The sequence below is a fragment of the Colius striatus genome, chromosome 3, assembly GCF_028858725.1.
Source record: "Colius striatus isolate bColStr4 chromosome 3, bColStr4.1.hap1, whole genome shotgun sequence".
Lineage (NCBI taxonomy): Eukaryota > Metazoa > Chordata > Aves > Coliiformes > Coliidae > Colius > Colius striatus.
The window spans coordinates 59,211,413-59,283,501 of record NC_084761.1 but is presented as its reverse complement, the minus strand read 5'-3'; positions in this window follow the sequence as shown (position 1 = coordinate 59,283,501).

The window sequence follows — 72,089 nt, the reverse complement described above, 5'->3', positions numbered from 1 at the left end:
GTGATGGGGAATTAATAGGTAGCTGCATTTTTTTTTTGTACATTGTCCCTTTTCCATGTCATTTCAAATCCTTATTTTATTGATTGCTGTAATTTTTTATGAAGACATCTGTCATGGTTTAGAACCCTCTAGGAACAAAGGACCACAATCAGCCATAAGTACCAAGGGCTTTTGGAACACTCTAAGGAGTGTCAGTTGCCACTTACAGTCCTGGGCAAAACAGACAGGACTACTCAACTCGGGGAAGAAAACAGAAATTAATTTAATCCAACACCAACCAAAAACATACAAAACCAAAACCATAACAAACAGGAAACCGAGTGGTACAATGGTGAAGAGTACAACCAGTCCTTTAAGGCTCCACCCATCCCCTTTTCCCAGTCTCAGAGCCCTGATCCTGGTGTCTTTACCTCTTCCCCCTCAAATGGCTCAAGGGAGCAGGGAATGGGGGTTTCAATCAGTCCTGTTCCAATGGCTCCTGCTGCTTGTCTCTCCTCAAGACAGGTGGACTCCTTGCTGATCCTCTCTGCTCCAGCACAGGGTCCCTCACACACACTGGGCAGCCCTGAGTGACTGCAGCTCCTCTCTGCTTCTTGTGTGAGTCGGCTTTGTGACCCGCAGGCTCTCCAGCATGGCCTGCACCATGGCTGCCTGGAGCACTCACCCAGCTGCCCGTCCAGGTGCACTCACCCAGAGCTGCTGGTGGCTTTGAGTCCTCCCATTGCCCTCCATGGGTTGCAGAGGCACAGCCTGTGTTCTCACCATGGACTGCAGAGGGGTCTCTGGTCCTGCACTACTCCTTCCTTTCTCCTTCTCTGACTATGAGGTCCATATGATCACCCCCATCTTGTACCACTCCTACACCTACTCTTCCACTGCAGATTTCCCTTCTTAAATAGTGATGGTAGAGGCACCAGATTGGCCCAGGCTGGAGACGAGTCCACCTCAGAGCCAGGGCAAGTTTTGAGAACTGCTCACTGAAACAGCCTCGTCCCCCTGTTACCAAGGACAAAGCAGCTCCATGCAAACCCATGACAACAACTCAAGTAATACACTAGCATTTTTATTCAAAGCAATGTATTTATTTAGTTTATTAATTACACAGGTTGAAAAATGTCAAGATCAACTGCAATTTCTAAGATTAAATGGAGGATATCCTCTACTTTTGCTGATATCTTGAGGAAGTTACTCAGCTGCAGTGAATAAGTAGGACACCATCCAAGACAGTGAAACAATAGTAATTTACATCTACTGAGATACTAAATGTTAATTATGGATTAAAAAAACATCCCAAACACTTTAAAAAAAAAAAAAAAAATTTGGGTAGCAGAGCCCAATTTTACCTTAATTCTATGGTTTCACTATATTATTCTTCCGGCTGACAAGAGTTCTTAAACTATAGCACTATTCTGATGTTTTTCAAGTGAATGAGAAGGTTCCTTTTTTAATGTTTTTAGAAGTAATATATTCATTGGTGTTGAAAAAAATTACAGATGAAGGTCATCAGAATAAGTGGAGACAGATTTCTTAATATGCTTTCAGGATCCTTTGCTATGTGGGGAGCCGTAGTACCAGAGGTGTCTTCCAACCACAGTAATTTTATCATGGAAAAATCTGACTTCTGTCTTGAAAATGAGCAAACAGGACAGAGATAAAGCCCAAACACTTCCACCCTGTCCAAAATTGTGTTGAAAAACTTACATATCCTATTGGACGGCAATTATTTTGAGTAGTCAATCTCTTGTCTGGATTGTTTTCAGCTCAAAATATATGGCACTAACTTAAGTAAAAACCCTCTATTCTGTCAATAGAAAATATTCCTGTTTCAAATTATAAGACTTTTTATTTATAGTTTTAATAGAATATCACAAAGTTTTTTAAAAAAACCCCTATATTAGAATGCATAAGCTCTTAAAATAAAATGGAGGGGAAAAACTATTGGTATAAAGATTGGTTTTGAGAAAGGATTTAGAAGTTTTTCTATAATTGTAGGAGATAAAAAGCCTTCTAAGAATATTCACACCAAGGATTGCTTCAACTTTTCCTTCAGCTTTGAGCGGTAGCCAAGCACAGGTTTGGCTCTAGAGGGACAAGTCATACATTCTCTCAGGTTAGAAGGCTATCTGGGCTGTAGCAGAAGCCCTGCAAAACAAATTCACCATCTTTATCAAATTTTGATACTGAAAATAAAATTTCAAATTTATGTCCATATATGTAACTTCTTTTCTATTTTGAGAATACTATTCTAATCCAATTAGAAAAAAAACAGTTACACACAGGATCCATTTGTCAGATTTTATCCAAAGGATACCCATGAAAAACTGCTCTAAAAAACCAAATTACAACAAATAAATCAAACAAAAGTGTAAATTACTAATTTTGAGTTACAAACAACTGTTACATTTTTCAAGCTGGTGAAGGTTATTGCATATATGTGATTTTTATAATCACAAGGACAGAGAAGGCATTTATTCTGGTGCTGGGCAAGTAACAAGTATACACCCCTGAGAATTTGCAACAGAGGGGAAAGAGCAGCACTGAATATTTCTCCATTTGTAAAGAACTATCAAAAAATAAACAAGTGGTAATCAAGAGAGGTTTGCTTGTTAGTCTCAAATTTACCAAGGAAGTAGATACTCCAGTACCTACCATTGCCGAAATCACCCATTTACTTTCTTGTCCTGTATCTGTGACCTTATTTTTCTTTTTCTAGAGATTAATGAATATTAGGCCAATACTACCATAAGATGCATGGATGTACAAGAAAAGAATACAGTACCTGAAAGTACAGTTACTTTTCCTGTGACACTGTCTTTATCGCAACATGTACGTTTTCTTACTTTACTCTTCTGATTCTCTCCCTTATCCCATTGCAGAGAAGGAAGTGAGTGAGAGACTGTGTGACTACCCAGTGGAAAAGGACAACTGGCTGAACATGAGCCAGCAGTGTGTCCAGGTGACCAAGAAGGCCAACGGCATCCTGGCTTGTATCAGAAGTAATGTGGCCAGGAGGACCAGAGAAATCACTGGCCCTCTGCACTCAGCACTAGTACACTTTTAATACTATGTTCAGATTTTGGGCCCTCATTACAAGGGGTTATTTAGCCTGGAAAAAAGGGCGGCTGAAGGGAAAGCTTATCACTCTCTGCAACTGCCTGAAAGGAGGTTGTAGTGAGGTGGTTGGTTGTCTCCCAAGTAATAAGCAACAAGATGAGAGGAAATGACCTCAAGTTGCAGCAGAGGAGGTTTAGATTGGATATTAGGAAAAATTTCTTCACCAAAATTGTTGTCAAACATTGGACCAGGCTGTCCAGAGAAGTGATTGAGTCACCATCCCTGGAGATATTTAAAAAATGTATAGATGTGCCACATTGGTACACATGTGGGACATGGTGTAGTGATGCATGTGTCAGTGTTAGGTTAACAGTTGGACTTGGTGACTTTAAAGGTCTTTTCCAACCTAGATAATTCAATGATCCTCAACACTTTCAAAGTTCACAAACTTGTGCCAGTTAATTAAAATTCCATTGAATGTTTTCTGCCTACAGCTGTCTCTTTCTGAAGTGTATTTCATCTATTTTATTTCTGATATAAAGAATTTTTCCCTATATTTTCATAATTTTTTTTCCCCCCAAGAACGAGAACAAAAATAATGTTTTGGGCTCTTTCCATCACCAGCTTCTGCCAAAACCAAATGAAAAAAGAATTGGAATAAGAATGAAACCTAAACATCTCAAGCACTCTAATAGGAATTTCAGTCTACTTTCCTTGTAAAAACATTACAATCAACTTGAAGAGATGGAACAATCAATATACCTACTTATGTCAGACTTTGATTCACCTTTTTCTTTACTATCAATTTTCACATTCCTGAGTTTTCAAATGTAAATGCTTATGGTAACATGTGTGAACACTGAAAGGCAACATTTGGAAAAAACAAAGTAACTTATGCACCTTAGCAGAGCTAAGAACTTGCAAATTTGATCATACTTTACAATGTAATGGGAAAAAATATAGAAGACTGAAAACCAGAAGGTATATTGAAAAGATATTTGAATCAGGGAATATTTATTTTCTCTACATGCTATTTTGAGGACTAAGATGGCATTCGGATTTCTCCATAAAAGGTTTATGAAACATTTGTTTCCAGGCTTTGATAAAGATGAAATTTCCCAAAGTCTGTTCTGCTACTGATCTAAATTATGATCAACATAATATCATAAATATCAACATAAATCATGATAACAATTGTGGAAGATGATTTAGTAAAAAATTATAGAGTCTGACCTTTGTGGTTTAGTGATAAGTGTAATTTTTATCTCAAGCTAATTTACATGAGGACAATATGCAAACAAATACATTACGCATATCATCCAGTATTCAACGGTCAAATCTACATGATGATCCTACTTGAGGGCTACCATAGTTAGGAGATGAAGCTGCTCCACTGCAAAAACAGTTTGCCAGTGTCTCAAGAATATGGCAAACAGCTGGTTGATTATTTTTCATGTTACAATGAGAATACTTAAAGGAGATATCTGGGCTCTCATGAAAAGAGAAAAAAAAGCAGAACTAATTCTCCTTGGAGATATATGATAGCAGACAGAAAAGAGAAAAGATTGCTGAAGAACTACTAGCATTTGATTGACATTAATATATGTGACCAACAGAAACATAGTGACTCTTAACTACACAGACAGGAGCCATCAGATCTTGATGTTCCACAACTAATTCACAAATGCTGGAGATATGGCCCTCACTTGAGTTCTTTATATTCTTTATAAATTACATTCAATGATGTTAATAAAAAGGGATTTTCAAGGCAATGGCCAAGTGGTACAATTTTAAAGGGTATTATATATAGACATGCAGAAGTTTGCAAGGAAAAACTCCTTTGGAATTCTATTGCTTTACTCCTACTGCTTCACTGAGGTGAAATTAAAGAGAAATATCTGTAAATTTTATTTCATCATAAGTTGTCTGGAATCCTTAATCTTGTGGTAACCCAGATCTCTCCTGGGCCTTCGTCTTACATTAACCTCATCAGCCTCTATCAGTGTTTCAAATAACTTTCAGAAACCCTGAGACAAGATTTTAGATAAGGATCTTCCAATGAAGTGTTTCAACTCTTAGAAAATGTGTTATCAAATGTTCCTGCTGAGGAACAGATGTAAAGACCACTGTGTCTTCTTCCAGCATTGCCCCAAGACCCCAAAACTTCCAATATCACTTGAAAAAAAACCCACTCTGTATTTCTCCCTCACTAAATCTTATGATCTCTTTTGATCTCCAAGGGAGGGTAAGTCACCAATTTCAGGCCATTTATCTGATAATAAAATTGTATGTTGCTGAGTTGCTTATTATCTGTACATTTTCTCCCCCAAGTCAATTGCTCTGAAAGTATTTATTTCTCTTGACAGTCACTTTTGGAAAGGCATTTGACATCAACGTGCATCTGAAATCCTCCAGGCAAAGGCTAATGTAATAAGTAAAATTCACGGATCAAGGAAGGAAACATATGCGCCAACTATGTTGTACACTGGTTGCTCTAGAGATCAAATCTCTTTGATATTAAACTGGCATAATGGAAATGTAACTCAATGAAGCTACACATGATTTAAACCAGAGCTTGAGAGAGTCCCAAAGGGTAAGAGAAGTAAGAAATGGTTCCAGTTAGCTAAAAAAATATATTCTCTCTGTGGAAAATTTCTTGCTTTATTTTTTTAAAATTTTGTTTCTAATTCTGAACATCTAGCCCAAAACTCTGGTTTCTTACACTAAAGGTTACTTTTAACATTAACAGTTAGCTATAACTGGTGTTTCTGATTGTGGACTGATTCTTTATTACTCTGAAAAATTCTATTTAGGCAATATAAATTCACTGTTTATCTGTTGTTTTGAAACTCACTTTAGTTTACCTGAATAAAGAATAAGAACAGATATCAGGATTTTACTTACTAAAAGCTCTCCATTTTTTTTAGAAAAGAAAAGCATAGACAAGTTTCAAGGCAAACATAGTTATGAAATGTTCTCAAAAAAATCTTCTCAAAAATTCTTTTTCATCCCTAAGAGTTTACGTTTCTAAAAAGCAAATATAACTTAAGGAGACAACCAAAAAGACAGACTCAAGGCGAATCCTAGATTTAACAGAGCTCTATTTGTTCAATTGCAATTACTTATGGTTTCTATAACAAAGCTGCATTGTCTCACTGGTCTTTAATATGTCCCATAATTGTCAAGCTCTGTCTGTTTACTATAACACTGTAACCACTGACATTTAATCCCTGGATATAGCAATTATAATGAGAACATAGGAATAAGAGCACCAAGTTCTCCTAGCCAGAATCTGCCTGGGCAGTTAAGCCTTGACGTTCTGCATTGCTTAAAACTTTTGCTTGCCCTGGAGACAAAAGGGCTGGTAGGCTCATAACAGCATGTTCTCAGCAATTTACTGTATTTGTTCTAAATTGTTCCAGTTAATCACTGTACAAATGAAATCAGAGATTTTTGAAACTGACAGATGTATGACAGCAAGAAATTAAAAGAAACAGTATAAATAAGAATAAATAAGTGAACTCCACAGATGGCCTGAGTTCTGCCATAAGATGCATTTATATACTTCTAGTAGAAAAGAGCACAACGGTAGCTGTGGTTTTCCTAGCTTGGAGGTGTCATCAAGGTTAAGTCGGCCTACATCCTGCTTCCAGGTCAGGTATCAGTTGCTTGGGAAGAGCATATGAATGTTTTCAGAGTATGCAGGGATAAACCTGAGAAGGCTAAAACCCTCTTGGCAATAAATCTGACAAGGCATGTAGAGGAAAACAAGAAGGGCTTCTTCAAGTATATTAGCAGCAAAAGGAAGATTAGTAACAATGTGAGCCCAGTGACAGAGGATGCAGAGAAGCTGGAGCTATTGAATGCCTTCAGCCTTTACTGCTATGGCCAGCCCTCAGGAAGCCCAGCTCCTGGAGGATAGTGTGAAAGTCTGGAACCTTCCCTTCTTGGAGGAGGAAGGAGATCTACCAGGAAAGTTGGATACCCACAAATCCGTGAGTCCTGATGTGATGCATGCATGAGTACTGAGGGAGCTGGCTGATGTTATTGCTGAGCTGCTTTCCATCATTTTTGAATGATCATGGAGTGCAGGTGAGATGCCTGACTGAAAGAAGGTCAACGTCGCTCCGGTCTTCAAGAAGGGGAAGAAGGAGGACCCTGGAAACTTGTAGTGATTTTGTCTGGGTCAGGTTTTTGTTAGTGGGGTGAGCTACAGGGGTGGCTTCTTTAAACAAAGAGCTGCTAGAAGCTTCACCTGTGGCTCAGTCCTAAGATAGACCCCATAGCTGACTCAGGCCTAGCCAATTAGTGATGGAAGTAATGCCTCTGTGAATAACGTATTTGAGAAGGAGAAGAAGTTGCTGTACAGTCACTGAACTGCAGCACAACATGAAGTGAGAATGTGAAAACATCTCCACAGACACCTAGGTCAGTGGAGAAGGAGGGGGGAGGAAGTGCTTAGGTCCTGAAAGAAAGACTCCCTTGTGACCTGTGGTGAGGACCATAGTGAGGTAGCTCTGCTGCTGCAGTCCATGTTGAACCACTGGGGAGCAGATACCCACTCAAAGCCCTTGGAAGACCCCATGCCGGAGCAGGTGGATGCCTAAAGGAGGCTGCGACTCCATGGGAAGGTCACCCTGGAGCAAGTTCCTGCCAGGACCTGGGAGTTTGTGGGAAGAGACAAGCACAGACCAGAGCAGGTTTGCTGCCAGGACTTGTGATCCCATGAGGGACTCAGGCTGGACCAATCAGCACCTGAAGGACTGTTCTCCCTGTGAATGACCCACATGGGGCCAGTGTGTGAGGAGCTGCCCCCATGAGAATTCCCATGGTGGAGCAGTTTGTGAGGAGCTGTAGCCCATGGGAAGGACACACATTAGAGAAGTTCACAAGGGACTGTCTCCTATGGGGAGGGACCCCACACTGTAGCAGTGGAAAGTGTGAAGAGGCCTCTCCCTGAGAAGAGGCAGCATCAAAATCCATCTGTAACAAACTGACTGCAACCCCCATTGTCCATCCTGCATGCTGCTGGAGGAGAAGGAAGGAGAGTCCTGGAGGAGGGAGGGGTGGGGGAAGGTGTTTTAAGATTCAGTTTTTATTTCTCATCTCTCTGCTCTTATTGATCCTTCAATAAATCAAACATTTTTCTCCCTAAATTGTGTCTGTTTTGCCTATGACGCTAATTGATAAGCTATGTCTCTGTTCCTATCTCAACTCACAAGCTGTTTGTTATATTTCTCTCTCTTCTGTCCAGTTTAGGAAAGGGAGTGATATGATGACTTGGTGAGCAGCTGAGGGAACTGGGTGTGTTAAACCTGAAGAAAAGGAGGTTGAGGGGAGGTCTTAATACACTCTACAAATACCTGAAAGGAGGTTCTAACGAGGTAGATATTGGTCTCTTCTCTCAAGTAACGAGTGACAGGACCAGAAGTGTCCTAAAGTTGCTCCAGGGAAGTGATTTAACTGCAATAAGGATGTGCAGACGTGGAGCCTAGGAGCGTGGTTTAATGGTGGATATGACAATGCTAGGTTAAAGATTGAAGTCAATCTTACAAGTCTTTTCCAACTAAAGCAATTATTTGATTCTATTTGGCTTCTAGACAGACTATCTAGGGCATCTTAGTCCTAGCTCAACTTGCAATAGGATGTGCTTGGATCTGATAATGCAATATTGTTTCTAGCTTGGAATAGTTTCTGCATCATTATAGAAGAGCAAGACATGGAACCTTCAAAATGCATTATTTGCCTGTAAACTATCTCCAAAGACTTCAAAGTTATTATTCTAAGCAACAGTGAATACTAAAACTCAGTTTTAGCAATATATCTCTTGTAACATGCCTGCAGTCAGGAGTAATATGCAAAACCAGTTCTGTGAAATGGCATATTTTTCTCTCAAATTTCAAGACTCTTATTGTAAGGGTTGGCATGAGACAGGTATTATCCACAGTTGTATTGTGAACAACTGATTATGTTTTTATCAATATTCTTTTAAGAGAAGTTAACCCTTTTCTGAGAACACAGTCAAATTTACCTGAGATATCTGCTCAAGTTGTGCAAAATACTGGGTTCTGAAAAAGTGTCCTCTGCAAGAGCCAACAGAGTAGCACTGCACAGTTGATTTTTTTTTACTGCTGCATTATATTTTAAAAAAATATTTTTATCTCAAGGCTGGTATACGGTTGCGTAACTGATGTACTCATGACTCATTGTGCAGTACACTTATGTTCTTGAATGTAAAATCTACAAGTTTATAAAGATGAAAGTTTCTTATCATAGATGGACTGTACGGATGGATTTCAACAGAAGTGGAGACTGTAAATTTTTTACTAGTTCAGATTTAGTGTTGTTAGCACCACTACAGGAATATTCACAACAATGCATGAAAATGGCTAACTAGAGCTGGAGTATGGATATGGAATTATAGCTGTATGCTATGTAGCAGTGCGATAAATAATACCAGATAATACAAAACTGCATTTAGTATTTGTTTAATGGAAGATTTAAAAAGTTGAGTATGCAAGAGACAGCCAGAAAAGTGTAATTGTGTACTAATTTAAATAAGTTATCTGTCTTTTCCAACTGTAACAAGTCCATGATTCCATGATCTCTCTCAGGAAGACTGAGAGACAACTTCAGTTGTAAGATTTATACAGCTTCATAGGGAGAAAAAAAACCACAACTCAACAGTGGAGAAATAAAAGTTCTTTTAAAAAACTATATAAAATGGGAATCAATGGCTGGATAATAAAATAAGAAACAAATAAATGGAAACTGTGTCAGGGGAAGTTTATTTTGGATGTTAGGAAAAGGTCCTTCTCTGACAGGATGGTCAATCCTTGGAACAAGCTCCTCAGGTCATGGCACCAAACAGATAAGAGTTCAAGAAGCATCTTGACAATGTTCTTAGTTATAAGATATTTTTAGGTAGTCTTGCGAAGAGCAAGAAGTTGGATTTGATGATCTTTTTGGGTCTCTTCCAACTTGGAATATTCATAATTCTATGAAATTAGGCAGGTATTTTTTAAAGGATTATTAGATTCTGGAATGAAATGTGGTTGGCAGCAGTATTACTGTTCCTCTCTATGTCCTCTGATTTAGATCAGATATCTGTAGAGAAGTTCTGAATTGCTTAAAATTAGTCAATAAAAAATATCAGCACAGTTATACAGTGATTCTGCCAGCTTTAAGAGGTCTCTGTTTGCAAAAAATGTTTGACTCACAGTAATATAATTTTTATATACTCACAGCTCTGATACTGAACAATTTAAAAAATTTCTCTGCTTGGGTTTATAGATGACACGACTCTTCCCTGGTTTTATTACTTTCTATATCTCAGCACAATCAGTAGAAAATTCATCACTTTTGTTCTGGACTGTCTTAGTTTTGGAATGGTTCAAAATAGTAAGAAAGATAGTACTATATTATACTGTTTTAAAGGAAATTAATTCTTTCAATCCACATTCTCAGCTACAAAGTTAAGATATCAATTTCATACAGTTTCTATCAGTTGGTTATACAAAAAAAAACATACAAAATTAAATCCAGTAACTTAACAGAAATTCATAATACTATTTATTTCTAGATCAACAGCATGTTCAATGGAAGATCAGAAACTATTTATGTCTTCAAGGGAATGGTCTATGCTAAAAATTATTGAAACCAGAGACGGACCTAACTTAAATTACTCTATTTCTCAAAATGTTTATTACTTTTAAAACATGCTGGAAAAGCTGTCAATTGTTCCTGTTCCTATTCTGTATCTCTGGGTCTAGAATACACAAAACGTGGTTTAATTCCCTCTTCCTCCTTATTAACTGCCACAGCCCCCTCCTCATGGAATCTTCCTTAACTACACTACCTATTAATCTTCAGTAACACATTCAGTCCTTTCCACTGAATTTGTTCAAGTGTCTATGAAAGACCTGAGGATTATCTGAATCAGAACAAATGCAGATGATGTCTGACCATCTCCTCTGATGGTTCATCAGACATACATAGGTGGACATGAGGTCCAAGATATCTGTGTCAGAGACTATTTACTTATTAAGCCCTATTCAGAAATTAATTCTTGAAGACTGCTTTTCTCCAAGACAGTGTGCTAACTGCCACTAAGTTTACTGTTACCTTGTGAGACAGACAAGTGTTCTTCACAAACAAAAGTTTTTCACACATTCCACTTGTGTACAATGCTACTGTTGAGAACATCTCAGGTAGGAGGTAGCCTAATTCTGACTCAGTAGGTATCAGATGTTATCTCGAAATGTAATTGTTCTGCACTGTTGCGCTCATCACTGAGAGTGGAAAGCTGAATTGGGATCCCTGAGCTAAAAAAAACATCCCTACCACACTACAGGCCTCCCATGCAGCAGGTCTGAGAATGCTATCGTACATTAATGATGTGGTTCTTCAATATGATGATATGAGACTCTAAGACAACTCCCAACTGGTGGAAGAAGGAAGGCCTAAAATAGAAATACTGGCTGTTCAGGGATATAGAAGGATACTAATTTTTCTTTTATGTATGTTGTCCCCACATTTTTTGACCCTAAGTAAAGGAACAAAATAATAGAAGGTTTTCAGTTTGGCATCAATACAGTACTTACAGTCAATTCCCATGGATAGACGCACTTTCCTTTACCCACAACATTAATATGCACAAGACTGTAATAAAAAGACTAATGTACACTATTACTGTTTTAAAACTAGTTATTCTAGAAGAATTAGATAAAATTCTGACATTGTAGTTACTTGTACTTTGGCTTCTATGTAATGCCATAAGAATTTTGTGATTTCAAACTTGATTTCAACTTGAAAGACCTATTTTTCTGAAAAATAAGAGAATAATAAAAATGTGTTTCTGAAGGTACAAATCCTTTCTATCTTTCTTTCTTCCCCCCCACCTCGTATTTCAATAACAATCTATACTGATTAACATTTATTCTGTGGTGGAATCTTTAGTGTGTCAGGTCCCTATTATTTTGTCACACAAAAATTATACTTTTCAGGACTTCAGTTCTCCTTGTAAAGCTCTTCATTTTTTCTACTTATTTTTCTAAAGAAAATATCAATCCTTTTCTCAGAACTCCTGTTTCTTAGAACATCAATGAAGAATATTAAAACTTTAGAGAGATCAGAATAAATCTTTTTTAAAATGGCTCCCTTGGTGTTGATGTTCTTGCTGCTATTTTTAACTTAGATTGATTAAATTTCATGCTACACTGTCCATTGAAGTTTATTTTTTTAAACTGTTCTGAATTTGGTTTTGGTTTTATCTTTTTAAACTTTAAGTGTTGTAGAATTGTTATGCCAAAACACTTTGAAGTTGATGAGGAAAATGGTTGCAAATGAGTTGCCATACTGTAATAGATTATTGGATGAGAGTGAGCACCTGAAAAACTGTTATAGAGAGATGATAGAATAGTACATATATTTTGTGTAGTCATGATACGTGAGGGGTTTTTTGACCTTTTTAGTGGATGAGGGAAAGGCTGTGGATGTGATCTTCCTGGACTTTAGCAAGGCCTTTGACAGTCTCCCACAGCATCCTCCTGGAGAAACTGTCTCCCCATGGCTTGGATGGATGCACTCTGTGATGGATGGAAAACTGTCTGGATGGTCAGGCCCAGAGAGTGGTGAGGAATGGAGTCAAATCCAGTTGGTGGCTGGTCTCCAGTGCTGTTCCCCAGGGCTCAGTGCTGGGGCCTTTTCTGTTTAACATATTTATCAATGATCTGGTTGAGGGGATAGAGTGCACCTACAGTGTGTTTGCTTATGACACCAAGCCGTGCAGATGTGTAGATCTGCTTGAGGGCAGGAAGGCTCCTCAGAGGGACCTGGAAAGACTGGATCAAGGCCAAGGCCAATTGTATGAGGCTCAAAAAGGCCAAGTGCCAGGTGCTGCACTTGGATTGCAACAATCCCGGGCAACACTACAGGCTTGGGACAGAGTAGCTAGAAAGCTACTGAGAGGAAAATGACCTGAGGGTATTAATCAACAGCTGGCTGAACATAAGCTAGCAGTATGCCCAGGTGGCCAAGAAAGCCAATGTCATTCTGGCTTATATCAGAAATAGTGTGACCAGCAGGACCAAGGAAGTGATTGTACCCCTGTACTTGGTTCTGGTGAAGCTGCAAATTGAATATGGTGTCCAGTTTTGGGGTCCTCACTACAAGAAGGACATTGAGGTATTGGAACATGTCCAGAGACATGCAACGAAGTTGGTGAAGGGTCTGAAGAACAAGTCTTATGAGGGAGCTGTGGTTACCTAGCCTGAAGAAGGTTGATAGGAAACGTGATCACTCTCTACATTAACCTGAAAGGGGATTGTAGTGAGGTGAGTCTTGATCTTTTCTCAACAGGAATGATTGATAGAACAAGAGGAAATGGGCTCAAGTTGTGCCAGGGAAGGTTTGGGTTGGAGATTAGGAAGAACTTTTTCACTGAGAGGATTATTAAGCATACGGGAAGGGGCAGCCCAGGGAGGTGATGGAGTCACCATCCTTAAATATTTAAAAGATACATAGATGAGGTGCTGAGGAATATGGTTTAGCTTAGTGATGGACTTGGCTGTGTTAAGTTAGTGATTGGACTCAATTATATTAATTTTTTTCAAATTGTGGTGATTCTGTGATTTTTTTGTTTTCCCTCAGTATTAGATGACTGTGTCAAATTGTTCTTTATAAAGTATGTGTGCCTATACACAAATACACTCCACACAAGGCTAACCTTAGTTCCACTCATGAAGTAGGTACTTCAAAATCAGCAGAGTTAGAGATTAATTTCAGCTATATTTTGAGTAGCTATTCATTTTAACCTCACTATTGAGAGAGAAGAAGATACAGTTAATGATGTGGAAATGAATTAAAAACTAAGTAAAGCAGAAGTCACTAAAAAATGGTTTTAATGGCTGTTCAATTTTCAGAGAGGTGACTTACTTAAGAAGACTTCACTGAAATTTAACCAAGATAAAAGACATTGTGTATTTCCCTTTCACAGGTGTAACTTTTACCCTAATCTCCTTTATTGGAAATCTAACACGTAATGTTTTTCAGAGCTTTGTATGTGTATATTTGCAGAAAACAGAGATGAAAAATTAGTTTATACAAGAATCGGGGATTAGAGTGATGTAACAAAAAACCTAAACAAAAAAAACCCATTTTCCAGGTCTATAAAACTCAGAAGTTATATATCTGCTTAGAGAAGATCAAATTGACCCCAGTTGGTTCTAAACTCAGTTATATTCATTCATGGACTTTATGTGTTTTTTCTCCAAAGAAACACCAACACATACTCTAAAATTCCAATAGGTTGCTAACTGAACATCTCCAGTGAATTTCATATCAGACACCTGCCTGCACACAATGAGATGAAATAGCATCTACCATATTCATGATTTCTACTTAGTTCACCTGTCTTTTCAGTAAGTGTCCAGCCATGATGCATTTGTATATAATTACTTCTACACGAGCCAAATCTTTTTTATTGCAAAGTCTGAGGAAGAAGATCAATATCTAATACTTCAATTTCATCACACATAACCAGTGCTCATATCTGACATTTCAATCCAGGCAACTCCCAGGTTAGAACAGGTCCAGGACTAGTCAACAGCAAGGTCACAAATGGTTTTCTCATTAGAAAAAGACACAGCTTCTACACAAACTATATATTCTAAATCAGTTGTCCACAATGTCCCATAACATTACTCATTTTCTTTTTTAAGATTTAAAAGATTTCTCAATTTTAAATCTTTTTTTACTGATTTTCCATAAAGCTTTTATCATTTTTATCATTAGTTATTAAATAGAAACAAGTATCAGACACAAGCATCTGTCAGACCAGTGTGATAATACATACATATATACATACATTTATTGAACATTGAAAGTATATCTGTAGGTTTTTTGATCTTGTAGTATTTCAATATTTGTACTTAAACCTCATGCTTTTATCCTGCTGTTCACTAGCTATTCATTGTGAATATTTCCTGTTAACATTTTAACAATAGAAGAAATTATGATAACAAGGAAAAGTTCATCTAAACAGAAGTACAAAATGCAAAAATTAATATTAATGTTTTAGTAATTTTGTATATTTTCTTTGCATATATTTCACTTGTGTTGTTCAAGAAGGTACAGGCATATACTCCCAAGAATGTTTTTTATAATATCAGTAAAATGCTGATACAGATGCTTACACATATTTTCAAGTAATATTTGGACAATATTAGCAACTTGCTATTTCTACTGACTAAAGAGTTGCTATTGTGCACATTGTTCTGACCAGGAAGACGGTAAACTGACTAACTGTTTTCCACACTTGTCTCCCACTTTTTTAGCAAACAAAGCTTTTCAGGCAGGAAGCTTCTCTAAAACTATATTCGAAACAATGCCTGCCACAAGAGGGTCACAGCATTTAATCACATGCAAATATTACATAAATAAAAAATGCTAGCAAAATATGCAGTCAATATGAGATAAACCTGGAACAAAGAAATAAAAATAATAGAAGGGATGAAGTACAAAATTAGGATTGTTGCCACTGCCGGCAACACCACCAGGCCTCCCACACGGATCACTCAGCCCACCCCGCTGAGGGGACAAAGATCACCACACAGTCAGCATGGATGATACTTTATTCCAACCCCTTGTTTACACCATGTGCCTTTATCTGCTAGCACCAGCACCTCCTCTCACTCCATCCCGTGCCCACCTCTTCTGTACCCTCCACCTCTCGCATTACAACCCGAGATCTTCCGGACTCCTGCTACACTGAAGCACAAAAATTTGAGTCAACATGATGTGAAATTGATAGATTCTGCAGACATTGTATGTAATGAAGAGGAAGGGGGTGAGGAGCACACCAATAGAGGGCAGAGTATATATTTTATATTTTCCACATATAGGTTTGCTCCTTATGTTTTACGTTTTTCAGTTGCCCTATTTTAAAAGTTTGTTTCTAGTGTTTTATGTGCCTCTGTTTCTATCAATAAAACAGAATCTTTCATACAAAAGAGAAAAAATGGATCACAAGCAGGACACCAAAAAGTGTAATGTTCAAAAAGACTTGTGAAAATTGGTTTAGTTACAATGAAATTAATGTTTCATTGGCCAGATTATTTTCTGATTGCCACTTAACTTCCATTTTGTTACCACTTCTAAACAATCAGCATATTAATAAATGAAATCACAAACATACCATGAGGCTGAAGTTCCATTTTCTGCATTCTCTTTATATATCGTCATCATTTTAGCATTTTACATAGTGTATTTAGAGTAACCTAATAAGACACAACAAGATAACAAAATCTGCAGCCCAGTTGCTGGTCAGTCTTACCTGGGAAAGATTTTAAGAAATAGCTTTCAAAGTAAGCTGAAACAACTTAGATGCAAGTGTAATGTGGATTGCTCCAAAATATCACTTCAGTACACAGCCTACAGAAAGTAAAGATGATGTCAGGTTGTGTAAGAATTAGAATTACAGAATGGTAGGGGTTGGAAGGGACCTTTAGAGATCATCTAGCCCAACTCCCCTGCAGAAGCAGGGTCACCTAGATCAGGTTGCATAGGAACACGTCCAGGTGGGTCTTGAAGACCTCCAAGGAGGGAGACTCCACAACCCCTCTGGGCAGCCTGTGCCACTGCTCCTTCAGCCTTACAGTGAAATAGTTTTTTCTTATGTTTAAATGGAACTTTTTGTGTTAAAGCTTCGTCCCGTTACTCCGTGTCCTGTTGCTAGATACCATCAAAAAAAAGGTACCAACCTCCTGACACCCACCATTTAGATATTTGTAAATATTAATAAGATCTCCCCTCAGTCTCCTCTTCTCCAGACTAAACAGCCTCAGTTCCCGCAGCCTTTCCTCATAAGAAAGACGTTCCAGTCCCCTGATCATCTTGTTGGCCCTGCGCTGGACTCTCTCCAGAAGTTCTATGTCCCAGAGGAGCCCAGAACTGGACACAGTACTCCAGATGAGGCCTCACCAGAGCAGAGTAGAGTGGGAGGAAAACCTCCCTTGACCTGCTGGCCATACTCTTCTTGAGGCATCCCAGGATGCCATTGGACTTCTTGGCCACAAGGGCAAGAATGATATTAACTACATGAAATTAATATAAATTATATAAATTAATTAAATAAAGTAATGACAATTACTTCCCTGAAAATTTCGTCAACGTAATTATTTGATCTGTAAATGGTAAGAAGAGAAATGAGGTATTTCCAAAGAAGATCAATGAGTCTGATTATAGCGTGAACAAGGTGTGGGCAGTGCTGACTGTGTGCTGCAGCCCATCTGTGCTCTGCTGCCCATGCTGAAGCAGCACGAGGGCTGTTGATGCAGGGCAGACCAGAAGCATTTTGGCCCTGGCAGTAGGAGAAAGGCTCCTGATTCATCTGGAGAGCTGCAGCTCCAGATGTAGTGCCATGGGCAGTGTTGAAAACACGATCTATTAAGATTCATCAGGATCAGCTTTGCCCAAATCTTACACCAGTACAACAGGGAAAAGGTGAGTTAAGCAGGTGATCAGTGAACAGGATCGAAAAGATATTCTGTTGTATCTACTGCTCACAAAAAAAGAACTGCTGGCTGATGTAAAGGTCAAGGGCTGCCTTGCTTTCAGTGACCACAAGACTGAAGTTTAAGATCTTAAGAGCAGTCAGCAAGATTGACAGCAGAATTACAAAAGAGCAGATTTAAATTTGCCAAAAGCTGAGTGAGCGTTGAAGACTAGCATTGATGAACATGGAGCTCCTAATTGAATACAAAAAGGAAATACAGAGAAGGTGAAAGCAGTGACAGAGGACTTTGAAAGAATAAGAAGATACTGACTTCATGTAGGGAACAAACTAAGATCAGATGGATTTGAAACTATCAACAGAGGTAAAGGATAATAATAAACCATAACAAATGGTTTCTTTAAGTTCCTTAGTAGCAAAAAGAAGGCTAAAACTAATGTAAGTGCATTGCTCGGTGGAGCAGGAAGTCTAACAACAAGTGAGATATTCACTACCTCCTTTGCCTCAATTTTCACTGGTAAAGCTGGTACTCAGGCATCCTGGGTCCTCTAAACAGAGTCTATAGAAATGAAGTAGTACCCATAGCAGAGGAAGGAGTTATGGATCACTTAACCCTCTTGGACATATACAAGTCTATGGAATTGAAGTTTATGGAGCTAGTTGTGCCAACGTTGAGACTGTTGTCTATTGTCATGACAATCACCTGAGATTCCTGATGGCTGGAAAAGAACAGATCGTCCTATCCATCTTCAAAAAGGGCATGAAGGAGTATTAAGAGATCTACACATTGGTCAGGCTCACCTTATTCCCTGGAAGGTAATGAAGCAAATCCTCTTAGAAGACATTTCTTAAAACAAGAGACAAGAAAGTAATTGAGAGCAGTTAAAAAAGTTTATGAAGGGCAGATCATTGCTGCCCAACTTCATTGCTTTCTAAGATGAGGTGCACAATACTGTGGTCAAGAAGAGGACAGTGAATGTCCTGTATCTTGTTTTTTATCGAGGCCTTTGATACTACCTCTCACAGTCCCTTTATCATTAAATAGGGCAGAAATAAGATGGATAAATAGATAGAGTAGGTGGAAAATTAGCTGGACTGCCAGACTCAAAAGACCCACTGTCATCTACTGCTTTTAAGTTCAGAATGCATCCAGTAAGTACTGGGGTTTCTCAGGGATCAGTACTGGGACCAGTACTGTTTACTATCTTCATGAACCAGGAAAAGAGGATTTCAGGTTTACAGATGACACCAAATCAGAAGAGCAATCAATAAGCTGAAGGATATGGTTGCTGTTCAGAGAGACTTAGGAAAGTCGGAGAAATGAGCTGACCAGAACCTCATTAAATTCAATATGAGCAATTGTTAAATTAAGTTCTGCATCTGATTTGGATTGACTTGATGAAATGCATGTAGCGGCTGACTGTGCAGGAAGTAGCTCTTTCTAGAGAACAGGAGATGGAGTTTGGGGGTTTCTGGTAGACTACAAATTGAATGTTGGGCTGTACCAGTAAAAGTCAGTAGAAATCGAGGCAAGTTCCTATGTGACCTGATGTCGGTGAACCTGCTTCTGCAGGGGGGTTGGACTAGATGATCTCTAAAGGTCCCTTTCAACCCCTACCATTCTATGATTCTATGATTCTGTGATTCTATGAAGTGGCCTTTTGCTGCTGTTTGTCACTTATGAGACAGCATTTGGAGTCCAGTTGGGTGCTTCCCAGGACAAAAGGGATATTGACATGCTAGAGTCAACGCAGCAGAGGACATCAGTCAGGGGAATATTATATACAAGGAGACATTAAGAGAACTGGGTATGTTCAGCTTGGAAAAGAGGAGGCTGAGAGGAAACCTCATTGCTATCTTCAACTACCTGATAGGAAAATACAGTTGGAGTTAGGATCTTCTCAAAGGTGCACAGTGATAAAAGGAGAGACAACAGATGCAAGTTGAAACACTTCACTTTGAGATTTGGTTAACTAGTGGAACAGGTGCCCAGAAACACTGGGGAATCTCTGCCCTTAGAAGTCTTTCAGATTAGACTCAACATGCCTCTGAGCTATTTCATTTAAATAGACTTGTTTTGAGCAAATGGTTAGACTAGATTATCTGGAGGTTTCTTGTGTCCTAAATTTCTAGAACCTTCCAGAAAGGATTGAAATCACTGACTTACTACACATTTGGTTTTTTTCTCATTAGTAATGAGAAATTACAGATTAGTTACAGATTAGGAGCAACCAACAACAGATATATTATTATATATGTCTTTGCTAAACTGATATCAAGATTTCTATTGTTCTTTGCTCTTCCCACAAGCATTATTTAACTGGAATTAGTGTTCACTTACTTTAATTCAATTCCCCTAGAAGATCAGAAGATCACTGTCTCAACCTTTTAAATCTAGTAGTTTTGTAAAACTGAGTAAGAATATTAAAAGCTCTCCCTTCTTTTCCTAGCCCTATATGTGCAGCTAAGTACTCAGCTCCCATTGGAAAAAATTCTTCAGTAAGAAAAATTCAGCTACCAAAGCATTTTTTAATCCAATTTGATAGTATTGAATTTGAAAAGTGAAAAGCTCTGAACAGAAAATAATAAGGGATTGATAGTTGTAATTTTTCAAGTCTCAAAACTGTTTTCCTTCAGTTTCCTACTGTGAATACAGCACTAAAACATTTATATTCTAAACTAATTTAAAGTATATTAATTTATAATAGTTAATAAAAACTAACAACCATTGCAGCATAAAGTTCTCTAAATTGTCTATGCCTTTCAACAAAGTTGGGTGTTATTCCACTCAATATTATGCTCAAATCAACTCATTTGATCCTTGTTTTCAAAACTATTTCATCTAGAGCTAAATTAGCTAGCATTATATATGATGAGTGAAATTTTTTGAGGAAATCACTGTATTAATTGAACATAATTTAGACCATCACTATACATACACAGATTTTAACACATCCCTTTAGTTTCAGCACAATTCTTATCCCATTACAGTTGACTACAAACATTTAAGAGTTAAGAGAGATGTTTTACGCTCAGTCAATTATGTGCTGGACAGAAGGAAGAATTCCATTTTTTTCCTTTCCCCTGGCCAATATGGCAACTACTTACTGTATCCTCTTCCCTGAACAGGAAATCATAGAATCATAGAATCGTAGAGGTTGGAAGGGACCTTTAGAGATCATTTAGTCCAACTCCCCCTGCAGAAGCAGGTTCACATAGATCTGGTAGCATAGGAACATGTCCAGGCCAATCTTGAAGACCTTCGAGGAAGGAGAATCCACAACCCCTCTGAGCAGCCTGTTCCACTGCTCCCTCACCCCCACAGTAAAATAGTTTTTTTCTTATATTTAAATGGAACTTTTTGTGTTCCAGCTTCATCCCATTACCCCTTGTCCTGTTACTAGCTACTATAGAAAAGAGGGATGTCCCAGCCTCCTGACACCCACCCGTTAGATATTTGTAAATGTTAATAAGATCTCCCCTCAGTCTCCTCTTCTCCAGACTAAACAGCCCCAGTTCCTGCAGCATTTCCTCATATGAAAGATGTTCCAGTCCCCTGTGCTGGACTCTCTCCAGCACTTCCCTGTCCCTCTTGAGCTGAGGAGCCCAGAACTGGACACAGGACTCCAGATGAGACCTCAACAGGACAGAGTAGAGGAGGAGAAGAACCTCCCTTGACCTGCTGCCCACATTCTTCTTGATGCATCCCAGGATGTCATTGGCCTTCCTGGCCATGAGGGCACATTGCTGGCTCATGTTCAGTTTATTATCAACCAGGACTCCCAAGGCTCTCTGCAGAGTTGCTCTTCAACAGGTCAACCCCCAACCCATACTGGTGCATGGGGTTCCTTCCCAGATGCAAGACTCTGCACTCGTCCTTGTTGAACCTCATGAACCCCAGAACTGATCCCTGTGGAACTCCACTGGCCACAGGCCTCCAACTCCATTCTGTGCCTTTGATCATGGCACTCTGGGCTCTGTCATTCAGCCCGCTCTCGATCCACCTCACTGTCCACTCATCCAAGCCACACTGCTTGAGCTTTCTGATCCCATTCTCACTCCTCCTGTTTCTAATACATTTCTCCTCCCTTCAATTTGAATGTTTGTATCTACAGTCTGTCGCTGTTTGAGCTCCATAAGAAGTTAGTAACTTGAGACCCTGTTTTAATTTGTGAAGTCAAGAACATCCTGTATTATAAAGTCTATGTGGTGGTTTAGTCCTGGTTGTGTGCCAGGTGCCCACCAAGTATTTCTCTCACTCCCCTTCCTAAACTGGCAGGGAAGAGAGAAATATAATGAGAATTTTGCCAGTCAAGATAAGGGCAGGGAGATCACTCAGCAGATAGCATCATGGGCAAAACAGACCCAACTTGAAGGGAAATGGTATTAATGTATTAATGAACTGTCAAAACAGAACACAGAAATGAGAAATAAAATCAAATCTTGTAGCAATTTCCTCCACTCCTCCCTCTTCCCAGGACTCTCCTTCCTACCGTCAGCAGCGCAGGGGATGGGGGTTACAATCATTTCACTACAGATGGACTTTGCCACTGCTTCTTCTCAGAGGGAGTACTCCTCACACTTCCCACCGTTACACTGTGGGGTCCCTCCCCATGGGAGACAGTCCCTCATGAACTTCTCCAATATGGGTCCTTCTCATGGGATACAGTTTTTCACAAACCAGCATGGGTTCTTACCACAAAGGCAACTCTTTATACCCTGCCCCAACGTGGGTCATCCACCAGAACAGTTCTTTACATAGCAACCGCTCCAGTCTGAGTCCCTCACCAGGTAACAAATCCTGACAGCAAACCTGCTCTGGAGTGGGCTCCTCTCTCCCCAAGTTCCCAGGTTTCACCAGGAACTTGCTCCAATGTTGGCTTCCCACAGAGTCACAGCCTCCTTCAAGCATCCACCCACTCTGGCATGGGGTCCTCCATGGGCTGCAAGTGGATCTCTGCTCCCCGGTGGCCTCCATAGATTGCAGGGGCACAGCTGCCTCACCATGGGCTGCACCACAGATCACAGGAGAGTCTTTCTTCCAGGGCCGAAGCACCCTCCTCCTCCTCCTTCTCCACTGACCTTGGTGTCTGCAGAGATGTTTTCACATTCTCACTCCCTGTTGCTGCTGCAGTTCAGCAACTGCACAGCAACTTCTTCTCCTTCTCAAACACGTTATTCACAGAGGTGTTACCTCCATCATTAATTGGCCAGACCTTGGTCAGCTGTTGAGTTCCTCTTAGAATTGACTGGCATTAGCCCTATCAGGTATAGGGGAAGCTTTTGGCAGTTCGTTGTTTAAAGGAGCCACCCCTGTGCCCCCCCTTGTTACCAAAACCTGGCCCAGGCAAATTCACTACAGTATAATTGTGCTAGAAATACTTCAGTTCACTAAAATTACTTTTAAAGTTAGCTCAGATCATCTCTAATGCATCTGCTGTTATCTTTCTCTCTGTATAACCTAATGTCAGCTTAGCAACCTGCCTTTCTCCATCTTTTGCTGAGGATGTGACCAGGCAGATCCCCCAGCTCCCTATAAGAGAGGAAAAAACTTCTATTAGCCCCTTTCTCCTGTTCTCCTGGGCTGAATCTTCAAATCTAGCCAATATGTGGTTGGAAGCGTATCTTCTCTCGAAGGTTATGTTTCACAGGGAAATTAAACATAGAACAACACATTATGCTTTCTAGTGGCTCCTAAATTCTCTTTCATCACTGCAGATGCAGTGTTTAGACCTGTGCATTGCCTGCACTCCAAACCAGTGCTGTTTTCCCTTGGAGAAGTAGGAAGGTAAGGGTGAGGTGGTCTCTGAGCATACTTTGCCATGTTTAAACACAGAACCTTTAGAACCTTATTACTTTGGAAGATGCATGAGAAAGGAATGGGGTTTAAAAATATTCTTTCACACTGCAAAAAACAGTGGGCCACATCTTTCAGTCAGTTTTAATTTAATCTTCAAAGTTAAGAGGTAATTGGGAAAATTTGGACTGGGTTTTCTAGTGTAAGCCAGTCTGATCTCTATTAAAAAAGGATCACTTGCATTTCACATGTTATTACCTGCACTGGTCTACATGTGACCATCCCCTAAACTGAGTTTATCATCTTGATTTTCTGATCTGATGTTTTTAATCTCCTCATAAGTTAAGGCATTAATACACAAATATATATTCAAAACCGGGAACAATCATGGGATAAATGGTGACTTTGTATAACTGAATAAATTATATATCATTTACATGATATACACTTCATTCAGAGCCATTTTTGCTGTCTATTAGGTAAGATTTAATACACAGAACAATACCTTATTACTGAGCTTTTCAATTGTCATATCTTTATACTTCTGAAGTTAAGTTAACTTGTGTCAAATGACAAATCATGAAAGCCCTTTTCCACATGTAAGGTAGTAATGCAAAAAAATTAACGCAATTTCACTGCTAAAAAAGCACAGACTCAGAGAGGGAGAAGCTGAAAAATATGCTGCAATACTATAAACACACAAAAAAAGTATTCCAATCATTATTTGTAACATATAAACAAGTAAAAAAATCAAGGAAATGTTATATTAGTTTGTGCTTTAGTGTGGTGACCATGAATATTTTCACTACTAGGAAGGTCCTTTAGTCTCTTTATAAATAAAGTTTGTACATGTGTAAAAATATAGTCTGATATAACCTTTTTACAGTACTAAGTATATCAAATCCACTGCAAAATTAAGTATTATTATTGTTTTAAAGTGATATTTCAAATAGATTTTCTTTACTAACTAGCAGATGTACAGGAATTTTCTCATTAAACATATTGTAGCAGAAGAGCTTGACAGGAGGAATATTCTGTGAAAAATTAGTGAGTTCTTTTAGACTATCAACATCTCTATCATGTTATTCATTTAAGAAAATTTTAATTCCTGAAAACAGAGAATAGAAAAACAAGAACAAGTTAATATTATGGTCTAGTTTGATATATGGACATACTAGGCTTGTTTAATTCTTTATATTAACAGCACACCAATTACATTTCTATGCTTCTATTTCTTTACTTTCCTGGTATTAATTTCGTGCCTATGTTCCTAAATGTTCTTAAATTCATCCGTCTTTTAAAAGTCAGTGGCTGGAAAAAAGACATTCAGCAATACAAGCAGAAAATGAAAGAAAAGAAAAGAAAATTAAGATTCATTCCGTCAGACAGTGGTATCTGACAGTTAGGATTAGGTCTAAATATTGATCTGTGTTAGGCTGCTTTTAGAGAGGTCATAGTTTCAAAGTTGTTTTTCTACATTTCCTGCGAAGGTCTCATTGCAGTTGAATAAAATCTATTTTCATTAGCAACACCACACTTGATTTGGTGCTTTTAAATTCATTACAATTTATCACTAACATTTTCCAAAAACTTAAATGGGCTTTCTCAGTAGGACATCCTATCCAAATCATAGAGTGCTGGAGTAATATCTGAGCAATCACTGTATCATCCAAATTACTCAATAAAATTAAAGTGAAAATAACCTGACCAGTTTCATAGACTTAGAAGAAAGACACTGCAGTGAAAAGGAAAAGAAAATGAAGGGGAATGTGGGTCCGCTAATAAACAGAGAGGGTACCCTGGTGACTGAGGATGCAGAGAAGGCCAAACTACTGAATGCCTTCTTTGCTCCAGTCTTTACAGCCAAGGCCAACACTTGGAAAACCCAGTCCAGCAAGGATAATAGGATGGCCAGGACAGCAGAGGACTTGCCCTGGGTGGAAGAGGAAGAGGTTAAAGACTTGTTGGCCAAGCTTAAGTCAATGGATTGGTTCATAAGTCAATGAGTCCTGATGGGATGCATCCTAGAGTGCTGAGGGAACTGGCTGATGTGGTTGATAAGCCTCTCTCCATCATTTTTGAACAATCATGGAGGACAGGTGAGGTGCCTGAGGACTGGAGAAAGGCCAATGTCACTCCAGTCTTCAAAAAGGGAAGGAATGATGACCCAGGAAACTACAGGCTGGTCAGCCTCACCTCCATCCCTGGAAAGGTGATGGAACAACTCATCCTGAATGTTATCACTGAACATATGAAGGAAAAGGTGGTTATCAGGGGGAGTCAACAGGGATTCACCAAGGGAAAATGCTGTTTGACCAACCTGATAGCCTTTTTCGATGGCATAATTGACTGGCTAGAAGAAGGGAGAGCAGCAGATGGCATCTATCTTGTCTTCAGCAAGGCTTTTGACCCTGTCTCCCATAACATCCTCAGAAAGCTCAGGCAGTGTGGCTTGGATGAGTGGACAGTGAGGTGGGTCGAGAGCTGGCTGAATGACAGAGCCCAGAGGATGGTGATCAATGGTACAGAATGGAGTTGGAGGCCTGTGGCCAGTGGAGTTCCACAGAGGCCAGTCTTGTTCAACATCTTCATCAATGACCTGGATGAAGGAACTGAGGGTACCTCAGCAGGTTCGCTGATGACACCAAACTGGGAGGACTGGCTGATTCCCCAGAAGGCTGTGCTGCCATTCAGCGGGATCTCGACTGGCTTGAGAGTTGGGCAGAGAGGAACATCATGAGGTTCAACAAGGACAAGTGCAGAGTCTTGCATCTGGGAAGGAACAATCCCATGCACCAGTACAGGCTGGGGATCAAACTGCTGGAGAGCAGCTCTGCAGAGAGAGACCTGTGAGTGCTGGTTGATAATAAACTGAACATGAGCCAGCAATGTGTCCTCGTGGCCAAGAAGGCCAATGGCATCCTGGGATGCATCAAGAAGACTGTGGGCAGCAGGTTGAGGGAGTTTCTGCTCCCACTCTCCTCTGCCCTGGTGAGGCCTCATCTGGAGTCCTGTGTCCAGTTCTGGGCTCCTCAGTTCAAGAGGGACAGGGAAGTACTGGAGAGAGTCCAGCGCAGGGCCACTATGATGGTCAGGGGACTGGATCGTCTTTCATACAGGGAAAGGCTGTGGGAACTGGGGCTGTTTAGGCTAGAAAAAAGGAGACTGAGAAATGATCCTATTAAGATTTATAAATATCTAAAGGGTGGGTGTCAGGAGGTTGGGACATCCCTTTTTTCTATAGTAGCTAGCAACAGGACAAGGGGTAATGGGATGAAGCTAGAACACAAAAAGTTTCATTTAAACATAAGAAAAAACTACTTCACTGTGAGGGTGATGGAGCAGTGGCACAGGCTGCCCAGAGGGGTTGTGGAGTCTCCTTCCTTGGAGGTCTTCAAGACGCACCTGGACATGTTCCTATGCGACCTGATCTACGTTGACCTGCTTGAGCAAGGGGGTTGGACTAGATGATCTCTAAAGGTCCCTTCCAACCCTACCATTCTGTGATTTTATAGGTCTCTAAACTTCGCTCTATCTTATTCTTCTCTCAGTTATTTTCTAAGGTAGAGATATCCAACTGCTTAAAAAAGACAGAGCTATTTGTTTGTTTGTTTCAGGAATGAAGTCTTTCCTCCTTCTTGTCATTTTCCTCAAGATTACCTCTATCCACTTCTTTCTAAGTGTAATCTGTATCACACCAAAATCTGACCAAATATAGTAAAAAACAACTCTCACTTAGTTTTGTAGCCACTTAGGCAAAAGTTTGGGGTATTTTTTTCTGAAGATAAAAAAAATTGAAAAAGGACTTGGAATGAGAATTCTGTTTCTTGGCAAAGCAGAAATATGTAAAATTATTTTCCCTGAAAAGGCTCATTGTGAGGAAAATAAGAAAAAAACCCCTTTTCCTGAAGCTTGACTTCCTCTCCTGAGTTCAGCTGGAGATGTGAAGAGTACAAGGTATCCTAACTACATACTTTTCTGATTCTATACTTCTCAAATTCCTGTAAGCACAAACAGAAATAGTGTGAGGGTAATTAAAAAAAATTATAGAAGTCTTCAATTATATGGAACACAAGTAATTTTTACAGAGAATAGTGTTAGTTGTTCCTCTTGCATAGCCATTTTCTATTTTGCTTTTGACAGATCAGTAAAAAAAGAGGTATATCTTGGTTTGGGAAGATGCTTGAAGCCCATCAACAAGAAAATTCTTGCAGAATGAACTTAAAGTTTAATTGTTTAAGGAAATTGTTTCTATAGAAAACAGAATGTATCTGCACATTACAGTAAAAGTTGGTAATGTGGCAGATAAAGAAGGTCATTTCAATTCTTTATGTGTAGGGGAAAGTGGGTAAATATAGTTTTACTTTTTCAAACCTTGATATAGCCATAATTTTTCTACAAACCTGTTTAACATTCTCTCCCACACATACTGAGGCTGATTTTTAGCCACAGAGGGACTAGTAGAAGCCATTATTTCAAATTAAATATTTTAACAAATTCCTAATATATAAATCAAGTAGTATCAGAGCAAACATCCCACCACTCCCCAGACAATTACAAAAAACTTGCTCGTGATTGTGTCACTAGTTCTCAAGAAAGCTTAGAGATATAGTCATCCATACATCCAGCATGTTTCATAATATACTATGAAGAGATAACAGTATATTAGAGACGTCTAATATAACACCTAAATAAGATTTTCTTAGAAGGAATCCTTAAATGAAAGGAAAAGCTGAAATCAAAGTGTCAAGGTGAGAGCTGACGAGACAAGTGTATGCAGAAGTATACCCATGACAAATGATTTTAATATGAAATGATATTCTGAACAGAATCAAGATCAAGTTAATATTTTTTTGCAAAGTAATAAACTTTATTGTTATTAGCTTCTTGTCCTAGTAGAGAAGCAGAAATATGGAATTCTCAAGTCAATTAAAATGAATTTTAATTTGATTCATATTTTTTTCTGATGTTAGAAGAAAACAGTAGTGATTTCTTCCTCTGGAAATTCTAATGATCCCAAGTGCTCCATTTCTGTTGAGCTTGGTGATAGTCAAACACCACACTAATAAGTCTTAATTTTGCTCTAGTCAAAGAGGGGTTTCTTAGAAAATAAGAAAAACATGTGCAAGTACACACCATAGCTAATATAATTGTAATTAATAATAATGTTACTGAGTGTGAAAGCAAGTCTATCAGATAAAGTTCATTGTAAAGTGCAGATAATGCAAAAAAGCAATAGTCCATGAGAATATGTCATGTTTATATGGCATATGAAGATGTTATCTTCACCTCTGACTAATGCATAGTAGAAAATATTTCATTTCCATTTAGCTTACTTTTAATGGCTCCCTGGAAACTTTAATTCTCATTTGGCCATCTCTGAGTCTGATAATTCTATAAAACATGACAATTTGTGCAATGAGGGAGAAGGAGTCATCTAATGATACTGACAGTGAGCAAGGTCAGTCAACTTTTTTTTTTTCTTATTGTAATAATTCCATTCCAGCAGGCTTATTTATCGTTTCTTGTTCATCTTTTTAACATTATTAATGTGTGTTATGATTGGTATCTTTTGTGTTATTTTTTACATCACTACTCTTGTCTTGTACTTTATTTTCCAGTTTCTTGAACACAATTTTTAAAATGTTCCAAGAAGTTCTTAATTTACCTACCTTCACTTCTAGATACATTTGAACAGTTAATGCGTTTGTTATGTATTTTGTGCATGATTTTTTGAGGTTTGTTTTCTGTGTTTTCTTATGGTACCAAACTTTTTACGTCTGGACAGTATTTGAGGTAAAGTTTATACAAAAAGCAAAGTAACCGAATCTGCTTTGCATTGTAATTTTAATCTGGTTAACTGTAAAATTACGACTAGAGTAAAGCCAAAGGGGGAAAATGAAGATACTGGGTTTCAGAATAGCAAAATCCAGGAGAAAAAAAAAAAAAATTAGCAGGTTGAGTGCAATCAAGTGTAATAAAATAGCAGAGAGGAAATAACAGAGAGAAACTGAAACATGTATAATGAGATTAAAGTGTGCCCAAAGGATATGGAATGCATAACATACAGCAATAAACCGAGAAATGTAAAAAGCCAGTATGGTCAAAGGAGGGAAGAAAGAGACTATCCCCCCTCAGCAAGAAAAGCACTACAACTGGAGCCTCAGTGAAATTAGATATGAAACTTTTTGTCTGGTCATCTGGACCCATAGGTTTTGATAACATTTAAAACAGTGATTAGAGATAAAGATTTGAACGAATGCAAGGAGAAGCTGAATATTAAAACTTAATTCAAAAAATCCTACAGTGTAAGGCAGCTGTACAGAAAGTAGAATAAGCAAAACTGTTTCAAGGGACTGATGCAAGAAATGGGTCAACCTTTATTTTTCCTATCTACACATATTCTTATTGGTTTAGATATTACATTCAGGCCAAAGTTATACAGTGCAAGAGGCCTTGGTTTTGAATTAGAATTGGGAAAAAAAAAAATCTGTGAAAAATGATAATTTCTGACATTTAAAAACACCCTTTATAAAAAAACCTTCTGATTTGGAATGAGGTGGGTAACCACAAATTTAAAGTGTATTTTTACAGGAGAGAGAATCCCAGTTAGGATAAACTTCATCACCTAATGAGCCAATCCTTTTGTAGATATTCTGTGGATGAGGGAAGTTGCTGAGGAGAGCAATTTTCTTCTTTTAAGGGAGTTATAGTACTCAGACCAGCAAATATTGTAGCAAATTTGACTCTCCACCAACTCTTACAGAGACTGACAGTTCAAATAAGTTGTGAAACCACATTTTCCGAGACCTTAAAAATGTGTCTTTCGAATGAATTATTTTTGTTTGGGCAGAAGCTAACAAAAATTGGCACAAAGATTTTTCTGGGAAAAAGTAACAATTTAAATTTTATTGAAGCACATTTTCTGTTATAAATCATTTCTGAAACATTAACTTCACAAATACTAATAAAATTAAGAAATAAACAACAAAATCAACCTATATTTTCCCTCTCAAAACTACAAAGAACAATCTATCCATTACACTGTCTTTTTTACTTCTCCATTTCTTTCACTTCCTCCCCCATTATTCTGACTGTATTTAAGTCCAAGCTCTTCTACAAGAGTGACTCACACAGATATTCTCAACACAAAAATTAAAGGCTTACTTTTGCTACCACTGTGCCAGTAGCCTTTATAAGTGAGGTGGATTTCTGCAAAAGTTATTTCAGAAAAATGTAAGTTGTGATCATTCTGTAAATCACCTTCTGAGAACCTTAGAGTTTATGAATACAGAGGGAGCCAGAGCAGTCCAGATGAGTAAGTCAGATTAATGTAGTTGAGACAGCTAACAATGTTTTATTTTCCTTATGCAGCCACCTTTCATAATAGCAGCTTTTCAGTAATCTTCCTGGGATAAGTATTTTATGCTAGAAAAGATGCACCAAGTCACTAATTTAGTTCCGAGTTCTGAGTTCTGTATAAAAAACATGTTTAGATATAATTTAGGAACTTGTTTCAAATAATAAAACAAAGTTTTCAGAAAGAATAATAACAATCAAGCAATGAATCAAGCAGCCAGTATTAAAAAACAACCCCAAACCTTGCTTTTACCAGGGCTCTGATTCATTCACTGACTACTGAGTTAACTGACCCAATAGGGAGGCTAAGGAGGAAAAATTCACAATTAAATCAGAACATGAGAAACAAATTGCAAAATAGTTTGAGAGAATTATAGTTCAAGTATCATTTAGACGTGCAATATGTTTCTATTCCAGACAGTAATAAACTTTAGATCTATAATTCTGAAAAATATACTTTTGAGGTTCTTATACAGTAAAGCAACACAGTTTTTTGGCACTGTAGCACAGTTAGCTAGAATGGCAACTGGCCCTTAGCTATCTAGAACTATAAACCAGAATGTCTCAATGTAGTTCATCTACAACAACAAATCATTAAAAATTCATCGTGGGGATAAAAAGGAGTTTCTTGAAATTAAAAAAAAAGAATAAATGTAATTTTAGCAATACAGATCTACAGCTGACAAAGAGAAAACAAGCTAAACTAAATTTTTAAATCTTAGGTCCAAACTAGTTTTATTTCAGGTGCACTACTATCTCTTGATACTATGACTGTTATTTATTGCCAAAATTAAACTATTTTCAAAGTGAGTATGATTGAAGACTGGATTTCAAAGGCTGCTCAGCATTTAAGGTACTCATATTAGACTTTGACATTTAAGAAATATTTACTTCAAGTAAAAAAAAAAAAAAAGTTAAGAAACATGAAGAATGTTGTGTTGTGGTTTCCCCTCCTTATTATCATTTTGATGAAATGTAAAAATAGTTTAAATATAGCTGAATCATAGAATCACAGAATGGTAGGGGTTGGAAGGCACCTTTAGAGATCATATAGTCCAACCCTCCTGCAGAAGCAGGTCAACCTAGATAAGGTTGAAGAGAAACATGTCCAGGCAGGTCTTGAAGACCTCCAAGAAAGGAGACTCCATAACCCCTCTGGGCAGCCTGTGCCACTGCTCCCTCACCCTCACATAGTTTTAAATCATATGAACAGATGAACATTCATATCAGCTGTCCTTTTCTAGGTAATTGTCTGCCTATGCAAATTAAATCTCACAATGAATTCTTAAACTTCTCTTTCCATTTAGATAGTTAATCAGTTTCAGACCGATATGAGTGGACAGTTCCCCATAATTTCACAAGAAACTTGTTAGGTTTTGTTTGTTTTCTTTTTCTTGGCATAAGTGTCCTGGTTTGCATCCTGTTGCACTTGTTTTAAGCTTAATTTTTTATTTACCCCAGGTGCTTGGTATTGAGAAAATAATTTAGTTAACTACACACAGATTTAAAGAAATTCCTTTTACTGGGCAAATTGCCTAGTGCTGTAGAGTCTCAGCATGAACACAAGACAAGCAGGGCATAGCTGTCATGACGTGTTTTAAAAGTTGGTTTTATCCTCAGTAGCTGGAGTATGTATAATCCATATGTATGAGTCCTAGAATGTTTGCATTATGACTAGTACATCTCCTGCTGTCATGATCTCCTAGGAGAGTCTAGGAAAAGTCTTGCCTGAAGGCTTTGTATATTTTTTCTTGTGAATGAAGGAATACTGAACAATTTACATACATTATGGTTTGTGTCCAGTAAAACTAGTCCTCTTTTTACTGGACAGGTATTCCACCTCCTCCAGTCCAAAAACCCAGTCCTTTAAGCTGATATTCTCATTTCTGTTCTGGCTTGACAATTTATCCTTATATACTTACATTTAATCTATGAGAATTTAATATGTTTTTGTGTTTAAAGACTCTCAGCTCTGTTTTCACAGTGTTTGGAGAGTGGTTGCTTAACAGGCTTTTTCAAGTTAATAATGAGTCAAATCAAATATTTTTTTTCTGCTTATATATATTAAACTGAAAATATGCCATATATCAATATTTCAAATCCCACTATTTACCTCAGTAAAATTCATTAATCGAATAGTCTTTTGAGCCACTGTCTTTTCTCTTCTGACAATAAAGTGTGTTATGTTTTTGTGTAGTGTCTGTAATGTACACTACAGAAAAAACATTTCATAGAGTCCTAGAGAGTAAATGCAGAGTGAGTGAGTAGGAAATTTTTAAGGTATATTTGGCATTACACACTTGAAGATACAAACCTTGAGAGGCAGCATGTAGTACACCATTATAGTCAATAAGACGAAGTCAGAAATGTTAGCTATTGATATGACTTCAGCTGTTAAGCTGTGTTTATTATTTTTTAAGATCTTTGTATCTATAAATTTGTTGTATACATAGTTTTGTGGTTTCCTATATATAACTAAAATGTCTACAAAATTTATTTAATTAGTTAAATAAATTAACAAAATAAACACAGTTCTCACTGTCAAGAATCCTAGTGATGAGAAATGTGATTTTATATCAATACTATCCCACATAAATGACAAACGTAAATGGTTACAACACAGTATGCGGCATACAGTAAGAGTAGCTAGTGACCACTATGTAAGGACTAAAGTTTATGTTTGATCTTAAACCAAGACCACACAAAATCCATTTGTAATATATTACAAGGCAACTAGCACACTACCTATATTTTCCAAAGAGTATAATTCTCTCATTTTAACATGTTCTTAACAAGCTTGCACACTATTATGATCAGTTTTTTTGGCTGATATAAAATACTAATTTTCGTATGCATATTTTAATCTCCTATGAATGCATGCGTTTGATTTGACATTATCATACATGGTTGGATTTCAGAAACTTCAAAAGAGCTTTGCTTGTGGGACAAGAAGTTAATGTACAAATTCCTTTTCTATAGATGTTAACAAAAAAAAAAATTAAAATATTGTCCTTGAATATGTCACAGAAAGTTCAGATCACAACAGTTGGGCCCTGTCTTGAGTACACAGCACTCTCTGGAATGGCTGACTGAAATACATGTCACACTTTGTGGTGCACAAAAGTTGTCAAGCATGGCCAATTAAATTGTTAATGTATTCAGGAACAAGATCCCAAATTGGCCAAATATTTGAGATGAATATTATAGTGAGCATCCCAAAAAGGTAAGATTCTTCAATGAGAAAAACTCCACTTCTATGCAACCTTTAGGATTGTTGGTACTGTCAAGTCACATATGCTTTTTTCCATTTCACTCAATTCTGCTTCTATCTGAGTTGACAGAACTTCACTTCTACATCTGCCAGAGGTATTGCTATTGCAAGCTTATCTGGAAGGTTACTATTCTAGTTGCCTGTCTTACACACTGAAGTCATGTTGCCTTAGGGAGAGCATAAACTTGATGACTGAATGGCAAAGGAAAAAAGAACACTTTTAACTTTGATCCCCAGTTACTAGTATCAAAATTTCAACTTTTGATTCAGTGTTCTACAGTTTAGAGACCAAACTATGCTGATGTTCATATGTTTGTAAAAGTTTTGCATGAGAAACTGTAAGCATTGAGAGATACAAGGGATCAGTCACCCAGGATTTATGCTGTTTGACTATGGTCTGATAGTAGGCAAACATGAAAATAGGCACCAAAAGACCAAAATATTTTTTTTCCAATAATTTCTTTGTTTGAGCTCAATTTATCACCTAAAACTATTCATTATTGAAAAGAGCATGAACCAAAACCTAAGCTCAAACAGTCAAAGAATTCATTGAAGAAATCATGACCTTGTTCTCATTACTTACTTAATTATCCTCAATGGAGTGTGGTAAGTTCACATCCAATTTATTTAATTTTTATAAGTAACTTTATCTTTAGAAGAGATGTCAGATTGCAGAAATCAGCATGTATTTGATTATTATTTATTTCTTACTAATTCACAGCACAATCAATTCCTTGGTCCAGTCCCTCCAGCATTTTCCTTCTAACTCCACAAATAACTTACTTCATTCTGTTTTGTTTGCAGCATATGACTCATCATTCAACACATACACTGGGATGTTAAAAAGAAAGCTCTACCAGAGTACATTTCTGCTGTCAAGCAAATAGCAAGGGAATAGAAGTTCCAAGACTTTTCAAAAATTAAAAAATATTTCTTTCTTAACTACAAAGGAAAAAAAATTAGAACAAAGCACCTTTTTGGCTGAAAAGACTTTTCTCCTCATTCCATAATTAGGAAATTAATGAATCAGGGTGTATGAAAGGAGAGGAAGGATAAATTTAGGCAAACATGAGTAATAGGAGAGACAGAAAGTGTTTTGCATGGCATCTGCCTGGCATCAATAAGGATATTCAACATATACTGAAGTCTGGTTTACTTTATTCATATGCCTTAGAGCTAAGTCTCTTGTCAATGAATGGAGTTATTTGAAAGTTGATCACAATATGCTCTTCTAATTTAAAAGTCTACTTTTATGCATCTGACATAAAAGTGAGCCCTTGAGTTTTTTTTCTAAATTCCTAGATTTCTTGAATTACTCTGATTCCTCTAACTAAAACTCTAGAGGAAAACATTATGTTTGCTTAAGAGTCATAATATTTTATTATTTAATTTTAAAAAAAATTCTTTTACCCATTTATTCATAAGCAAACATAGGCCTTAATGATTTTGAATGGTAGGAATAATAATATTTTTCACAGCAAAAAGATGTGAAGATGACTCTGACATTGTGAATTACTTCATTCTAAGGCTATTTAACCTTCGCTGTTAACTATGTCTGCTATATCAGAAAATTTTATTTTTCTGAGACAGACATAACTATTATGTAAATTATTTTAATCTCCACATGCATTGGCTTAGAGTTTCCCAGATCCTTCTGGTGAACACTGAGGGCTTGAAAAGTGGTATATGTGTTGCAAGGGCCAACATAGAAGTTCATGGAGTTTCTCCAGCCCTCATATCCAGGGAAGATTCTTAAAATTCTACAAACTCAATTTTGATCAAGATTGTCAGTTTCATAAATATAGCAGTCCAGTAGTATTTGAGGTGTCTAGATATATCTGAAACATACATGTAGCTGTAGGATCAAACAGAGTGTATGGAAATCTCATTCTGAAATGATAGCAGGAGGTGTGATCATCTCATATGGCTAGGCAGCTATAATGGGAATTGATAGAAGTATACTAGGTGCTTGTATGTAGAAAGTTAATTTTAGCTGTCTTAATACCAAACACTCAATGAATAGGTGGTCAACAGATTTGTTGTGTAAATCAATTAATAAAAATAAAGAGGTTCAGTGGCTGAGACCAGAACAATAATTTGAAATTCAACAGGGAAGTGACAGATTTAGAAACATAGCTTGATCTTACAGTTCATTTAAGAATGAAGTAGTTCAAGAGTATCTGGAACAAAACTGCTGCTATCATTGAAGGTAGACTGAAGAAGACATGAACAGCAGTATGCAAGACCATTATCAAAAAATAAACTAAAAAGACAAGACACACAGATGTCATGTTCATAACTTGGCCAATGTCAAGTTGCAACAAACAGCTTGTTAAAAGAAAGACAAGATGACCTGAAAAGATTAAATCCTGTTGAGGCATCAGAAAAAAGGATACAACATGTCAAATTAGTGCTTTCTTGTTTCTAAGGAAAAAGGAAGTGTGGTGTTCTTTTAAGAGTAGTTTTTTAGAAGTCCCTAAGATGTGAGTTTTGTATAATTTGCCAGTAGAACAATAGATGAATTATTTGCTTTAGGCGTGTGCAAGGGAATGTACTTCAGAAGTAACAATTTAATGTACTTGCACAAGGTTAGGTTGGTAACTAATTCATAGCTTTTTCACAGGAGAGATTGTTGTGTCCACTTGGACATTTCGAAGTGTCTGCTTACAGACTGAATAGACTGAAATAAGTCTGAAGAACAATACAGAAAGCTATCAACATCTGAAATAGACTTCCCAACAGAAGTCAGACTACAAACTCACTTTCTTGTTACATAAGCCCATGCTAGTTCACATCACAAAGAAAAAACCCTACTCCAACATTCAAAGTTGAAATTGTACAATCCTCTGTAAGCTGGAGAACAAGTTTTGCTACCACAGATGCAACCTGTTTTCTGTCCAACTGATAGGAAGGAAAGGATTAGGTCTACATTTAGTCTGGAGAAGAGGAGATTGAGGGGTGATCTTATTAACATTTATACATATCTAAAGGGTGGGTATCAGGAGGTTGTGACATCCCTTTTTTCTACAGTAGCTAGTAACAGGACAAGGGGTAATGGATGAAGCTGGAACACAAAAAGTTCCACTTAAGCATAAGAAAAAACTATTTCAACTGTGAGGGTGAGGGAGCAGTGGAACAGGCTGCCCAGAGGGGTTGTGGAGTCTCCTTCCTTGGAGGTCTTCAAGACCTACCTGGACATGTTCCTATGTGACTTTATTAGATGACCCTGCTTCTGCAGGGGAGTTGGACTAGATGATCTCTAAAGGTCCCTTCCAACCCCTACCATTCTATGATTCTATGATTCTATGATACACAAACCATAATTCTGTGTCACGTCTCTCTGGTCTACTTTTCTTGATTTTCTTGTCACTTTTGTGTGAAAGCATAACAACAAACAACATTACTGTTTATCAAAGTTTGTGGCAATGCAATTTTTCTACCGGTCAGGGTGAATAACCCTGTTTAGAAACAAAGTTTTGAAAGAATCATTGGAATGACTTTTTTTATTTGTTTGTTTAATGAGTTTTGAGGGGAACAATATAACTGTGAATTTGATGGGCATACAGTCATTTAGTTTACATAATTTTGTTCAAACTTGTGATCTTGTGCTAAATCAGTGTTGAGTTTATCATTCCTTTAGGCTTACTGCAGGATATAAAGATGACTTCTGGATGGAAAGGGAAAGGAAAGGAAAGGAAAGGAAAGGAAAGGAAAGGAAAGGAAAGGAAAGGAAAGGAAAGGAAAGGAAAGGAAAGGAAAGGAAAGGAAAGGAAAGGAAAGGTGTGATATTTTTATTTGCCTGGAGCCATGAAATCATTTGCTGTCATAAATCGATTGTCAGTTCCAATAATCAATAACTATTGGCAATAAACATGACTAGTCACCAACTTGACACTGATGAATGATACCAACAAGAATGTGAGAAATCTCCTGATAATGGCATCTAGATTCAAAGAAGTAATTCGCCTCTCTCTTTCTATCTCTTATCCTTTATCCCAAGAAGTTATTGCTCTAAACAAATATCTCTGTCTCATGTTTAGTGTTAACTTTCCTTTAGGGCTGTATTGCATCTTCTTACACAACTCACTAATTAATGTATCCTTCCACAGCAATTTCTAACACATAAGCAAGTGTTTTAAGTATATAAGTTTTCCTACAAAGAAGTTAAGAAACTAGAAACAAGAAATCTTCACCATAGAGCAAAATTAGGTTTCCATGGATAAACAACCAGGCAATCTTCAAGGCTACCTGTTGAACAATTTTATTAATTCTAGGGACACGTGTATTACTGCTTTGTCTTAACTTGTTTATTCAATCTAATGATAGCTTACAGTGAGTACACAAATGCTACTAGTACACTTGCTCGTGGCTTCTGTCAGGTATGTTCAATTTGAACATGAATCAGTCAGCTGCAGAACTGGTGCAAACTTCAGATCTAATGCAGCTGAGGCAACAAGATAGATGAACTAGTGAGTAAAACCTTGAGAGATAAAAAAACAAAACAAAGAATCTTAATATTTCTAGTGTGACACAAATTCAAAGTTACAAGCATTTTCAAAAGGTTACCATCTGATAGTCTATGCCAAAGAAAGAAAGCCTCTACCAGGTTACCCATGCACTGTAGTTTTCACTTCTACTGCACAGAACAGCTTAATGTTATCTAACACAAAGCAGGATCCTTGATGAGGTCTTTAATGAGAGACCAAATCAGACAAAACTAGAGTTGGTTGCATTTTGGGGTTTTTTAGTATCTTAAAACAACTCTGAGCTGGGAGCAATCAGCTAAGAATTAGCACTTCATGTTGCATTAAACCATCTCTTCAACAACAGTCCATTCAGCTCAGTGATCTCCAAGAGTTACTGCTTTACAACCTTCCTCCTTTCATCCTGCTCCAGTTTACCACAAGGAGTTTAGTTCATATTAGTAACAAAGAATTACTATGAAATGCTTCCAGTGGGCAAGCATGATGGCTAGCTTTTGTTTCCTATGATTTAATTTTCATTTTTATTGAGAATCTGAAAGGGCCTCAAGACCTACAATTTCCTTGTTCTTATTTTTTCATTTTGCTCTCATAACTACATTTTAACTTATATTAGCAGTTTATAGTTCAGACCATACTCATAATTTCACTTCTTTCCAACTTTCAAGATAAATGGGGAAAAAATAATTATGCATGATATCTCTTAAGGATTGATATTTCATACTCAAAGATTATTTCCTCTTAGCTGTGGAGTTACAGCTGCCTGCCTCTCTTTTCCACTACACTAGCTTTCCAGAAAAGATTAGACCCCTCGGGGCAACCACCTGCACATTCATTTCAAGAAAAACAAATGGAAATTGTCCTGTCTTTTTTGATCACCACATATTTATCTACCAGATATTTGGGAAAAAAAAGACTACTCATTCCAGGGCATACAGTATAAAGGTTTTTTTTGATAGATATGTGTATACTTTACAATAAAATACTAATAGCATTTTAACTAGGCATAGATAGAGTCCTCAGATATTCCATTGTCAGGATTTGTTCTAAACGCTGAGGAGAGATAAGAAGAATAGATGATGAATAAAACAAATAAAAAGTTGAGATGAATGAAGATAAGCTATACCAAACCCAAACTGAAACACTGTACATTTACCTTTGGTTTTTTTTTTGTTTTTTGTTTGTTTTTTTTTTTTACAGCAGTAGTTTACTCCATCTTCTCTCTTTTTAAACAGGATTGAAATCAGAAGTCCCAGAGCACTATGAGATAGGCTGTGGTGCCTAGAAAACTAATGCCTGCTCCACTAGTTAAGCTCCATGGATCATGTCTAGTTCTTCTGTCATGGGTAGATTTAGGAATATTCCCTTTTTCATTTGAGTGATTTTGGTATTAAGCTCTCTTTCAACCTACCTTCAGAGTCTGAAATGCAATTTTACTTAACTTTCATTCCTCCCCATTCAGAAAGAAATTGTAAAGGAATGACAGCCATACATAAGCGGATGTCATCTTGCTATAACACAGCTAAATGTAGTTACTGCAAAAAGGGGTTTTAGGTACACAGACACTTTATCTGAAGTGAAAGAAAACTAATAATACAGACTAACTACTTATTTATAAAGAGAAAAATTCCATCCAAATCAGTGTTCCCCTTTTGGTGTGAGTTCCTTTTGAGTTTTGAAGTGGACTATTCCATTAGAGAGAAAAAAAACCAAACCAAAACAAAACAAAAACACACCCACAAACCAACAAACCACTTGCATGATAAATATTTCCTGAACAGGAAAATTAGCGCTAATAATAGAACAATAAAATTAGCAGTTAATTTTTTCCACTGATCTTTCATCCATCATTACAACACTCTCTTCTCAGGAGAATAAAGGAGGGATTCAAATAGAAAGGCTTTCAATTTTACTATTAATTTTGAGGAAGAAAAAATCATAAATCAGAAGATGTAACATTAGACCTATAATGAAAAAAATAAAGAATGATTTAGAAAGCAACATACAACTAGAGTCCTGCTGTCTTACAGAATGTCTTACATTCTTTCTTAGAAAGAAAATCGGGTGAAATCCAGTCTTAAAATTATGTTGTGAAAGTCATGTATTTCTACATCTAGAACAAGCGAAGATCTGTATTGCTGTTTTTCTAAATCAATATCTCTTAAAGTTCTCTTTGGGATTTCATTCATATTTCATAAATCATATCAGCACACAAAAGAGATCTTTGAAAATTGAACATCTATTCTTGCACTTGCTCACAAGCAGACAGAAATCTTAAATATGGAGCCAAAATCCACAAGAGTTACTCCATCACTCCTTTATAACAGTCTAGCAATAAAGACTTCTAAAAACTGGCAGTTTAAATCAGGCTACTGAATATTAAAAGTATCGATTGGTTTCTGTATATTTTAAAATATTGGAAGCAGATAATTTGTTTTATTTTATAAGATCATATAGAATTATGATAGTGGACTTCTAGTATAACAAAACAGAAAAAACTATGTATTTTAATTTTTATTACATAACTAAACAAGAAGCATTCAAATGCATATTTAAGTAATTTATGTAATACTTTTTCTTCTGGCTTAAGAATTTCTCTGAAGAGGGGCATTTTATGCTTGACAGTTTACATGTATTAAAAAGGCTTTAAAAATAAATCAGTCATAGAAAATAAGTAAAATTTGAAAAGCTACAGTGTAAATCATAAGAAAACAAGAAGAATAAAATTCATTATTACAAATTAAAAAGTAAATTAAATTTACACCACACGTTAAGTTCATGACTCCTAACTGTCTGGGATCTTTGGAAACTTTCATTGAGGTAAAGCCATGGAATTATATTATGTCATAAATTCTCTTGGATATAAACTGACAAGGAGACATCCATAATAGCTGAAAAAGCCAAAATATTTTAAGGTACAGGAAAAAATAAAGACAGAAGCTAGGCCAAATTGATTAACAGAGATATGAACTTCTTATGCAAGTCAAAGCAACATCTGGTTCAACAATGCAAGATCAATCCTTATCTAGAGAATTATAACAATAGAAACAACAGGTGCTCTTCAGAATTTTGGCAGATGCAGCAGAATATGCTCATCTCAAATGAGCAACTCTGTAACAGAAGTTGTAATTTCTTACAAAAGAGATCAAGAACAAGTGTAGAGTCTTGCATCTGGGAAAGAATAACCCCATGTACCAGTACAGGTTTGGGAATGAACTCTTAAAGAGTAGTGTAGGGGAAAGGAAACTGGGGGTTCTGGTGGACAGCAGGATGACCATGAGCCAGCAATATAGCCTCATGGCCAAGAAAGCCAATGGAATCATGGGGTGTATTAGAAGGGCTGCGGGCAGTAGGTCGAGAGAGGTTCTTCTCTCCCTCTCTTCTGTCCTTGTGAGACCACATCTGGAATATTGTGTCCAGTTCTGGGTCCCTCAGTTCAAGAAGGACTGAGCTGCTGGAGAGAGTTCAGTGCAGAGTCACCAAGATGATCAAGTGGAGCATCTCCCTTAGGATGAAAGGCTGAGGGATCTGGGGCAGTTTAGCTGGGAGAAAAGGAGACTGAGGAGTGATCTCATTAATGTTTACAAATATGTAAAGGGTGAGTGTCAGGAGGATGGATCCAGGCTCTTTTCAATGATGTCCAATGATGGGACAAGGGGCAATGGTACAAGCTGGAACATAAGAGGTTCCAAAGAAACATAAGGAAAAACTTCTTCACTATAAGGGTGATGGAGCACTGGAACAGACTGCTCAGATAGGTTGTGGAATCTCCTTCTTTGGTGACATTTAGAACCCACCTGGATGAGTTCCTGTGTGACCTACTGTAGGTGGCCTGCTCTGGCAGGGGGGTTGAACTAGGTGATCTCTCAAGGTCCCCTCCAACCCTTAAGATTCTGTGATTCTTCTGGTTTGCTTATATCACCTTATTCCTCCTGCACGCATTCTAGAAAAATTCATAAGCGTTGCCTCTTCCTATATGCATTTATTACTATTATTCTTAAAGAATTGTTTATTAATGCCTCTTAGATATGTATTTGAGTCACACTATATAAAAGACATTGTTACAACATTTCCTCAGAGGGAGGAATAGTACTGAACTGAAATCAGGTCTATGATGTTTCTAGTTCCAGGAAAATGGAAGAAAATTTAGTATCATAGTATTCAGCTAGCACACCTCACCTCAAACTTCCTGACCAAGGCATAGAATAGCTTTGGAAAAGATTCAGAGATGGGCTGTAACAATGACTACAAGGACAGACAACTGAGTAAGTTAAGTGTCCTTAGAGTAGAAGGGCTGAAAAGTCCTAAAAATAAGACAAGAATCACCATCACTACCAGAGGATATTGTGACTAATAGATGTCTGCATACGTTCAAGGAGACACTCAACAAATATTTTTATGACAAGCATGCTAAAGGTTATCAGATGCACAAATATGTGTATGTCTCTAATAGGCCCCTAAATTTTAAATATCTGGAGTCTGAGAAGTCATTGCTGTATTCTCTCTTTTTTATAGACATCTCCTTTCACCTGGTGACTAAGGCAGCATATAGCATTATTTCGGGTTTTTGTTGTGGCATAGAGAGACATCTTTTGACTTCTGTGATCAAATTAATAATTTTGTATTAAAAATAAAAACATTTGTAATTTTTGAAGGAGCTCTGTATTCTGAATGACAGATGTTGTAGGGATGTTGACACGTATTTACAAGATAATTCCATCCCTAGGTCTATGGTTTCCAGGAGTCTGTTATAGTTCTGAGAACCATCAAACTGACAGAGATCCAGACTGCTTATAAGGTCCCAACACACCTCCTGGACAAGACTTTTAATAGTCGAAACCCAGTATAAACAAATGGGCAGATAAAAGAATGTTTTCTTTATGTTTTTTTTTTTTCTTTTAATGTCTAATCCTTCTTTGTTTTTCCCTCTCTGCCCACTTCTGAATCATGTCTCCACTTTCTTCTATTTCTCTAATCTTCCCATATGTTGTCCTTTATTTTTCTGTCTTTTCATTTGTGCTGTATTAAAAAGTTGCTCAACAATTCTCCTGTCTGAAGTACCAGGAAAGGTTTCCAGTAATTCAACTAGTGATAAAACAAGAACACGGGTCCTGGGCAGATTTTACTCTTCAGACAGTGTTTAACAGTTTATTATATCTGCACATAATGATTTGGACAGAAAAGCTGAAAATCTACTGGAACACCAGTGCAATTGTAAGTAAGTGGTATTAAAAACCATACACACTTACCAGGCATAACTTAATTTAAAACAAATAAATCATATATAGCTATTCTTCAGAGGAAAAGCCCTGAGATAACTAGATCAACCTCATCGTCTGTTATTATTTAAGGAATTTTTGCTGCTTACCATATTTTGAATGAAAACTCCAGACTAGAGATGACCTAAACTTCCATTCTACTCTTTACTGTGTTCACTGAAGTGATGCAAAGTGAAAAGGACAAAACCTGCTCTTTGGAATATGGAATAATGCTGCATCCCTTACAACTAGGCATCTTCAATATAAAAAAAAACCCAAAAAACAAAACCTGAGCTTTTTGTTTACAGCAGTAAGTCTGTAAATAAAATATCACAGTTCAGTAATTTTCAAGTAACTTATTCACAGTTTGTAGTCCCGTAGTTAAATTTGTTCTTTAAACTGAAATTCATAGGGTTTTTTGTAGTTTGGCAGGCTTGCATTGGTCAAATAAGAGAATAAAAGCCTGAAATAATTCTTAAACTCTTTGTAATGATGTTAACAGAAATAGAAAGTATATTCAGGTTGGATTTAAAGTACCCATAGAGTGGTGAAGTAAGAATGGAAGTATTTCAAATCTGTTTGAATACATAGAAGTTTCAGGCATACTAATGTAATCCTAATCCTTTTCCCAGGACTTGATTGGCAGACGGGTATAAAACAAGTAGAAAAGGACTAAATTAATTTTTAAATATTTCTAATAAACAACTCAAGCTCTTGGGTGAAACCATATTGCTAGGCTTTCCTCAGAGATTTGGAAAACAAAGTATAACCATGTCACAGCTCCTCTGCCAAGTATGGGCAGGAAAACCAGCAGCTCCTCTTCTGGTAATCTCTGAGCACCTCAAAGTCAGACCAGAAATGCTGTAGTCATTAGAGTTCAAGACTAAATACTTGAATTCCTCATTCCCTTGGAATTGCAAGATGAGGCTCAAAGCAGCTAATACCTAAACTGTAATGAGTGGTCACATGCCAGTAATTCATCACTTATCTATTTAACTGCAATTTGTAAAGGTAATAATTTTCTTGTTATTTTCAATATTAGAAGATTAAAGCTGCATTTAGTTTGTACATGCACACACAGCTTTTAGTACCTAGTACAGAAATTACCATGACAAATTAAGAAATAATATTTACTGGTACTCAAATACAACCAAGCTATTTTATAGGCAAAAAGGACACGCTGTGAACTCAAAATCAACCTTTCCTAAGACACTCTGAAGTTCATAAAAGCACATCATCTAGCCATTTGTCACCTAATTACCCATGTAAACAAGTAAACACAGTCATGATTTGTAACATCAGTCAATCAATTGCAGTGAAGACTATATATGTAACTGGAGAGAACTGAAGTAAAAATAAGATTATCAGAACAGGGTATAGCTCTGATCCTGGGCCTTGTACAAAATACAATGATAGCAAAAGTCCCATATTTTATAACTGGAGCTGTTAAATGTTCAGATAAGTCTTGCTGCCAACAGCCATGATGGTAACAGAAAAGTACAAAGATGACACTGAATCAGTGCAAAAATGCATGGGTGTTCACCTTTTTGTTGTATTTTTGACCTCTTCCCTAATATGTATTTCTTATATGAGATTTTCAAAGCAGTAAATATCAAATTTATAACCCTCCTTCAATCTAACCTGAAAAAGTGAATTAATTTGTTAGCAGTAAACTTCTCAGTAATCATGGTGCTGGCATGAAATCACACTTTCTAAATCCATTTTTAAAACCATGTCACATTTTCCCACCTTCCTCTAGTCTTTTATGCAATGTTCTGGTGCATTAGCATTTATTCCTCTAGCTTTGTCATCTATATTCTCAGTGTCTTAGGAGGGTAATATGCATTTTCCCTGGACAGTCAGACAGGGAATAACACCAGAAAAAAGTAACATTGTTATGTGCATTTTTCTCACTGTAATGCTCAAATTAAATGAGCACCTTGATACAGGATCAGATGTACTTGCTATTTAAGATGTGTCAAAAGTCAGATGATTAGTAACATGAAAAGTAGATTTCATTGAAAAAATCTACAAGTATTCTTGGTATGTTTATCTGCAGTCTGAATATTTCATCTTTTCCATCTTTCAGACGCAATTGTATTAAATGTTATTTAGATTGAACGTGTTTAGAACATCCTTTTTATATTTGATGAAGTATACAATAATGAACTAGTATATTTCTCTAGCATTAAAACTATATGAAGTGAGGGTGAATGGTGACTGTTGACTTTTGGTATTAAGGAGGAGACGTAACTTGGCAGTCTGGCTTCACATTGTTAGATTGGAATAGCAATTTACACTTCAAATTAGTCTTAAATAAAACTCGACAACCCTAGCAGTATATGACTTAAAGTCTTTGGAGTTTAATATACTTTTATCAGGTACCGCCTTAGTCAAAGTATGTATAAAAACTGAGAAAATCTAAACTCAGCACTCCACAGATAGGTAAAGCTACCTCACATAGCAAATGCAAATATTAATTCCAAAACTAAGCATAATATCTCTCTTATTCAACCACACTACCCAAAACAGGTAGCCTCCACATACCAATTTAAGGAACCAAGTTGTGAAGTCATGTCCCTTTTCCATACATTAAAATTAAAAATCTTGCAAGTGTTCAGCACTATATTTGAAAAGGAAACACACACACACAAACCTGGTTTCTAAAAATTGCATTACAGATCCTGTTAACTTGAAGTCTTTCATGCCTTAGGCCAAATATAACATTATAAAAAACAGAACAAATACAGAGTGCGCTGACACCACCATCCCCCAGGAAAAGAAGATAACAAATTCGTCTACACATAACTGTTTGCCAAAGTATTTACATATTTGACTGAAATTTAAGCAGAAATTACTAAAAGCTCGGGTCATTACTCCTCTTTTTTTTTTTGGTATTACATTTTCCCTCTTTCGCTATTGTTTACTAACACTGTATATTTTTGTATACGTACCAGTTTTTCTGAATCTCTGTTTCTAGTCATGTTTCAAATACTATGTTTCCCCTATTTCTCTTTTGTCAATCCCTTGATGTACTGTAAATATATTCCATCTTCCATTTCTCCTTGACTGTAATCTAAAGCTTTGGCTCAACAGACATTAATGTCTTAAAATTCAAACTATTTTTTTCCTTAATCTCTCATTTCTTCTTTGATTTTTTTTTTAAATGTTAAGGAAGCATTTTAATGGAGTTCAAGAGCTGAGACTAATGAGCAGTTATGAACAATTCATAACTGCTGCTCCTGAAGACAAACCATAAAAGAAGATTTTCATCAGATTTTCAGTTTTACAAGTGCCTGAGGGTAGCAAAGGACAGTGGAGACAACTATAAAGGGAATTAAATGCATTCACTAGTATTTAATGTTTCTATCTGCTAATTCATTTCATACAAAGGTAAAAGTCTTCCAAAATTATTGCATTTTAAACAGTCTTCAAAACATTCTGTAAGCAAAATCCACTATGGAAGCACAATTCTTTTCCTATTTGTCCTAACACACAACTTTACACGGCCTACATTACTTACTATGGCTTCTATTGTCTATTTGGAGAACATCTAGTCTTGAAGAGCTGATAACAGCCTTTAGAAACAAATTACAGCAAGAAGTCAGGATCCAGTTTCTTATACAGCCATTTACAATACAAAGCAGAAATATCTTGAAGTTTCTTACACAGAAAAGAGTTGTCTCCTGCTCTGAATTCACTTTTTTAAAGTAAAAATACAATTTAAAAATTACTTTAAAAAAACTTCCCATTTCACATTCTCTGATTTGTTTTGCTTTTCGTGGATTCAAAATTTCTGACAACATTTAAAACCCAATAATTTCATGTATAAAAGTTGATATAGCTAGTTTTCTCAGCAGTTAATATCAACCGAGTTACATAGCACAGAATGCAACAGGAGCAAAGTATTTAGAAGAAAAGAGAAAATCCATAAAAATGCTAAAGTAGAGGTTTTCCTTTAAATATTGTTTATTGGTTTAACTGCGTTATCTTATGGTCCAAGTACATGCAATTCCTACATTCTGCTGCAAGTAGAATGAATCAAAGAGTTTTGGATCTTAATACAGGTAAATTTAATCAGGGAATAATTTCTGTTAACTGAGTAGAGTTTAGTCTTGCATAAAAAGGTCATACTGTCTCCTTAATTAGCCATTTCTTGAGAGCAGTAAGTATAGATAATTTTCAATAATCCTGATGTCTCAAAAAATGATTAAAACCACAATTATGTTATAGAACTAAAAGCATTATATTAAATATAAATCAGTTAAAATTTATCAATAATGAGGCTTCCACCTTTATTAAGCTTTTAATACTATCACAAACACAGGTGGAAGTACTTTCTCATACATTTTGCCTTTCATTAACAATATAACATTTTTCATTATATGAAACAGTAAGAGAAAAGAAGAGAAAAAAATAATTTAGTCACCATCTTTTAGTTCAATTGAAGTGATGAGGAAGGTTAGACTACCTAATGTTTGTCTGAACTAAATTCCTGGCTACAGAAAGTAATAACAAATTCTCCATCTTCGAAGAAAAACAAAAATAAAAATCTTTGTTTTGTTAAATATTATAGTCATTTAACATAGATATCAAGGGACAGGAGACAATTATATATTTGACTACCCCTATGATCCTTGACAGACAATTCTTAGACTCAGCTGAGAGAAAAAAGTGCAAAGGCATGTTCAGACAAGGGATAAAAATCCAAAGGGATATTGCAAAAGTTTTGGAACTAACCACAAAGCAAAACAGAAACAAACATATTGTCATGCTGAAAGCAAGTGAAGTATCTGCATTTAGCGATGACCACAAAGGATCTTTACTCAGTTGAAACTTAAGGTGCCTAGTCCAAAACAGACCTTATTCTGCAGTGTAGGAGCTCTCACAGACAGACATGTATATAAAGGAAATGAAGAAAGGTCAAAGAGACTCGGGTTCCAATCTTGATCAGCCCTGCAGCCACCTTCTGTCTGATGACTAAACTGAAGTGAATTATCTTTCTTAGAGAAAATTGTCTTTGGAATTACATATCTTTTTAAAATTAAAATACTGCAGCAGTCATGATTTCCCTGCCTTCTTAAGATCCATGTAAGTTCCAGTCATATACTGATCTGAGCTTTTCTCCCAGTTCTTCCTTTCCTTTGGCTCTAAGAGACGGTTGTGAGGAAAGAACCTTAACTTGCCTTACTGGAGTCTAATAAATTTAGCACTGGCCTAGAATACAAGAGAGAAGTCAAAGCTCTTCGTTCCAACAGTGGCTGAAGCAGTGAGCTCCTGACTTTCCCACATCTCATGCCTTTTGTATCAGTTTAAAAGAAATAATTCACAAAGTACTTCTATGTCTCTCTAGAAATCCTCAGAGTACCTAAAAATCCTTTGGCTACAAAACTTTGTTTTAAGAAGTGCAAAACATTTTGTCAAATAGAGCTTTAGACCTTAGTATTGTCAGATACCTTCAGAGATGCCTTTTGGGATAAGCTGGAGTCTAGCCTTTGTATTTTACTGCATTATGAAATACAGTTTGTGATCTTCAGTCTAGCCACAAAGGATTAAGCTTGAGTATTAGTCCAGCATTTCTCCTGCCACTTTAGAACAGTAGGTTTAAGAAACTCAACATTAAAACCTATCATTAACATAGTATTGTTAATCTTTATTGAAAAAAAACCTAAGAATCAAATTATTCAGCACTGTTTTCTTACCTGTAATAGGGAAGGAAATGAGTAGAAAAAGGCTCAGGATACAACCTGTAACTTTACAATCTGTTTATGCTTGTTTTGGCTTGAGCTCAAGTCGCTGCTCTTACTGCTGCCTCATCTTCACACTCATTCCGGCTAGTCTGGTACCAACAACTCTGTAGTCTTTTAACGGCTAAGAGAATTCATATATTCTTGTAGCATTTAGGCTCTGGAAGTTGGCTATTTTGTTCAGGCTCACACATTTATTGTAGTAGTTTAGAGTCAGACCCCACAGTCCATTTGAAATACCACTATATTACTGATTATTGGCCTTCTGTTACAATTGCAACCATACAGAGAGATGGAAATTAAGTTCAGTATTAAAGAAAATGTGTGAAATTATATCCAGAAATCCTAGGTATAACCAAAATAACCTCTATGCTGTTTGTTGTCTTCTTTCCATTGTCCCACTGTGCGTGCTAGTTTTCCACATCACAGCAAGACTGATACTCACATTAATACTGCATCTGAAATGCTTATTTGTGATACTTCATCAGTCTTAAAAAAATTCTGAAGTCCTGTGATAACTACTGTGAATCACAGAATCATAGAATCATAGAAGCATAGAATGGTAAGAGTTGGTAGGGACCTTTAGAGATCATCTAGTCCAACCACCCTGCAGAAGCAGGGTCACCTAGATCAGATTGCATAGAAACATGTCCAGGTGGGTCTTGAAGACCTCCAAGGAAGGAGACTCCACAACCCCTCTGGGCAGCCTGTTCCACTGCTCCGTCACCCTCACAGTGAAATAGTCTTTTATTATATTTAAGTGGAACTAAATTTAATTCTAGAAGGGCTCTAGCCTTCCTAGCTGCACCCCTGCATGCCCTGGCAATGTTCCTATACTCTTCCCAAGAAGCCAGCCCCTGTTTCCACCTCTCATAGATGGCTGCTTTCTGCCTGAGTTGTCCCAGCAGATCCTTGCTCATCCATGGAGGCCTTCTACCTCCTTTTCCTCCTTTCTTGTGCGTTGGGACACACTGATCCTTGGCTTGGAGAAAGTGGTGCTTGAAGACTGACTAGCTCTCATTAGCACTTCTGTCTTCTAGAATCATATCCCATGAGATCTGTCCAAGTAGATCTTTGAAGAGGCCAAAGTTGGCTCGCCTGAAGTCCAGGGTCACGGTCGTGCTTTGTGTTCTGCCCCTTCCACACAGGATCTTGAACTCTGCCATCTCATGGTCCTTGCAGCCGAGGTTGCCTCCAACCTTCACATCCCCAACCAGGCCCTCTTTATTCGTCAGTACCAGGCCCAGCAGCACACTCCTCCTTGTTGGTTCCTCCATCACCTGCAACAGGAAGTTGTCGTCAACAATCTGAAGGAACCTCCTGGACTGCGTGTGCTTGGCTGTGTGGCTATCCCAGCAAATATCAGGCTGGTTGAAGTCCCCCATGAGGACCAGGGACTGTGATCATGAGGCAGCTCCCAGCTGTTTGTAGAAGGCCTCATCCACATCCTCCTCCTGATCAGGTGGCCTGTAGCAGACTCCTACAACAATATCACCTGCCTTGCCCTGGCCATTAATTTTATCCATAAGCACTCTACTCTCTCCTCATCCCCACCCAGGCACAGTTCAGTACACATTAATTGCTCTCTCACATAGAGAGCAACTCCACCTTCACGTCTTGTCAGTCTGTCTTTCCTGAACAATACATAACCCTCCATGGCTCTGCTCCAGTCATGGCAGCTGTCCCACCAGGTCTCTATGAAGGAGCATCTGAGCTTGCTGGCAACCCCTGAAAAGACAAAGTAGCTTATTTTGTGCATAATACTAAATAATATACTAAAGCAGATCAATTTATGAATAGACTGAAAAATAAGGAACAAGAGGTTGAAATCCACTCTGGTCTTGGGTTGTTTAAACACAGTCTTTAAGTATGATCTCTTAAAGCCATAAAAAGATTCCATTAATTTGACTGTGAGATTCCATTTTTCTCTCCATGTTCTAAAAAAGAAAAAAACAAACACCAAAACCAAGATGAAGATTAACAAGCCAAGAAAGAATGGAAAGAGATCCAAAGAAAACAGAAGAGAATGAGTCAACACCTCTCCTTGAATGATTTCAAAGTGAGAGGACACAATGAAACCAGTTCGAAGAAGCTCGAATATTTCACAAAAATGAAATGGATGGTTTTTATTATGAAGTTTTTGATGTACCTCATATCACATTACTTAAAATTCAAAGCAGCTCAGACTATATTCCATGCAATGTACTTGTCAGTTGTATTTCTTGGGTATGTAATTTACTTGACAGGCACAGTTTAAATGCTTTAAAATAAACCATTGTACCAAGAGAAGATGCAGTATAGTAACACAGCTTTAAGTTTTATTAGGCTTTTAAATGCAACCAATTTGTTAGGGTGAAATCTTTAGAAATGACCCCTAAAACCTGTCAGTGGAAGAATCCATTTGGATTGCCTTTTTTTTCCTCTCATTGAACCACTCAAATCTTTTGCATTATTCATATGAAGAGCCTCCTGTAATATATTTTCTGTATTGCAGACTTGCCCTGCTCCTGTGACTGTGCACCTATAGCTAATGTAACTCATGGATGAGCACTGATGTAAACCAGAGTCAGCAAAAGATTCTGCTAAATATTTAAAAAATCAAAAGGGATTAGAACATTAAACTGTTTTTCCATATCGTCCTATTCTATCCTCCATTTGTTTTTGTATATTAGGTATTCTTAATGCTTTTGTGTATGGTGTTTTGGGTTTGGTTTTTTTTGTTCTGGTTTTGGATTGTGGGTGCTGGGGGTTTGTTTTTCGGTGTTGAGCTTCTTTTTAGCAAGTTACTTTAGATCTAACACTATCTTTCAATCACTGTGATGAAAGTTGTGTGACTTAGACACAAGTATAAATGTACTCCTAAAAAAAAAGCTGGCACTAAATAAACAAGAGTTGATTCCCCTGGGCACTAATTCAGCTACATATCTTTACATTTTTTTCCAAAAGCATTATCAATCTACTATCTCATGTTAAAAATGGCAAATGCCATTCAACAATTAAAATACTCTAACAGGATGACTTACATGAAACAGCTTAAGATTGAAATATACATATTATAGCGTAGGCACAAATGTGGCTTGGACCAGCCAGCTTGAATAAAGATGGTAGGGACAAGTTAATGCAGCTGGCAAGCTACTTCAAATTATCAGAAACAAGTGCTGCAAGTTAATCTATTGGGCCCTGGGTGGTCACATGGGCAGAAGCAGCATATAAGGAGGTAGCTAGCTGTGGTAGTTTGAGCTGCTGTGGAAAATCACTACTGTCCCAGACCCACTACACTAGCAAAGGAAGGGTGGCTTTTAGTCAACTCTGTTGGTTGTCCTATGTTGCCTGTGTATGTCTCTCCACGTGCATTACCTAGATTCTCTACGTCTTTGAGTGAATGTTGCTTGCACCACTGCAACATTATAGTACATTCATAATGAAACTACAGATGCAAATAGAAAGGCAACATACAGTCAATGTACTGAAGTGGATATTTTCCATAACTACTTAATTACCCCACAACAGAGATACACAACAAATGGGTTAAACTTCACTCTAGTTAAACTTCATATGTTTGGACAAAAAGATTGCAGTGACAATGAAGTCTAAAATTCCTCTAATATATACTCCATGCTTTAAAATGTAGATCTGTTTCCTTCTGTCCTGAATTGACAATGGTTTTGTGATTTGTTTCTGATTGTATTTGTTGAATTGACTTAGTGAATTTTCAAGGTTACCTTCTCCTGTTCTATTGATAAAGAGCTTCTATTAATTAACCACTCAATTTTATTGATAGATGAACTTGTGGTTTCTTGGATTTGTTTTCATTTTAAACATCAGTACCTTATAGGTAACATTTCTTGAAAGCCTATGTGAGGCCTAGAAACCTAAATAGGATTAACATGAAACAAATCAACATCATCAAGTGCTACAGAACAAATTATGAGGGAAAATCAGATATTAATTTGTTAGAGAAACACATGTAAACAATTCATAAATGAGCAAACAAAACTGATTACATGCAAAGGTTTCTGGTCTCTGAATTAAACTAGAAGACCTCAAAGATAGACCTTAAGGAGAGAAAGTGAACATGTTGGCCAGTTCCCAGCTGTCATTCAAATGAGACCTTCTTTTACTGTATGGAAACACTGATGTAGAACCAACTCAAACCTTTAACTTCAACAGTCACAGTATAAGTAGTGCTGCTTCTCTGGAGGTTTTCAAAACCTGCCTGGATGCATTCCTGTGCGGCCCGATCTAGGTGGACCTGCTTTAGCAGGGGAGTTGGACTAGATTTTTATAGTCCCTTCCAAGCCCTACCATTCTGTGATTCTGTGAACGTCCTGTGAAATCACAGTTCCTTATGCTGGTGGAGCAGCTGTCCGGTGTCCCCACTGAAGCTGCTAAACACATCAGCATACAGGAATGATCTGCTTGTTTACAGTTATGTGTAGTAAAACCTGTATTAAATTTAACTCCCTGAACTCATGATCATGCTGAGGTAGTGTTTCAATGAACCCTAACGACTAACACATGCAGCACTAGGTGCTCATATTGCTTTTGCTTAAACTAGGCTAACAAGTCTTTCTGTATTAAAAAGGTACTGGGGTGTTACACATTCTACCTCTTGCTTTTTCCTGCCTTGCCTCATGTATCCGTATCTGCAGAACTCTGCAGCTTCTTAGTAGTCTCAAGACATTGTCACCCATTCTTTGCATTCTCTCATATTAAGTTCCATCCACTACTTTTTAATAACAGACATGTACAAACCCAAATACTCAAAACAGTGAATATGGAGTGAATACAGAAAAGCTGTTGAGCACATACTTGAAAAGATGCTTTAGTAAAAACAATAGTGCTTTATAGGAGGCATAGTAAAACAGAAAACAATCACATCAGTTGCAGTACAGAAACAGATGAAACACCTAGTATTTTTTTCTTCTTTTTGGAGGTGATGGTTGTGTTCAAGAGTCAAGCTGTGTATCATTCACCTAATGGAAAAGACACGTTTGTACCTTGGGTAGATATGAAAGTTTTCAGATGAATATGGCAGACAGCTTTAAGATCTCATAATTACATTCTACCCATTTATTCCTCTTCCTTAGGAGTATGTAGTACTAAGCAGGTCTTTAAATGAGAAATAATCAGTCATCTAAAAAGATACAAGAAGGAACCACAGAATGAGTAGATAAATATTTCATTTGAGGGAATTACAGTTTTATTACTAGAGTTCAAATTTCTACAGAACTGATATATCACAAGCATTTGTTAAAATGTACTAACAAGATATATGCATGCCTCTACACTCAGCAGCAGTGCTCTTTGCCTTATCAGGGTGTGTTACAATGAAGTAAAATGCAGGGATCCCCTAAACTAACACCAGACATAATCCAGTAGTATTCAGAAGCACTAATTTAGAGGCTTTTAACTTCAGATACACATTTCTATCTATGCATTTATATTAGATACCTAATATATGTGGTCTGTCTATCTGTATCAATCTCCCTCTCTTTCCTTCAGAGTACTTGAAAGCAAACAAACTTTCAAAAAAGGTTAGTAAAACAAACTATTAGTACATTCTGAATTCATTGCTGCGCATTTAGTTTTGCAAATTACAAAATTTTCTACTTTGAGGGACTTCATCTCCTACGTCATCCTCCTTTAGTGTTGCTAGTTTCAAAAATAGGAGCTGTAATCTCAAGGAAATTAGACATTTAGGACACAGAGATCAATTTAGGACACAGAGACTAATTTCAGAACTAATCAATTTTCAAATTTAATCATCTTTGATCCTACAGTCTTTTATAACAGTCTTTGACAACACAATCTAAGAGGGTACCACCGTCTGTGGAACTTTTGAGTTCCTTCCCTCAATATCTACCCTGCCCCCTACTTCAGACAAAGGTATTCATATGTGCCATATCAGCCGGAGAGGAACACAGCAGTGCTTTCACAAATTGTTCTACCAATTTTCAAATGAATTTAGCAATCCTGTAATACTTTTGTTTCCTTCTCATCTCTTCCTCTCAAGGATCAAGTTCAGTCAAAAAACCCAAACAGTTCAAATTATGAATCAGAGGGGTTACTCTCTTGCAGTTTATCAAACTAATCAAGTACTGAAGATCATGTAGCTATGATGGATAACAAGATTTTAAAAAGAAGGGAAATGAATAATTCATTTTCAGTGTGATCTCTGCACTGGTGTCCCCTGGTTCTTCTCAAATTCAGTACTTCAGACGAATTGCTCTGAAGAGATTTCACATGACACACAGATACCTTTGTACTTGTCAGAGAGTCAAGGTGGCCTCTCATCAACAATATGGCTTCAGGTTGATTTTCTTTCTCCTTTTCAGAGTCCATTTCACTCCTTCGAATACTGATTAGTATCAATATCTGCTGCATTCATTCCTATGTCTTTCAGTCTTTCTATTTCTACTGAGTCAAACAAATTCAACTTTTTGAGGAAAGTGATGAGAAACTGAGGCAGAGGTATTCAAGATCTAAGATTAGAGATATTGCCTACTCTCCCCACTCATTCTTACTGTACCACCTCTTGAAACTGGTGTAAGATGCATTTCCTTGCATCTCTGGAACATTTTGTATACACTGTGACATTTGACAGGAAATGCTGATATTGACTTTATTAAAAATCTACTTTCTTATCATTGCAATAGAAGTGGAAAGCATAGTCAAAATAAAGCATCATGGAGATTAAATTATAGACCTAAAATTCTTTAAAAAGTGAAGCTCTTGGACATCAAGACAAACTGATATCTCAAAATACACACCAGACGGGTTTCTGTGTTGCTCTTGTGTGATCACCAATTGCTTTTCTCTATAAGAAATCTACTTTGGCTAGTATTCCTTCTGGTTATTTAAATAAATAATAATTTAAAAAGGTTCTTATATTGGTCTCATTTTCAGAACACTAATAGTGATTTCTAAGAATCCAAAATTCTTTGTTTTCTTGTTAATTGTTCAATGTTTAGTGCTTATTGCTATCAGAATAGCATTTAGAAAAGGAAAGGCTACATTACCTATATTTTCTATTTAGGTCAAGAAACCGTGAGATTGAGGGTCAGAAAATTTAGGAGGAAAAGCAGGGTTGTTTTTAAAACACAATTACATGCAAAAGATTTCCCCTATCCCCATCATACAGCCCAAACGCGAGGAGGGAAGGAACACAAACTTTATTTTTTTTCCCCTTTGCTTTGGGCACTGATTTAAGGGATTTGTCTAGCATACCAAAGGAAATCCGTGGCAGAAAAGGTATAACTGAGAAAGTACTAATGTCTCCCAGAATGAGTCTTCACTTTTCTGTACATGAGTGTTATTAACTGCGAATACTCCTAAGTTTTGGGAAGAGTGAGCTCACAGAGATTAAATGAGAGATGGCTTTATGTTTAATAGACATTAACATGGTTGTCTGGGGAAATAGTCAGGAATCTCTGCATTAGGCAGCTTCCTTCATTACTGAGCTCCTGTTTGGATTGCAGAGAGCCTATCCTGAAAAGCTATTTAAAAAAATATCAGATATAAACTATATAGATAAAGTGCCAATTTGAACACATGGGCTTTTGTTTCCTTCATAGCACTTTTTGAAAAAATCATCAAACAAAATTGATTCAGATTTTTAATTTTCACAAAGGTCTTCATGTAACAGTACAAAATAAACTGTACAGAATCTTCTACACATCTTCAATGAGCACATCTCTTATCTGAGTGGGAACACACATCAACCTCTGAAATTGAATTGGTTAGACAGTATATGTTCTTCTAATCCCTAAAGGGCCACAGACCTATTTCCACATCAGTAAATTCAGTGAGAGCTTTCTTACTGTCACAAAAAACTCAAATCAGGGGACTAACAGGTACACTGTAGTCTACAGTGTGACTGGACACAGCTGAGACACAGATGTTAGCTACATAGTAGTTACCTATCCATCCAAGAGATTAACACCAGGAGTCACTACAGTCCAAAAAGACATGCCAATTCTAATAATTCTCTCCTGTTTTCTTTTTCTGATTGCACACTTGTTTGTTTTAGAAAGGATTCTTGGTAGTTTACCATTCATTCCATACAGCCTTGATCTAATCTGGACAGGAAGCAGAGCTAAGGTCTCATTTGCTCTTGTATATTTTCCAGCTGTGAGAAAAGGATATTTGGAGAGGCTTGGACATAAGATCTATGCAGCTTATCTAGAAAAGCAAGATAGGAAACCAGGGAGTCTGGTCTTTCCCTGCTATTGCAGGCCTATTCACACAACAGTGGAGGTAGGAAGGGATCTTTGGAGATCATCTAGTCCAATTCCCTGCTCAAAGCAGGGCCACTTAGAATAGTTTACATTGTGCATCTGCTTTCTAATTGAAAATGCTCTCCTTCTATAGCAGACAATCACATGACTAAAAGACACTTAGGTACTGTTATCTGCATTGTATCAATGTGAAGTAGATAAAAACTAAATTCTTATAGATTAAAAAAAAATACTGTAAGTCTTTCTATTACTTAAAAAAATAACAACATATTACTTGGCTGGGAAGACAGAAGGAGACATAAACAGGGAAAAATATTTTAATGAGAAATATTCATAATTAATAAGAATTATTAGTAAAAAATATACAGAGAAAAACCTTGTTGATATTTCAGATAAAGTTTGAAGTAGACTGAAAAGGACCAGCATAGGATAAGGGCTTCAGAGAAAGAAAAAAAAAAAAATAAAGCTGTCTTTTTTTCATTCTCTATGTCCTGAGTAGGGAAGAGTGGTGAGCAGAATTAATGAAAACATCCATGGAATTCCCCTCCATAGACTTTCAAAAAAGGGAACAAATCTGATCCACATCTAGGTAAACGTAGGGGGAAGTCAGAGGATAGTTCCTTATGAGTAAAAGGTGAAAAATGCATCTATGCAACAGATGTCATGAATCACAGAACACTCTTCCAGAAGACAATGAAGTAGTCACAGGAATTAAAACCAAAACTGCTGGGAGATAAAATTGAGGTTGTGGCACACAACCTTTAACTCTTTTTAACTGGAAGGAAAGAAAAAGAGTGGAGGTCATTCTTGTGAATTAAAAGTCTCAAATTACAATATATATAAGGTTTTACTGTAACACTGAACAATGTTTGCAGCTTTAATTGGTTCAAACATTTAATTAAAATAATATTAGTTTTGAGGGAAAGAAAAATATCTGCTAGAAAGAAATATTGTTTCTTTATTCCAAATGCTCTGAGAAAATATGTATTACTCTTCCTTAAACCATTAAATAAAAGTTCATCAAGAATAAAAGTATTAAGATGTACTGACTGTTTCGATCACTCCTCAGGCAGTTCAGATTTTGTCTCAGATGATGCCATTCTGGGATACATCAAGAAGAGTGTGGGCATCAGGTCAAGGGAGGTTCTTCTCCCTCTCTACTCTGCCCTGGTGAGGCCTCATATGGAGTCCTGTCTCCAGTTCTGGACTCTCCATCTCAAGAGGGACAGAGAAAATCTGGAGAGAGTCCAGCACAGGGCCACCAAGATGATCAGGGAACTGGAACATCTTTCATACAAGGAAAGGCTGTGGGAACTGGGGCTGTTTAGTCTGGAGAAGAGACTGAGGGGAGATCTTATTAACATTTACAAACATCTAAAGGGTGAGTGTCAGGAGGTTGGGACATCCCATTTTTTTATAGTAGCTAGCAACAGGACAAGGGATAATGGGATGCCCAGAGGGGTTGTGGAGTCTCCTTCCTTGGACGTCTTCAAGACCTGCCTGGACATGTTCCTATGCAACCTGATCTAGGTGAACCTGTTTCTTCAGGAGGATTGGACTAGATGATCTCTAAAGGTCCCTTCCAACCCCTACCATTCTATGATTCTATGATTCTATGATTCTATAATTCTATGATTCTATGATTCTATGATTCTATGATTCTACGATTCTAAGAGGGACTCATGAAGAAGCAGAAACAACTTTAACAAAATGGTCACAACTGAGATCAGTTCTCTTCTGACTTATCTTTTGTAGTCTGGGATTTGCACTAAAATACAGTAAGTGCTTTCTCCTCCCTTCCTCTTCAGAGATATAGAGTACTAAAGCAGGTAAAGAGCACTGGTAAATAAATTTCAGCAGAAATCCAGACATACTTCCATCCAAATAGTATTACTATAGCTAATCTTTGAAATCACTATCAAAAAGAATACCATTGCTAGAGAAATAAATCACTCCATCATTGAGGCAGACGCTGCTACTTTCTCAGTGGTGCTGAGAAAGCATGAATTTCAAAGTTGGAGAAGTTGCTGAGAAGTCTGCTTGAATATGGCCTTTGAGATCAAACCCACTGTTCATTATTTAGCATTTAGCTTTTGCACCTAACAAATAGTGATTATGAAAATAGAAACCTCACAGCTCTGAACATGTACTTTTTCTTCAAAGTACCTAAAATCCCACAATTCTTTGCATAATTGTTTTTATTGCTTTTATTCCAAGTCACCTTTTAGTATTTCCAAGGTAACCAAAACTGTCTTATGATCTTTATTCAATATGCTTTCCAACCTTGTTAAGAGATTTTGGATAGGTAGCCAATAAGTAGTCAAAACTTTGACAAAAGTAATATAAGCATTAACAAAATGGATTAGGGAAGGACTTTCATCAAAGTTCTCTAACATTTGTTTTCTGACAAATAAGAAATAAGTTATACATGACATACAGTAATACCATGGTAAATCAAGAATTCCACTAAAAAGCAAAAGGACAACTTTGAATTCATATAGTTAATAGCAGATATGCAGCAAATTCATTCATATTTGTATATTTCATAAGATGGGAAACATCTTCCACCGGCAAAATAATGCAAATAAAAATGTTTGCATTCAAGAATTAGTTTTAAATACACTTGAATTCCCAAATGTAGTTTTCACATTTTTAATAGTACATTAATATATTTTAATTATACTACAAGGGAAATACAGAAGTGCTCTCTGATTGTGCAGGAATAAGGTAAGGAAAGCCAAGACTGTTATTGAGTTAAATGCAGCAAGGGATGCAAAGGGCAACAAGTCAGAGTCAGACAAGGCTGGAAAATGGAAGAGGCTGAGGTTCTCAATGTCTTATTTGTCTCAGTTGCTACTTGTGAAAACAATCTTCAAGAATCTCAGGCTCCCAAAACTACAGTAAAAGTCTGGATCAAGAAAAACAGTGCCCATGGTGGAGGAGGACCAAGTTAGGAAACACTAAAGCAAATAGTATGTATGTAAGTGCATATGACTTGATGGATTGCACTTGCAAGGAATGAGGGAGCTGGTTCATGCCTTTGCAAAGCTCTCTCAACTATCTTTTAACAGTAATAGTGATTACAAGACATTCCTGAAGACAAGATGAGGAGCAAATATCACTTCTATCTTCAAGAAGGATGTCCTGGGTATGGATGGATTTGAGTGAATTCTGACAAGATGGTACAAGGGTTGCATGGCCAGGCTATTTCATACCTTGCTGACATCATGCTCAGTACATATAGGTGAGAGATGATGACCCTGGTAGATAATGAAGTGTGGCTGTTCCCCAGGGGCTGAGCATAGTGTTCTGGGTGATGAGTAGTTACACCAGGTATGGCTTGTTTTGTGTGTTCCTTCATTGTAGTTGTGTCATTTCCTTGTGTTGTCATATTAAACTGTCTTTACTTCAACCCATGAGATTTTACATTTTTCTTCCAATTCCACCATCTCATTTAGTTGGAGGGAGGAGTGAGTGACTGGCCACATAGTTCTTTGTTGCCAACTGGTCTTAAACCATGACAAGGACCAGAGGGCTTCACCTTGATCCCCGAGAAGGTGATAGGGAAACTTTCTGGAAAGCATTTCCAAATATGCAAAAGACAAGGTCATTGTAAGTAGTCAGCATAGACTTACGAGACGAAAGCAATACTTAGTCGACCTGTCGGTCTTCTACAGAGAGGGGATTAGCTTGATGGAAGAGGAGAAAGCAGTGGATGTTGCTTAGCTTGACATCAGTAAAGCTTTTGACACCTTTGTCCTGTAACAATCATAGACAGGCTAACAAAGTACACAACAACCAGGCAAGCTGCTGGGCAACTCAGCAAGTTCATTGATGACAAAACTGGGAGGAGAGACTGACAGATGGTTGTGCTGCCAGAGAAGTCTGCCTCAACAGACTGGAGAACTGGACAGAGAGGAACCTTATGCAATTCAATAAGTGAAATGCAAAGTCCTTCACTTGAGGAGGAACAAAACCATGCACCAGTACACATTGGGGCCTGACCTACTGGAGTATAGTTTGCTTAAAATCTTGTAGTCCTGATGGAAAACAAGCTGACTGTGAGCCAGGAATATCCCTCAAGGCAAGGCAGGTCAGTAGCATTTTGGGATGCAGTAAGAAGATCTTTGTCAATGGGGTGAGGGATGTGAAACTTTCTCTCACTGCAGAGGTCATATCTGGAGTGCTGCATCCAGTTTTGGGCTCCCCAGCATGATAGACATGGATTTGCTGGAGTGGGTCCAGCACAGGGTCATAAAGGCAAATAAGAATTGACTTATCTTTCAGATGAGGAGAAGTTGAGAGAGCTAGGACTGTTTAACCTAGAGAAAAGAGGGTTCAGGAAGTTCTAATTCATACATATAAGTTCCTGGTGGGAGGGAATGAAGAGAGTAGAGCCAGACTCTTCTCAGCAGTGACAGGACAAGAAGTAAAAGACACAAATTAAAACTCATGGAATTCAACCTCAACATACAAAAAAAAATCCACTTTTTTACTGTGCAAATGCCCAAACACAGGAACAGGTTGCCCAAACTGTGTAGTCTCTATCTGTGGCAATATTCAAAATCCAACTGGACATGGTTCTGAGCAGCCTACTATAGATGACCCTGCTTGAGTAGAGGTCGAGGTTGCAAAACAGAGGATCCTGGGAGGCTCCTTACAACCTCAACCATTCTGGCCAAAAGCCTCATTAAAAATATGATTCTGTGTGATACTTCATGTTACAGAAACAATATTTGTGGACTAAAAGAATTTGTTTATGTAAGTGTAAGCTGTTCCCTTAGTAGGGAAAAATATCCTAAAGTATTGTGTATGGAGAAGTAATTTGAATAAGACATCAATTCACTTTCACTCTAGATATTTTTAAAAAGTGGTGTTTAAACAATTAAGTGACAAGAAATATGTTAATCACTTGAGTAAAGCATTAAAAGCTTTAAAAGTTTTGTATTTGTCATATTAATATTTACTAGTCAGTAATGGAATCCTTTTCTTCAGTAGGAAAAATATCTTTAATGTCTTTACACCCATAAAGTTTTAAACTGGAGGTTAAGAAATATGCAAAGATGAAGGATTCTAATAAAATGCATCTTCAATTTAAGTAAGCTGGAAACTGCAAGAACAGAAACTTGAATGATTCCAAGCTAACTGAATGATTCCAAGCTAACTACTGGAGGTTAACAGCCACTCAAAGCCACTGAAAAGTGGATACAAAACACTCAAAGAACTTCTCTGCAGACCTCAGTTAACCTGTAAGATGCTACTGTGAGATACATATTGAAAAAAGTTCCCGAAAAGCAATAACACTCAAAAAAAGGTTAGAATTTTCTTCTATATAGTGAAAACATCTATAGCTGCAAGTTAAGATATAGACACGAATCATAATAGAAAACTTCTTGAAAGGGAACATTACCTGTAGGGGACAAAGAGCAAGTACATCCTTGAGCAGGTAATGATATAATTTCCACTATCAAATGGATTCATTTTCTCTGAAACACCATTACCAGTTACAACATCTATTCTGAGCAAAGATGGATAGTTCTACACTGAATGGTTTATTCTTCTGATAGGATTCATGTGGATTTACAGTTACAAGAAAGAAATATTTTGTCTAGTGCCGAGAACAGAACACCACCTATGACATTACTAATTTAAGTAACTGAAAAGGCTTAAAAGTATCACTATAACAGTTTTAGGAGTAGCAGCTTTCCTTCCATCATCAGTCCTCTAAATTACCATACAAACATATCACACATTAGAGAGAAACAAAACATATGAGGTCTTCATCAACTATAACAGTTAACAGTAGTATGTTTACATTTGCACTTAGAGAGGTCTGATCTGAAATATTAAACATAAAGATAAAAAAATAGAAACTTACATGTAATGCCTTCTCTCAAGTCTTCTAATACCAATAATGTAGAAAATTAAATAAGTGAAAATTCAATATTTAAATTTTAATTTCTCCTTTATTTCTTTAGGTGGGACCAACCACAGTAGTCAGAGCCTATCTGAACACATTCTATTTAAGAGAGTACCAAAACATTTCATGGAAAATAATAAGCATGAAGTGATTGTCAGCACAGGCTAGGATAGGCTGGACTTGCTGGTCAGTTCTGAATAAGGAAGTCCTTCATTGAAAAATTCTAAGGTTTTCAACTGGAAAATATTTGGGCAATTTTGATTCACAGAAACATTCAAAAGGTTTATTTTCACTCTACAGTGGAATGAAAACAAATGACAAGACTTTGGATGTTAGCATAGATAATGTCTTCATTCAGGCACACAAAAAACAAATCCTGGAGAAGTTTGAACTCTTGCCTCCCACATCTTTCTTGATCTTTTATTCCAGAAGGGAAACGGGGGGATCCCTTACAGGAAAACACTAATCTAGGTGGACCTGCTTTAGCAGGGGAGTCGAAGTAGATGATCTTTAGAGATCCCTTCCAGCCTCTACTGTTCTATGATTCTATGATGATTCTATCCGGATTGTGTTCCAGAAGTATATTTACTTTAACATTAGAAATATTTCTATCTCTTGCAATAAATGAATGCTGGTAACTTCCAGGTCCAATTTCATAAAAAGAAATGCATAATTTCATTCATTTTTATTTCCTTTAAAGGATGAGAAATGTGGGAATCCCTTGCAGGAAAACACTGATAATACTGTCCCATTTGGATCATGTTTAAAAGAGGTGGGGGGAGGTAGGTAGACAATCTTTCCAAATTTGTTAAGTTCATAAATGAGAAAGAAAGTAATTAAATACAGAAAATTAAAGATAATTATATCACAGTAAATGATCTTGAGTAGCTACTATAGGAAAGTATGACCAGTTTTATCAAATATAAGAAAAGTGAGTTGTTGTGGTTTTTTTTCTCTTAAAGTGTGCTGTAAATAAGCAGTAGCATTTCCACAGCTGGAAGAGGAGAATTGGGCATGAATTATTTATACTGTGTGGAATAGATTTAGATTCTTTCACATGTTCTGTGAGTTTTGCAGTCAAGATGCAATCTTTCAATAATTCAGACGTCATCAGAAAAGAATAAGAAGTCTTGTTTGGAAACATCATAGTAAACAAGCTTAAAGTGTTGAAAATATACAATGCAAGGGCAAAATAAAGTTACTGTCTGCTTGGTATTTGAATTACTTTTTTATGTTATTGGGCTGACTATGAGCTACAAAATAAAGGAGTTTAAAACAATATTGTCCCATGGAAAAGTACGAGAATTATATATGTTTATCTGTGACAGACAGAAGAAATGTTCTGAAGATGTGTTTATACTGAAATAGAGCATAAAACCAAGGAACATCACCATTTATGCAGATGACCATTTAGATTTTAATTCTGACCAGCCCAAGAGTCTTTTCTTTGTTTGAAATTTGATGTTGTTTTTTAAAGCTAAGGAAAGTTAAATATTAAATGACAATTGTAAAGCATGGATATATAAAATCCTTTACAGATTTTATCTAACAAAAAGTAATAGCTTTTGCGCACTTGGTCATTCCTAAACATACTTTTCTATTTCTAATAATTTGTGATCTTCGCTTGACAGGTGTGGCTACAGCCAGAACTTTGAGGTAGAATTGTACTGTATTTATCCTACTTTGTGTTTATTAAGCTAGTTTAGGTTACTCAGCCTCTGAATATGACTAATATTATGCCACAGACCTGGAACAAGCTATCTTTAAACAAAGAGCATTGAGAACTCATTGAAGAAGCAAATAAAGATATCCTCTGTCCAGTATTGCATAGGACCCTTTCTTTCAGTTTTATTTTCTAGCATGTAAACTTTTCCTGGCTTTTTTTTGGTTAAATTTGGAGTCCTCTTGAATCCTTATAAAAGTTTAATTCCTTCTGCACTATGACAGCTTAGCTTTAGGTCTGCCCAGAAGCCTGTTCCTCTACCTGCACTGGTCCTGCAGCTTCCTGCTTGCTCAGTACCTCTCTACCTGCTCAAATACATGCTTTGGGAGTTTTGCCTACCTGATCACTCTGAGCTAAGGGTCTCCCTCTAAGAAATCCAGAGTGAAACTAGGAGAAAAAGTAAAAGCAGTAACACTCCTTCTAAAGGTATAGTTGCTACTTTTAAAAAAATAACAAAAAAAGCACAGTACACACACACATTAGCCAGCTGAAGAATCAATCAAATTATTCACTTGCACACAGATATGTACTTTTAAAATCACATTTAATGCAAACTGACTTCTATATATTTTTGTGGTCTTTATTATTTAAAAACCAAGACAGGATATTTATATGTCCCTAGGTAAAGCAATGAGAACTTGGACAAGAATCAAGCTGCACTCCTCCATTGGAAGAGGAATGGTCTGACCAGACATTAGTCTCCATCCTCCCTTCCAGTTAGCAGGACTGGGGCCTTTGTGATGAACCCAGGAGACAAATGGCTGAAATGACCGCCAAGATTATATTTTCCCCTCACAAATGCACAGAACAGAAAAAGAAAGTTTGTCCAATGTTTTTGCTCCATTTATACTTAACCTAAATTAGATCCATGTCTCCCTCACTCTTGTAATTCATTTAGGTGGCTGATGCTGTAAAAAGCCTCCAGTCTCAGTGACAGTGTTGCAGTTTGAAGACAGCAGTGCACAGCAGGCACATTATAGACACTGTTTTCACCAGCACCTCAGGCAGCATTAGCAGAAGTGGACATCTGCTGGCTTCTAGAAATAGTAATGCTTAAATTCTCTCTATAGACTCTACCAAGTCTACAGAATGTCTAAGAGTTTTTTAGCAAGTTTCAGCTGACAGTACCAGTGACAGACGAGTGTTTTATCTGATCAGAGACCCTTGATTTCTGTTCTGCTGCACTGACAGGAGGTAGGAGGAGAATGATTCAAAACTAGACTGCAAATAGAGCTGGTAAAACAGCCTCCAACCAATGAGTTGCACACACTTTTTCACAAATACAGGATAGAAAGTACTATCAATTTCTCCCCTAAAATGGTAGTTATGTGCATTTACCTCAGATGAGAAGATGTTTCAGTAAGTCCAAATTCAACACAGAGATTAATGTACAGACAAGTGGATTAAAATACAGCCCTGAAAAGCAGACATCTCTTATGTTAGATGGGTTTGCTTAGGGTTATCTTTCTGTCCCTGGACACGAGGGTCCTTTTAGTTTCACATGTGTTAACATATGGGTTTTAATCCACTTTTTCTCCCAGAACTGTCTTCCACTGATGTAATAAGAGCAAAATTTATACAGCACGTAATGATTCTATAGTGAGGGTATATTTCCTTTTACTGAAAAAAAGCAAATTGAATGATGGTAAAACAAATTACCACACAGTCCTCTGATATATGGAGTGCTAAATGGGAACATTGACTGACTACTGACAGACTGAGCAAATCTTCATTACATGGTGTCACAACAGTTTCTGTAGCACAGTAGTGGAGAGATACATCCTAATAGTATCTTTAAGACACTTGAAACCTCCTGCTGATGTGGCAGATTTGATGACCAGATGTGGACAGCAGTTATAATAGCCAATGCCTTAAGATGGAAGTCACAGCAAAAGATCAGGAGGAACTGGAGTTAAAAGACTGCAGTAAACAGAAAAACTATAAAGAAAGGATATCCAAAGAGGAGGAAAAAAAAGATTTCACAGTTTTTCCCAATGACAACAGTTTCTTTCCACACTAAAAGTTTCTTGACCAAAAAAAAAAAAAAAAAAAAGCAAGCTAGGCAACATATTCAGTGCTCCTGTGCCTCACTGTCTGCTCTTATGTTGGTATATCCCACTCCTCTAAATGTATAATGGGATGAAGCTGGAACACAAAAAGTTCCACTTAAATATAAGAAAAAACTATTTCACTGTGAGTGTAACACAGCAGTGGAACAGGCTGCCTAGAGGAGTTGTTGTCACGGTTTAGCAAGGAGCTGTTTTTGCTTGGTAACAGGGGGAGCAGGTTGTAGTGAAGACCCAGTAAAGAGTTTTTGGACTCTCCCCCGGCTCCTGGGTTAAGATCCACCTCTGGCCTGGTTGGGCCAATCTGGCACCTCTGCGATCACTATTTAGGGATGTGAATTTGAAGTGCTGACGGGAGGTGTAACAGTGATACAAGATGGAGGCGACCACACCCACAGTCAGAGAAGGAGGAAGGAAGGAGGAGCAGCAGACCAGATACCCCTCTGCAAACTGTGGTGAGAAAGCAGGCGGTACCTCTGCAATCCATAAAGGGCCATGGCAGGACTGAGAGCCATCAGCAGTTCCATGTGAGTGCACCTCACAGGTGAGGAACTGTGTGAGGAGGTGGCCATGGCGCAGGCTGTGCCAGAGAGCCTGCACGCCGCAGAGCAGACTCACATGAGAGGCAGAGAGGAGCTGTAGCCTTTGGGATAAACGCACATCAGAGCAACCCATGCAGTGCTGCCATGTGTGTGAGGTACCCCATGGACTTGCAGGGAGGACTGGTGCAGAGCCCACCTGCTCTGAAGAGAGACAAAGGGCAGAAGCTATCAGGAATAGACTGACTGAAACCCCCACTCCCTGCACCCCTGGGCCATTCAGTGGGAGAGGAGGTAAAAACACCAGGATCAGGACTCTGAGTCGGGGAAGAGGGGAGGAGTGGGGAGAAGGTGTTCTTAAAGGGCTGGTCAGACTCTTCATCGTTGTACCACTCTGTGTTATGTTGCTTATGTTTTGGGGTTTTATGATAATGCTTTAGTTGATGTTGCATTAAATTACTTTCTATATTCTTCCCCAAACCGAGTAGCCTGGTCTGTTTTGTCCTGGACCTTAAGCGGCAATTTAGCTCTCCCTGCCCTTAATCAATCCTCAGGTCTTTGGTACTTGAGGCTAATCATGGTCTTTTGTTTCCTGATGGGCCTAAACCATGACAGTTGTGGAGTCTCCTTCCTTGGAGGTCTTCAAGACCCACCTGGACATGTTCCTATGCAACTTGATCTAGGTGAACCTGCTTCTGCAGGGGGGTTGGACTAGATAATCTCTAAAGGTCCCTACCAACCCCTACCATTCTATGATTCTGTGATTCTATACACTTCAATGTCGTTAAGCACCTGCATCAGAAAGCTATCCAGATTTTGCATAAAATCTGTCCCAAAAAGAGCTCATGGCATGACTTTTAAGACAGTGTCCCATTTAGACTGCAAAAATCTTAAGTGATTAAACCTTACCTCCTCTAATTGAGAATTCCATCGTTTCTGTTGTTATGGGTGACACATTTGTTTTGCCAAAATCTTCAAATTTTATTGATTTTTTTTCCCTTAAGCAGACAGATTTAGGAAAAAAAAAATCTAAATAAAAAATTACCTGAAAATATTTTCGGGATTAGGCATTCCTCCCAAAACAAATCTTGAAGATGAAATATTTAGTGTTTGCCATCTGTGCTTCCCAAAAAAAAAAGGTGGCAGACATTTTATTTATATCTTTCTGTTTGTGACTTGGCTTTTATTATTTCTCTGTGTACAAGATGTTTACAGAAAGGATAGAACTATGTTGATGACCCAAAAAAAATCATTTGGATAATTGGCAAGTGGTTAAAAGGCTTCCAGAAACATATTTGCTTTAACATTAGAAATGCTTCTATCCCCTGCAATAAATTAAAGCTGGTTACTTCAAGGTTCAATTTCATAAAAGGACAGGCACCATTTTATACTCTCAGTATACCTCCAGGACATTTTTACTGATGAACAGTGAACTTTAAGGTAAAGTCTATTATATTTTTGAAAGCATAGTGTTTGAAGGTTTATTAAGAATGCTAAAATACATGGTAAATAACTTGATTGTTGCAAGTGCAAACATAAAAATTTATGTAGCACTTGCGTAATTACATGTCTAAGTGTTGATCAAGAACATGAATCCTTTTGTCAAAGGCCTTACTGAGACTTTCTAGACAGATATTTCATTTTCAACAAAATTTTCTGTGAGAAACATTTCTGTAGTTTTAATTTTTCTTATGTTAGATATTTGCATTGAAACAAGTCCTTTCCTTAGTTTATTCTTTAGCTGGAGCCATAATATTTCTGCTGGATAATTACAATGATTTCACAGAGGCAAATTAAAGAGGATAGTCTGCTTAGAAACTGTTGAATATTGCAGAGTTGTTCTAAAAATGCGGGACAGCAGGTATCCCAACGATTAATTTGGAACTGAGCTGCTCATGTACTAACAGTCTTTAAAATAATAATTAAAAAAAACAACAAAAAACAAACAGCTTGGAAAGAAGTCTAAATCCCCTTCTTCCAATTCAAACATATTTTCTTTCTCTCTATATCTAATCAGCAAACCCCACTGATAATTTTTCTTTTAATTTTTATGGTGAACAAAAAAAAAAAAATCCTTCCTTTTCAATCTCTTAACAATCTAGGAAGGAAGATTAACCACTACCACTTAAGAGATAATATTAAACAGAAAGAAACATACTAATCTAGTGAATATTGTTCTACTTGCAATTAATGCCTATATTGCATCTCTTCCTTCTAAAACATTGCCTTCTCCCTGAAATTTTAAAGTCTTTCCTTTGCTATGCATACACACCTTAATTACAGTTATTTATCTACTGTATAACCTCTGTAATTCCTACCCATTTATCAGACAGTGAAGCATCTCAACCTCCTTATAATCATGTTACTGCAAGTACTCTACCCATAGATGATTTCAATATCTTTCTGTAAAGAGACCACAAACTGCAACAGCTATTGACCATTTCTTCAAGGTTAATCACGAGAATCGCCGAATGAGCAGTGAGCAAAGAGCAACATACGCATCACTGCCATGCAAATTAGGTCAAAGAGTGAGACTAAACAGTAACAGCCATGAAAAACTATATAAAGGCAAACCACAGATTTTGCTAGACTTTTGAAATCCCATTGCTTTAAAAGATTTTGGGCTTTTTTTTTTTTTCCACAAGTCCATATTTATGAGAAGACCCTTAGAATCAAGAGGGATTTGCTTAAGTCAGATTTTTTTTTATTTTTTAGACTCTACAAAGGAGCAGAGAGCAGTTGCAGTAGCTATGTTTAAGAGGGCTAAGAACTAGCAGACAAAGGAGAGAGAAACTGTTGAAAGCTGTTCAATCAATAAGATTACAATGATGTATTTTTAGAACATGGCAGACTGATAGAACCATGCACTACATTCTCCACAGTGCAACAGTCTAGGTCATCAGAAGAAATATAACTTTAGGATTTAAGAAGTCATTGTAGAATTGCCGATTTTTTAATTATAATCTTTATTTTGTTCATATTTAGAACCTGAGGTTCTAAAAAGGAGTTCCATCTATTAAAAAAGTCATGTTCTTTTAAATTTTTCACATAACATCAGGCAAATTAAGGCATCTTGAAGGTAGTAAACAGAACAAAAACTTGGAAATAACCTTATTTCAGAGTTTACTCATTTGTTTAAATTGAAGACATGTCTTGGCGTAGTAATAACCCCAGAACAAAATTAAATCCATACAATAACAGAATACTCAAATAAGGTTATTCCTACAGGTGTCTGGGAATATGCAGAGTAAACAGAAACTTAGCAGTATAACCTTATGGAAAAATAGATAATTTAATCTGAAAAAGAACGCTAGTCTTTTCTGGAGTATTTTAAGATTATACTTTGTTCTTTTTTTTCCTCTTTTTTTTCTTCTCCATATTAGTACAGCAAGCCAATAGCCAGTTTAGAAAAAAAAAAGCAATCAAAATTTGGAAGTGAACCTCTTCTGTCCCCTAAAGCCAGTATATTTAAAATGTAACAGCTTATTTTTACAGTGAATTCACCTTAATAAACAAAACTATAATTAAAAAAAAAAAAAAGATTGGGTACCTCTGAGCCTGTTTTCTACAGCTTCTTTCATGAATAATAACAGTTCCTGTATCATTTATGTGTATCTTTTCATCTACCTTCTAACAAGAATGCAGAAAATATGATACCTTTGCTTTATGGAAAGATGTGTCTAAATGTGAAGCAAAAATATACTAAGCATCTTTGTAAGAGAGGGTAGTGAAAACACCACCTTAGTGTTTCTTACTGTACTACAAATGAAGAGGAGGATAAGCAAGAGCTAAATAGGATCCAAGTCCCGTTTTCTACACAGCAGGGAAGTTTGCAGGCAGTATAAGATAAATTACTCTAGTCATAGGTCATCTTTAATGTTTACAGTGCACTTTTCTTGTGAATGATCCCAGAGTGAGTCATGACTGGTATAAACAAATTACTCTAACATTACATACTGACTTGTACTGGCCAGAAATACCAATTAAAGGAATTCAGTACGTAAATGATACATGCTGTAGTTTCTTGACTAAATAAGAATTTCATTTTCATAGACTGAAAAGTGACTTTGTAAAATCATAGCTGACCTAAATGTAAACATTTCCTACCATCTCAAATAGGAG